Source organism: Chiloscyllium punctatum, chromosome 13 (assembly GCF_047496795.1).
Source record: "Chiloscyllium punctatum isolate Juve2018m chromosome 13, sChiPun1.3, whole genome shotgun sequence".
In the NCBI taxonomy this organism is placed as follows: Eukaryota; Metazoa; Chordata; class Chondrichthyes; order Orectolobiformes; family Hemiscylliidae; genus Chiloscyllium; species Chiloscyllium punctatum.
This window is the reverse complement of record NC_092751.1, coordinates 18,920,020-18,992,108: the sequence shown is the minus strand read 5'-3', so window position 1 is coordinate 18,992,108 and position 72,089 is coordinate 18,920,020. Positions and strand designations below refer to the sequence as shown.

The 72,089-nt window shown below is 41.8% G+C and overlaps 3 non-coding genes across 3 annotated transcripts; 2 read left to right on the top strand and 1 right to left on the bottom strand.

Moving 5' to 3' along the window:
* Positions 1-4,886: 4,886 nt before the first annotated feature.
* On the bottom strand, positions 4,887-4,958 carry trnah-gug (transfer RNA histidin (anticodon GUG)). Its single transcript has one exon. It is a non-coding gene; the product is annotated as a tRNA-His (tRNA).
* Positions 4,959-36,603: 31,645 nt separating this feature from the next.
* trnav-cac (transfer RNA valine (anticodon CAC)) lies at positions 36,604-36,676 on the top strand. Its single transcript has one exon. It is a non-coding gene; the product is annotated as a tRNA-Val (tRNA).
* An 11,247-nt stretch (positions 36,677-47,923) lies between these two features.
* On the top strand, positions 47,924-48,005 carry trnae-cuc (transfer RNA glutamic acid (anticodon CUC)). Its single transcript has one exon. It is a non-coding gene; the product is annotated as a tRNA-Glu (tRNA).
* Positions 48,006-72,089: the final 24,084 nt, after the last annotated feature.

Here is a 72,089-nt window from a genome sequence, read left to right as displayed (position 1 = left end):
GACAGCAGAGATTAATGAACATGTTGTCAACACTGGAGAAAATGGAGCTTCGTGGAATGATTGGTTAGGCTGGGATTATTCTCCTTGAAACAAAGGAGACGGAGGGGAGCTCTATAATCACATAATAACATTTATAAACGTTCAATATTCATGGGATCTTGACAGGGCAGTTACGGGCAGGTGGTTCACCCTCTGGTATGAGGAGAGCACCAGAGGACATGAACTCAGAATTAGATATTACCTACTTAATTCAAAAATGAGGAGTAATTTCTTTGCTCAGGGGCCAGTGAATCGGTGGAACTCCTTGCCAAAATTGTTATTGAGGCTGAGTTGTTGTGTATTTTCAAACTGTGCCAGACAGATATTTAACCAGAAAGACAGTGAAGTTTTGTCGAGGCAATGCTGGAGAATGGAGTTGAGGCTAATCAGATCAGCCATGAGTTCGTTGAATGGTGGAGCAGACTAGATGGGCTGAATGGCCGACTTCCAATCCTACATCATTTGGTCTAACGTCTTATTTTACTGATACCTTTAGAATTCTGAGGGGATGGGATGAAGTGATAGAAAAGGTTTCTCAAACTGATCAGACAGATCAGGAACTAAGCTCATAAGGTCATGAACAGGAAATGTGCTGTGGCCTGGATACAACAAATGGCACTGGACACACCGCAGATGGGTATGTGCAGATGTTGTGATTGCTAAAGAAAATTGGTGGATATAATATTGTTGCCAACTTGTGACCACGCTGGATGCTGGATCGTGGTATGATTCACACAGCAAAAATTTGTGAAAGAATGAAAGATTCGTTTCATTGGAAAGGTTTTCTGCGGTTCCAATTCAATTGACTGTTTAAAATACTGATTAGAGCTTTGTGTGGAGTGTGACATTAAAATTCACAAGCCCACTGGATAAACTATTGCACCCGATCTCTCCTTTTTTGTTCCCCTTTCATTCGATGTAAATTCATAGAAAGTCAAATGGAATGAAAGGAGGAAAGAAACGTTTGCACTCCTTTTCATTATCCCAATGTAACTTACAACAGAATCAAATTGCTTTACTTCGACTTTGATGAGATATCTATTTATCACAAATCTCCGTTGCAATGAAGGGCAAGAGCAAGATTCTCCACCCAAAGTATCCTAAAGATGCGAGGCACAAAGGGAAACCACAGCTGCTTATGATGGAAGTAACAGCCAGAGAAAGATTTAAATCCACACATGAGCAATGGAAGAGCAACCCGTCGCCTGAACACCTGGGAGACTTCAGCCCATTGCAAAGGGGCTCACATGTGACCCCGTCAAGATCACATTTGGTGCACCTAGGGGATAAGAAATTCCCTGAGCCGAATCGAATCCACACCATTATGTTTCTGCTTTCAGCGGAATAATAATACCAGCAAAATCCAAGCAATTGACCTCGTCCTTGGAAGGAATACCTTGTCCTTGATTTATTTCGAGTCGGAACTGTCTCAGAATGAACCAGCAAACATGAAATTCCCGTCACATTCACACGCACATTTAGTCTTGACGCATAATTTCTTCAGACAGTTTCTCTCTCACGTGAAGAAGTATATATGGAGAGAGAAGTGAAGGTGATGTTTTAGCTCGATGGTCTTTCTCATATGGCTGAACCTGAACTGGGTAAAATTCCCGGAAATGCAGTTTTGTTCGATTCATTTTATTAATTTTGCTGCAACTTCACTCTGTTCATTCCAATGATCGGAAGTGAATTGGATTTTTATGAATGGAACGCTTAATGTTGTATTCAATTTTGCTCCGAATTTATTTCAGCTTAAACAAAATACTGATGTGAAAAACAGAAGGTTGAACTACAAAACAAGATGCCAGTTTTGATGCTCAGTTACTTTGGCAGATTTCAGTGGGTATCAAATGAACCCAATATCCTGGCGATCGTCCTCCCATCTTTAAGGCTTGGGATTAAAGCAGGAAATCGATCTCTAAAAGACGGGTCACTTCCGGTTCATGATGGAATAGCTTTCCTTGACAATATACAAAATCTGCTCAGTTCCATTTATAATGTTTCATGTGGAATATTAATATAAACCTTTCAAAATTCTGAGGTTTTTTTGCTGAATCTTACTCAGCTGCATTCGTTTCCGATATTTCTTTGCATCTGAAGTCGTCCAAATTAGACCTTGTTTCCTCGCACCTTCTACCCCCTACACCCTCCTTTACACTTTTACCTGGCCACACGCTGTCTCTCTCCTGGTGAAACTCACTGCTTCTGTGTATCTAACTGTGCCTTGCCAAATATTTTGGAAACGGATTGTCTGAGTGACAGAAATTCTGCTCCCACCATTTATTAGTCCTACATCGATGGTTTGAAATCTTGACTTTCAGAAATTTATGAACTTGAAAGAGTGAATTTACCACATATTTACTTTCTCCAAACCTCAAATCATCTGGAAAACTTCCATTTGGTTTTCGTTGGTTTAGTTTCAAATTTTCCAAAACACAAATAATTAAAACTCCATCCCCACTAAACGCCGTCAGCATCGTCTCTAATGTCTTAGCAGCCCAGTAAACGCTGGCAGTGTCCTCTCTGATAGAATCACAGATTCCCTCCAATGCAGAAAGTACAATTAAACCAATCGAGTCTATAGGGAGACTCTGAACACCATCTCAACCCGCTCCCGTCTCTATCCCCGCAGGCTTCTGTCTTCTGATTTCAAATAAACCAGCTGGAATAAAACCTGGCATCGTGTGACTGCTGACCTTATCACCGTGTTACCCATGGCTATTTCACTTAACTTACTGAATTCACTCCCTGGACACATCAGCCCAGTTTAAAATGGCCAATCCACCTAACCTACAGACCTAAGAGCAGTGCGAACCACTGAAAAAATGTACCATCACATTGAACACTACTTGCATCATGTGTAATGGCTTTACACACTGGCAACTCCGCCTAGTGAAAGCAAGCTGTGCCCACCAACCCGAATTCAATGCATCCAATGCGGTTCTACGCTGTACAACCTCAGTAGTTCTGCTGGAAATGTTGCTGCACTCAGGTCTGAATGGGTTTACTCTATTTTCGTCCTCAGATTCCTGCTTTAAATAAACAAATGAGTCAGGAACAACTCTATATAATTGTTTTCATTGCAACACAAACACAAACTTCTGCAGTTTGCAGAAGTAACGTGCTTGCACTTTCACTGACACTCTGTCTCCCCAGGAGCTGCAGTCCTTCCCCAGCTGATTCAGACAGCACTGTTCTTCCTGAGACATGTCCCATCGAGAATGGAAAGCCAAACATGAATAACCTTCACTGGGAACATAGCGACAGGTTAAAAACCTTGACAATGCCCCCAGTGTAGAATTGAGTCCGGTGACAGGCGGGGACACTAACCACGATACTGTGGAGGACAACAACATCGAAGGAGGCCCTTCAGTCTGTTGTGGCCGCACTTGTCCAACACAACTGCTTAACGACCTGAATCAAGTTTTCCATCGTTTAGCCCATAATCTTACATGTTTTGACATCATACATTCACATCTGAATTTTTTTTAAAGGTTAGAATGACTTCCGCCCTTCTGACCCTTTCTGCAAATCTACTCAAACCTTTCTGCCTTTTCCCGAAATCTCTTGGCCCCAGTGTTCGATCTCTCCATCAATAGACACTTCTTTCAGTCTATCCTATCCATATCCCTCAGTATTTAGTACATCGCAGTCATGTTTTCTCCAATCTCCTCTGCTCGGCGACAAACAACCCCAGTCTGTCCAATCTCTCCTCACAACTAAAACTCTTCAGCCCAGACAATATCCCAGTGAATCTCTACTGCAACGTTCCCAGTGCGATCACATCCATGTAGTACTCTGAATTGCAGAACTGCACACAGTAATCTAGCTAGGGCCGAATGAACTTTTTTTTTCTATTCTGTTACAGTATGAGGGCGTCGCTGTCTCGGCAGTATTGATTGCTCTCCCTAAGTGCACAGCGGGTAGTTGAGACTCAACCATCTTGTAGTAAGTCTGGAGTCACAGGGAGGCGCGAGCAGGTAAGAATGGCAGTTTCATTCCTTAAATGACGTCAGATGGCTTTGTTGTTTTTCAATAATTGAACATGGATATATAGGAGTTATTAGATTCATAATTCCAGATATTTATTGAATCCCAATTCTACCACCTAGCATGGTCGGAGTCAAACCCAGGTCCCTGGTGTCTGAATTAACAGTTCAGTGTTCAGTGGTAATAGCGCTTGGCCATTGCAGAAAAGCAGTGAAACTTATCTTATCCAATTAAGTCACTTTTCCCCGATACTGTTCTGTGCCATTTTCCTGAGCTTAACCTTCCACCCCCCACCCCGCAACAATAATATCTGGTCCATATCAGTAAAAGCTGCTACATGAGTATTGATCTCACAACAGTGGTAACCAAATGGATCAAATGGTCTGCAGGTCCCGATGGTGGGGTTCGGGCACGTTCACCCAGCAATAATGACCGCAGCCACACAGACTGATCGGTATCAATGTGAGAGTCAGTGTTAGATTCTGCAATGCCTGAGTGAAATAGGAAATGACTCCACAAACACATGATGAAAGAGCTGCGCTCCGAAAGCTAGTGCTTCAATTAACCCTGTAAGACCATAACCTGGTGTTGGGTCATTTTTAACTTTGTACTCCATAGTCCAACACCGACATCTCCAAATTAATGAAATGGGGGTTATGGGATGGAAAGTTCGGTTAGTGATTGTAGGAGGGAAGAAATCTCTGAGAACAGGTGGATTTGAATTCTGACATATGAAACACAGAGATGTGGGCGAGCAGAGCTTGAAGGAAAAAAAAATCACCATGGAGAAAATCAAAACTTTAAAACAACTGATTCCTTTGTGTTTCACAAAAGACTTGGACACATAAAGCAATTACTGCCGTGACTCGGATTCGAACCGAGGTTGCTGCGGCCACAACACAGAGTACTAACCACTATACGATCACGGCAAACCACAGACGAACATGCTAAGCATATGTAATAAGTAAAATATCATAAGAAATGTTAGGCAGAGCAAGAAATACACAATATCACTGCTGAGCGAACAGTGGCAGATATGTGGGAACTCAGAATGGGCTGACCGTTTAACATCGGTTCCCCCAGTGGCTGTGGTGATTCCATCATTAATGTGTTGAAGGCTGAGATAAATCGATTTCTCCAAAACATCAAAGACTCCGGGGACAGTGCAGCTATTGTTACCTGCGCATCCACCAATATCATTTATTGTATCCGTTGCTACCGGTGCAGTCTCCTGTACATTGGGGAGACTGGGCGCCTCTTACCAGAGCGCTTAAGGGAACATCTCCGGGACACCCGCACCAATCAACCACACCGCCCCGTGGCCCAACATTTCAAATCCCCCTCCCACTCTGCCCAAGACATGGAGGTCCTGGGCCTCCTTCACCGCCGCTCCTTCACCACCAGACACCTGGAGGAAGAACGCCTCATCTTCCGCCTCGGAACACTTCAACCCCAGGGCATCAATGTGGACTTCAACAGTTTCCTGCTTTCCCCTTCCCTCACCTCACCCCATTTCCAAACTTCCAGCTCAGCACTGTCCCCATGACTTGTCCTGACTTGTCCTACCTGCTATATTCTATTCCACCTATCCATTCCACCCTTCTTCCCGGCCTATCACCTTCATCCCCTCCACCACTTAATGATTGTATTCTATGCTTCTTTTCCCCCACCCCCACCCTCCTCTCACTTATCTATCCACTCTTCAGGCTCTCTGCTTGTATTCTTGATGAAAAGCTTTTGCCCGAAACGTTGATTTTACTGCTCCTCGGATGCTGCCTGAACTGCTGTGCTCTTCCAGCACCACTAATCCAGAATCTGGTTTCCAGCATCTGCAGTCATTGTTGTTACCAAGCTGTTGTTGAAATGTATACTTCAATAGCAATGCAGTTTAACATCGGCTACTTCACGAGTTTCCCGACACAAGCCAGTAACCAGTGGTGCCACATAGTCCCAGTTCCTAGCCCCAGAATCAGAGGGACTGAGTGGCGCAGTCGAGAAGATGCAACTTGAAATCGGGATGGGAATGAGGTCGCAGAGATAATCGACGGCTCAAGTGATGCAACCGGAGAATGCATGGTGTTTCTATGATGGTTTAGAGGCGCAAGCAATTCCGAGGTTGGGTGTGCTTCTGTTCAAAGGCGGGGCAGCAGGGAATATGTGTTCCCGTTTATAATAACAGCAATCTACAGTGCATCATGCGGAGACAGCTGAGTGCCACAGCTGGAGCGTGGGCAGCTGGTTTGAAGTTTAATTTTGCTTCATTATCACCCAATTCCCTGGAATGAATTGCTTTCACCATTTTTATTTCAAATTGTTTGATATCTCCCTGCAGTCTGCGGCTATCTTCATCATGGTTAATTTCATGACAAACTGTTTTATGATCTGCACACTGCTAAATCACGGCCACTACAAGTAAATATGAATCATTGATCTATATGAGAAAACAGTGGAACTCACAGCAGGCATGCTTAGTAGGTTTGCAGGCGACACCAGAATTATAGACAGTGGAGAAGATTATCTAAGTTTCAAAAGGATCTTCATCCAATGAGTCGTTGGACTGAAAAATGTAGCATTGAGTTCAATCTGGATAAATGGCAGGTATTGCATTTTGGTACAACATAAAGAGTATGGCTTTGCAAATATTGGAGAACACGGAAGCTCAGTGTGCAGGTACATAATTCCTTGTAATTTGCATCACTTACAGACAAGATGGTTTAAAGGCATTTAACACACTTCCCTTCATTGCTCAGTCCTTTGTGTATAGCAGTTGGGACGTTATGTTGAAGTTTAGCAGGACATTGATGAGGCCTCTTCTGGAATATTATGTCCAGTTCTGGTCGCCCAGTTGTAGGAATGATATTATTCAGCTGGCGTAGGTTCACAAAAGGTATACACACTTGTTGCCTGTGGAATGTTTGAGTTATAATGAAAGGCTGGATAGGCTGAGAGTATTTTCAGATTCGAGATCAGGTGCTGGAAAACCACAACAGGTAAGGCAGCATCCCAGGAGCAGGAGAATCATTTTTTTTTTCGCGCAAGTGTCCTTCACCAGGCTCTTCCCCGAAACGTCGATTCTCCTGCTCCTCAAATGCTGCCTGATCTGCTGTGCTTTCTCATCATAACACTCTCGACTCTGTTCTCTCATTTGCCGTTCTCACTTTCTCCTAGTTGAGACTGTTTTCACTCTAGGTTAGGGTTTTGACCGGCGACCTTACAGAAGTTTATGAATTATTGAGAAGGAAGTTTAGAGTTAACGATAGCAGCCTTTTCCCAGGAGGGGGATTTCAAGACGAGAGGACATATGTTTAAGATGAAAAGAGAGAGTTTTTTTAAAAAAAGACATAAGGCATTTTTTAGGGACGGTGTTTTACGTGTGTAATTAACTTGCTGAGGAAGTGATGGATGAGGGTATGTTTGCAACATTTAATGGGCAATTAATTCCAAACATGAATGGGAAAGAGGGATATTTAAAATAAATTTATTCATGCCTAGTGCATCAGTTATTTCCCAGAGGGCATTTAAGAGTCAACCACGGTATTATCCCTCTGGAGTCTCATGTGGGACAGAGCAGATGAATATGGCAGGTCGCTTCCCGAACTGGCATGAGGGAATCAGATGGGGTTTTCCACAAAACTGATTCAGGTCACCACGAGACTCTTCAATTCCAGGTGCTTATTGAATTCAAACTCCACTATCTGTCATGCCAGGACCTGAACCCTTTGTCCCCAAAATATTACCTGGGGTTTGGATTAACAACACAGTCATAAAACTACAAGGGCATTATCACCACTCAGCCGGTACAGGAGGAAGCAGACGGGAATGGGTTAGTTTGGCAGTATGTTCAGCATGGATCGTTTGGACTGACGGGCCTGTTTCATGTTGTATGACTCTGACTGACGCTATGGAACAGGCAGCTGGTTGGGATTAACAGCAGCATTGACAGCATAACGGAACACCTGATGGGATATGTCATCCTGCTGGAGTCTCCGGAGGTTGATTTGCTCAGTGATTCCTTCCCATACACGGGACTGGTGAACGGTCTCTCCCCAGTGTTCCTGATTAAATGAGTTTCCATTTCTGCGGTTAATCGATTCCCTTCCAAAAGTTCCCACATTGCCCTGCTTTCTCTGTGGTATCAGTGTCCTTTTTTCTACACAGGGTGAACGATCCTTTCAAATTGTGTCCACACAGATACAAACATTCCATGTTGTGAATGTCTTTTCATTCTTCCTCATTCACCCACAGAGTGTGAGTTTGACTGGTCTGAACAACATTTATTCTTCGCCCCTCGTTCGTTGCTGTCTGGCTACACCACAAACCCGGGTGTGATCCCAGCCTCGAGTGTCTGTCTGTGGGCAGTCTACACATTCTCTGTGTGTTTGCGCATTTATTTCTCCCTCAGACCAAAGATGTGCCAGTTACAGGGTTCAACAATAGGAAATGCAGGCTTATGGGACAGAGAATACCCTGGGGTCTTTTTGGATGCGCTTCAGATGGACCGTGTGGACTGGAAGGGCCGATTAGACTGCTTCCCCACGCGGTGGAGATTCTTGAATTATGGATCAGCTCATGTTTTTCTGGTCCTGGTGTCTCTCGTAGGCAGGTCAGGGTGAAGGTGGTTGAATCCCCTGCATAAGGGTCATGAATGAATGGGATTGCAGGAAATTAAAGTCATGATCTCTGTTTCTGAGGTCATGCTTGTATTTCATATTTTATTCGTCGAACGTAATCATCACCGTTTCCGTGTCCCAACCCCCAAGGATGACTAGTTTAAAATATCACCCCAACACCACCTTCTCCAGGTTGAAGTCTTGACTGTGTGGAAGAAGCTGATACTGAGCTGATGCGAGCAAATGTAGCTGCCACCGCCAGTGTCAGAAACACAGATCCAAACAGAAAAATCATCTTTCAAACCCACCACTGCAAAGTTAAGGGCTCAACACGCTCCACTTGTGCCACTCAGTTGTCTTAGAAAAATGAACCAGAAATCGCTATGATAGTATAAACGGGGACAACCGTTCCCTTGAGCAGGAGCACCCTCAACCGAGGAATGTTTTGCGCCCCTATACCATCACAGAAGGACAGGACGCTCACCTAATTCATCACTGGAGTCAGAGAGTAACTCTGTGCATACATTCCCATCCCCATTTCTGGTTCGATCTGGGCAGCTGTGCCGATGTTAAGCTAAAGTGCTATTGAAGCATACGTTTCAACAATATCCTGTACTGTCCCCCGAGTTTTTGATGTTTTGTCGAAATTGATCAATCTCGTCTTTCAACATTCTCATTCAAGGGATCTCCACAGCATCTGAGGACATCAAACTGAAAGATTCAGCTCATCCTCAGTTCCCACATGTCTGTCTCTGTTCGCTGGGTACTGATATTGAATATCTGCTGTTCTTCCGAACATTCCCTCTGCTAGTATACTTATTGCTGCCTGCACGCATCCTGTTCTGTGGTTAGTGTGATCGTGGTTGTCGGTATTTTGCATTGTGACCACAGCAACCTCGATTTGAAACCAAATCACGGCAGTAAGTATTCTCTCCGTTGTCCTTTTTGTGACAAATGCTAAGAAATTAATTGCTTTACCTTCAAATTCCGCTCTCTTACATCTCTGCGTTTCATATATCAGGATTCAAACACACCCGTTGTCGGAGATTCCTCTCCTTCCCACGATCGTTAAACCTCCTTTCCGTCCCTCCTCCCATTTCTCTGAGGCAATGCACAATCTATCACTCTCTTTCACATTCATACTGTTCTGTCTGTGCTGCTGCTGCGGTCACTGTTGTTGGGTGAACGTGCCCCAATCCCACCATCGGGACCTTCAAACACATTGATCCATTTGGATACCGCGGTTGTGAAATCAATCCCCATGGAACAGCTTTTGCTGACATAGGCCAGAGACAATTGTAGCGTCAGGCTCATGGAAAATACCCAGGGCAGTTTGGGTGAAAAGGCATTTTATTGGAAAAGATCAGCTTTTATGACTTTCTGCGTTGGTCTTGTGATAATTTCATAGGATTGATAATCCAGAGACCGAGGTAATAGTCTGGGTACTCGGGCTTGAATCCCACCATGCCATGATTGTCAAATTTGGATTCAAAAAATATGTGCAAGGAAGAATCTAATAACTACTATAGATCCATTAACAATTGTTGAAAACAAAATCTGTTTTTCTGATGTCATTTCGGGATGGAATTTGCTATCTTTACTCGGTCTGGTCTGCATGTGACTTCAGACTCATAGCAATATGGTTGAGTCTCAACTGCCCTCTGGGCAATTCGGAATGGGTAATACATTCTGCTTAGCCAGAATCGCCCTCATACTAATTCAGAAATTTTAAAACAAATGCTCATTAGGATCAAGCAAGTGTGTTGTGTGCAGTTTTGCAAGTCACATGATAATAGGGATGTGATAACACTGAGAAAATTGCAGGAGATATTTCCCGGGATACTGTTTGGGCTGAATAGTTTCAGTTGTGAAGAAAGACAGGACAGAGTGGAGTGTTTGTCGCAGTGCAAAGGAGATGTACACAAGACATGATTGCGTTAGGGTATGGTCAGGGTTGACTGAACGAGCTTACCGGATTAGTGGTGCTGGAAGAGCACAGCAGTTCAGGCAGCATCCATCGAGCAGCGAAATCGACGTTTCTGGCAAAAGCCCTTCATGAGGAATAAAGGCAGTGAGCCTGAAGCATGGCGAGATAAGCTAGCGGAGGGTGGGGGTGGGGAGAGAGTAGCATAGAGTACAATGGGTGAGTGGGGGAGGAGATGAAGGTGATAGGTCAAGGAGGAGAAGGTGGAGTGGATAGGTGGAAAAGGAGACAGGCAGGTTCAACAAGTCCGGACCAGTCAAGGAGAGTGTGCTGAGCTGGAAGTTTGAAACGAGGATGAGGTGGGGGAAGGGGAAATGAGGAAGCTGTTGAAGTCCACATTGATGCCCTGGGGTTGAAGTGTTCCGAGGCGGAAGATGAGGCGTTCTTCCTCCAGGCGTCTGGTGGTGAGGGAGCGGCGGTGAAGGAGGCCCAGGTCCTCCATGTCCTCGGCAGAGTGGGAGGGGGAGTTGAAATGTTGGGCCACGGGGCAGTTTAGTTGATTGGTGCGGGTGTCTCGGAGATGTTCCCTAAAGCGCTCTGCTAAGAGGCACCCAGTCTCCCCAATGTAGAGGAGACCACATCGGGAGCAACGGATACAACAAATGATATTAGTGGATGTGTAGGTAAAGCTTTGATGGATGTGGAAGGCTCCTTTAGGGCCTTGGATAGAAGTGAGGGAGGAGGTGTGGGTGCAGGTTTTACAGTTCCTGCGGTGGCAGGGGAAAGTGCCAGAATGGGAGGGTGGGTCGTAGGGGGTGTGGACCTGACCAGGTAGTCGTGGAGAGAACGGTCTTTGCGGAAGGCGGAAAGGGGTGGGGAGGGAAATATATCCCTGGTGGTGGGGTCTTTTTGGAGGTGGCGGAAATGTCGGCGGATGATTTGGTTTATGCGAAGGTTTGTAGGGTGGAAGGTGAGCACCAGGGGCGTTCTGTCCTTGTTACGGTTGGAGGGGTGGGGTTTGAGGGCAGAGTTGCGGGATGTGGACGAGATGCGTTGGAGGGCATCTTTAAACACGTGGGGAGGGAAATTGCGGTCTCTAAAGAAGGAGGCCATCTGGTGAGTTTACCATTGACGGACGGATCGATCAGCAGGGGCCAGAAACTTAAGGCGAAAGACAGAAGACTTTGAGAAGATGTGCGAAAGAGCTTTATCAGCCAGTGGAAGGTTGGAATTTGGAATACACTGTCAGCATTTTTCAGAGTGGCAGAAACACTTATAACCTGAATAAATATTCAGATGTGAACTTTTGATGCCAAGACATATAAGGCTGTGGGGTAAGTTTTCTGAAATGGGATTCAGTTCAATAGGCAGTTGTTTTTGACAAGTGTGGCCACATTTGGTTGAAGGGCCTCCTTTGACACTCTTGTCCTCGGTAGTATAATGGTTAGTGTCCCCGCCTGTCACAGGGCTCAATTTTCCGCTGGGGACAGTGTAAACGTTTTAAAACTGTCGTCCATTTCCAAGGGCGGGTATTGATACCTGTCCTTCCATTCTCGATAGGGCATATCACACGAAGGAGAGTGCTGCCTGAATAAAGGTGGGGAAGGAATGCAGCTCTCAGGGAGGCAGAGTGTCAGAACGGCCAAATACGTGACTTCTGCAAACTACACCTTGTGACTGTGTTGGAATGAAAAGCATTCACAGACTTGTTCTGGATTGAAGTATTTACTAGAAGCAGGAAGCTAAGTAAGAAACAACATAAACGCATTCAAATATGAGTGCAGAAACATTTCCCGCAGCACGAATTAAATTGTAAAGGACAGAGTAGCGTTTCGATACGTTGAATTTGGGTTCTTTTGTTTTGATTAGGCTGTTACCAGGGTATAAAGCCATTATAAAATGATACAGCAGTTGTTCACTATGATGAAACATTGTCTCAGTAATTTGCACTGCTGTTCAGTGGAATGGTTAGGTTGATTGACAAAGTTAAAGTGCACTCTCATGTCCAGGGAGTGAATTAAGTAAGTTAGGTGAATTAGCCATGGGTAACGTGGGGACAAGTTTAGAAGTCACTGGCCGACAGCTTATAGTCGAACAGGTTTATTTGAATTCATAAGGGGGAGAGCTTACTCTTCCTCAGGTGAAATATACGAGGATAGGGAGGGGAGCGAGGTCTGGGTGAGATGACCTTCAGAGAGTCGACACTGGCTCGATTGACTGAAATGCCCTTTCTGCACTGGAGGATTCTGTGATTCTATCGGAGAGGATAATGTTGGTGTTTACTGGGGTGTAAAGCCATTAGAGAAGATGCTGACGGGGTGTACTGAGGATGAGATTTTATTCACTGGTCTTCTTGGAAAATTGAGAACAGTTATCGCTGAACCAAGGAAGACTTAGTGGGGTTTTTTCCGCTTATGAAATGCTTGGAGAGAGTAAATGGGTGGAAAATTCCCTCTTTCAAGTAATTAAACTTTTAGATGTCAGGCATTCAAATCCTTTGAAGGACAAAGAAATGATGAGAACAGAATCACTGTCACTCCGAGAATCTGTTTTGCAAAATATTTGAAAAGGCACATTTGGTGACATACAAGGAATAAATTTCACAAGGAGAGAGACAGCGTGTGGCGAGGTAAAGGAGTAAGGGTGTGGTGTAGTCAGTCGGAAGTTGCGGGGAAACAATGTATAATTTAGTTGACTTTAAATGTAAAGGCATTTCATGAAGATGTGCAGCTGAATAAGATTCGATTCAAAAACTCTAAGTTGAGAAAGATTTGGCATAATATTCCACTTCAAGCACTGTAAATGGAACTGAGCGGATTTTTTTTATTGCGATGGGAAGATATTACATAATGAACAGGAAGTGACTCGTTGCTTGGAGATCGACTTCGTGCTTTAATCACATGCGTTCAAGATGTGAGGACAAACACCATGATGTTTGGTCCATTTAATACTCGGTCAAATCTGCCAAAGTAACGAGCAACAAAACTGTGCTTTAACCCTTTGCTTTTCTAAGAAGTATTCTCCTTAAGCTGAAATAAAGTCGGAGCAAATTTGAATACAACATTAATCGTTCCAATGAGATAAATCTAATTCACTTCCGATATTACAATGAACATTGTCACGCTTCCACAAAATTAAAATGAAACGAACAAACAGCGTTTCTTGCGGTTTAATCCAATTCAGGTTCAGCCATATCAGAAAGGCCATTGGGCCACAACATCGCATTTATTTCCCTCTCCATGGCTGCTTCTTCACGTGAGAGAGAACGTGACTGAAGAAATTATGAGTCAAATGAAGGTGAGAATATGACGTAAAAGTCTTGTTCTCTGTTTGATTCTGACACAGTTCAGACTCAGAATTTATCAATGAGAGCTATTCATTCTGACCAGCATGGCCATTTATTGGAATTTGCTGTCATTATAATTCTGGTGAAAGCAGAAACACAATGGTGTGGATTCGATTCCGCTCTGGAAATTTCTCATCCACGAGAAATATGGGCGGCACGGTGGCACAGTGGTTAGCACTGCTGCCTCGCAGCGCCAGAGACCCGGGTTCAATTCCCGCCTTAGGCAACTAACTGTGTGGAGTTTGCACGTTTTCCCCGTCGGGGTCTGCGAGGGTTTTCTCCGGGTGCTCCAGTTTCCTCCCACAGTCCAACAATGTGCAGGTCAGGTGAACGTTACCCGTTAGGTAAGGGGTAGATGTAGGGGTATGGGTGGGTTGCGCTTCGGTGGAGCGGTGTGGACTTGTTGGGCCGAAAGGCCTGTTTCCACACTGTAAGTAATGTAATCTATGACTTTCACTGCATGTAACTTGATGAGGTCACATGTCACCGCTTTACAAAATGTGCTGAGGGGACTGAGCGATTATGGTGGTGGGTTATTATACTGTTGTTCTCCACATTCACGGATTCGAGTCACACTCTGGTTGCTAACTTCACAAACCGCTCCAGCAGTTTTCCTTTGCACGTCAGAATGGGTCGAGAATCTTGTTTTTGCCCTTCACTGCACGGGAGATTGACGAGCAATCGACACCACATTAAAGTCGAAATGAAGAACGAGAGCAGTCATTCTATTCAATTGTGCATTAAACTGTTGTAATAAGAAGGAAAGCATTTTTCTTTCTGCCCCACATTCCATCTTGTCTTTCTGTGAAGTTACAACGAAAGAAAGAGAAACAGATAACAAGAGATCAGGAGCACAACTTTATCCAGTGGGGTTATACATGAGTATTTTAACCTAACACTTCACAAAATGATTTGATCAGTATTTCAAACAGTCACTCGGAATCGGAACCACAGAAAGCTTCTCCAATGAAATGAACCTTTCATTCTTCCACAAATGTCTGCTGTGTGTGAACCATACAACGATCCATCATCCAGCGTGATCACTGACTTGCCAACTGTATAAGGTCTACCAACTTTCTTCAGTAATCCCAGCTTCTGGACACAGCCATCTGTGTTGTGCCCAGTGTCATTTATTGCACCCAGGCCACAGCACATTTCTTCTTCCTGAGTTTATGAGCCTTGTTCCTGATCTGTCTGATCTGTTTAATAAATGTTTTCTATCACTTCAGCTCATCCGCTCACAATTCTGAGCTTATGAATAAAATAAGGCATTAGACCAAATGTTAAACAAAGTGGAAGTATGCCACTCAGCACATCGAGTCTGCTCCAACATTCAATGAACTCATGGTTGATCTGATAATCTTCAAATCGATTGTGCTCACTTCCCTCGACAAAGAGTGACCGCAAGATATAGTCCATGACATTTAATAGAAAAAGGAATTTGCATAATCTCATGACTATTTAATGTTAATAAATAATTAACTCCTCAGGTACTGAAGCAGTCCAAGTCCAAGTACAACAAGATCTGGACAACATCCAGGCTTGGGCTTACAGGAGGCAAGTAACATACATGCCACACAAATGCAGGCTATCACCATCACGTGTAAGAAATAACATAACCACCATCCCTTGACATTCGATGGTGTTAGCATGACTGAACACCCAATATCAAAATTATCCTGTGGATAATCATTGATCAGGAACTGAATTGGTCTCACAACATAAACACAGTGGCTACTAGAGTAATTCAAATCCTGGCTCCTGAAATCCTGTCCAAACGCTACCAGGCACAAGTCAGGAGTGTGATGGAATATTCCCCACTTGCCTGGATGAGTGCAGCCCGAACAACACTCAAGAAAGTTTATACCATCCGGAATAAAGCAGCCCGCTTGATTGGCACTGCTGCTACTGAGCATCAGTGGTGGTGAGGGTGGATGCTTGTGGATGACCTAGTTGCAATCTCTGCCTCTTCTTATTAACAAAGATAAAATAATCTTACATTGCTCAACTTTCTAATCAAAACCGAGTACAGCATTCACCCCAGCCCTCTGTTATACCAACCAGCAACATTTCCACCACCAATAGCAGCTCCTCTTGAATTATTTTGTCAGTAACTTGTTATTAGCTGGTTACTACAATTACAACTGAAGATGTATTGCGAGAAAAGCGCAGCAGGTCAGGCAGCATCAAAGGAGTAGGAGAATCGACGTTTTGGGCATGAGCCTTTCTTCACGAAAGTCCTGAAGAAGCAGTGAACCAAATTTTGAAATGATCTTTCTGAACATAATATGGATCATGTTAAAACTGAAGTAGGTGTCTTACATAACTTGCTGCAAGGACACAGACAGTAGAATCTGAGGTGATCATGAGTATGTGGAGGTGAATGTGGGAGACAAGCTGGGACTGTATTGGATTAGTCATGACGAGAGGGAACAAATGCTGGATGCAGGGTTTCAGCAGCTGATGGACTGACGCTCAAGTGAGCTATTGGAAATTGAGCAAGTGCCCACCATCTAATAGGACGGAGAAACTGATCCTACAGCCTGAAACTGACTGACCACGTGGCTGTCAGTGACTCCAACACAAGTGAATGGAAACATTGCTCAGAGCCTGTTACTGTAACATTCAACAGAACCAGGAAATGGAAAGTGAATAATGAGCTGAAAACAAGGCCACTGCTCTGTTAGAGTCGAAACATTTCAATGTTCAGTTATTGGACATTATTGACTCTCAGAATATTCTAACCTTCAGAGTCACAGTAAAATGGGAAAGTAAACGACATTTTTGGCAAAGACATAATGAATCAAGTGCTTGTATAAAAACAGCTCAGAGCAAAGGGGCTGAATCATCCACAACCTGACAAACACAGATACCATCAGTTTATAGATCGACAATGAAATTCTTCAGAAAATCACATCCCTGCTTATGGTGTGTGGGGGAAACCATTCTCATTGAGAATTGCCTCTTATTTCCTTTGAAAAGAATCTCTGTTTCCCCTCAGAAAAGCAGGCGTGTCGCACACTTACAGACTGACTTACAAAGGAAACCTGATCTGAGACTCGCAGGTTAATTAAGCTAGCAGTGACAGTTCATTGCACACAACAGGAACTTAGACCACAACAGAGTCTAGTGAAACCAACAATGCAATGAAAAAGGTGAATTAGTCTTTATAATCATGCAGCCTCACTCAATCAAATAATCCCAGTCAACTTCTAAATATTTTAAAACTATTAATATCAATGTATGCATATTTATTTCCTTTCCTAATTTCTTCCAAAAAATATATGTGTCTATTCTCTTCAAAATATATTTTAAATGGTCAATTCATAATCACAATTCATTTCGAATTATTCTTAGAGCAAAACAACTTGTAAACTAAAATTGTTTTCACGTCAATAAAGACACTGGAAACTTTGTTGTGTAGTTCAACTATATTTCCAAATATTGTTTTGGTTCATTATTGCAGTGAAGCTAAAATTAAAGTCTATTTATATTCTCTGATATCCTTCCATTACTTTATTCCCTAATAAGAATGCCCATGGTGTAATGGGTGACAAACATTAAAATAAAATTGAATTTTCAATGCAAGAACTGGAACAAATAATCACATATTATTCAGTTCATTCATTGTCATTGATTATCAGGGTTTTTTCACAGAATAATCACATTAAATTAACTTAAATAATCCCAGTACAATTCTCACCTCTATAGATATGTCGAGTGAATGTCAAATTATTTTTATTTCAAGTAAAATCAAATTCACATTTTGTTCTGTTTTCTTCCAGGAATGACAGGATGTCTTACATTATTATGGGAAACAGGAACAAGTGAAGGTGGTGGATCTCAGACGTGAGGCCTTAAAGCCAAAGGGCCAGGTGGTAGTTACAATGGGGGAGGTACCTTGTGCCCTGCTCTCTTCAGAAGGCAGTGAGGATGGTGACACTGACTGGAACAGGTTAGATGGTGAAGCAACCACGTATGGACAGAGGGACGGCAATGGGTGGGATGACCCACCGTCCTGTAAGGCCCAGAAGGCCGTGTCTATGGCACCACTGGGCATCAAAGCTCAAACTTTGACAGACAGGAGGGGGGCAAGAAAAGGAACTGACAGAATCCAAACTGAACCGTTTACCCAGCTGAACGACAGATGTTGGTGAATGAACACCCAGCCTGATAAAGAAATGGTAATAATGGGCCTTATTGGGAGAATACAAATGAATTAGTGGAGGTACAGTCTTGCCGATGATGGTGTCAGGCCAAGATCTTTCAGGCCAAGATGCCCTGACGTGTACAGCAGAACCTGTCCCTGCAATGAGAGGGTGGGGGTGTGAGCCGGTCCCCACCACTGCACAGCCGATCAGTGGCTCCAGGCATTTACAGATATTACAGGGACAAACTGGGGAGGGGACAGGCTGAATGGGCTAAAATATCCTTGGTGACTTAGGGACCCAAAAGTAATATCGAGGATCATACAGAGAGGAAGCCTGAGGTGTGTAAGGACCACGGGGGATTACCAAACCCCAATCTGTGATGATGAAATAGGTTTGATGTATTTAAAAGATGACATGGGACCCTATTTAACTGTTATTATAAACATGGGACTCCCAGTGGGAGATAATTCTAACCACATTCTGAATTGGGCCATGAGAGCTGAGACAAACCCAGAAACACAGGGGAATAGCTGCAGTACAGGGAGGGTAATCAGACCCACAATGTTACAAGTGAAGCATGAAAGGGCACATAGCCAAGGAACGTAGGCAGAGAGATGGAGATAGATGTTCACATTGTGTGTGCAAGAGTTCACGCAGGCACATGAATATTCATTGATGCTGTGTTTGGGAACCAGCAGAACATAATATTAATACAGGAGCATCTATATCAGTTACCGATACGGATTTGACCCTGACCCCTCAATTACTAAAATGAGAGCAGTTGGAGAGGGAATCGAGGAAGCTGGATAAAATAAACCTGTCCCAATGCAGATCATGGTTATGGCAAAATATATTCAGGTATGGGAGTGTGAAACTGCGGAAAGGACTATTCCGGGAGTTGCCAGTTTAGAACAGTTCAGAGCAACTATAGATGCAGAGACACAAACTGAAACATGGGAACAACCTGGCCAGGCCCGGGAGAGGAAGCAAAGGAGAGGGGACATTTCCAGGGTAGTTACCTTGCAGGGAGATTGGAACAGTCAGAGAATCTGGGGAGTTATAGCTAGGACCCAAACAGCAGGGCAGGTAACTCAAACGGGAATGTGGGTTAGATCCGGTAAAAATCGAGGGCCCTCTCACTCCCCACACAAACTGCATCCCATTAAAGCTGGGGCTGAGGAGGCAATAAGTGTGACAGTAACAGATTGAGAGAAGCAGGCAATAGTCAGACCGACAGTATCCCAGACTAACTCACAGAAGCTGGACGGCTCATCCCACCTCACTAATGATTAAAACTCCCTCAGTAAATCCTCCACTAAAGAGTATCCTACAGTAGTGAACCACACCACTGTATTTAATGAATTAAAATCGCAACAGGATACAGTCTCAGCCCTTGATATTGTGAATGGGTTCCTGTGGACCTGGAACAGCAGAATAAGCTAGTAATTACTGTCTGAGGAAAGCAGTAGACCTGGATCCAGTTACCTCAGGGATCCCATAATATTCCAGTATACCCCACCGATATATGACTGATGGAGTTCGTCAATTTAATCTTACCAACACCTCATTACCTCAGTTGGAGAGAAAGAACATATCCGGATCTTCCACAGAGTATTGGATAAGGTCAAGCAGGCCAGGCTTAAAATTAACCCACAGAGTGTGGGAAGGTAGGGAGAGATGGACCTGGGACATCACAGCAGGGAGATCAAATCAGGAAGGGAGGGGGACAATCCCAGTGGAACAAAAGACCATGATTTCAAAATTATCCACCAGCACACCGTGAAGGGGATAAGGCAAACTTTTGGATTGTTTAATTACTGGAGGACTATTGTGGAGAATTATCGAGAAATGGCAGAACCATAACGAGCCCTGACAGAAGCACGGACATTAGCTAGGGGTCAGGGAGTCAACATATACACAGACAGACAGCATGGCTTTGGTATAGTTCATGACCAAATGATGGCCTGGCCTCGGTGAGGGTACATCACCCTGTCTGGGTGCACATAGAGCATGAAAGACAGGTCAGAGAGTTTGTGGAAGCAGTTAACTTTCCCAGTGAAGCAGCAATAATGAAGATTATAGCTCACAGGAAAGTAGAAACTCACGCCAACAGGGCAGTGAACATGTGGGTAAGGCAGGTGAATAGACAATAGGTGCAGGAGTAGGCCCTTCAGCCCTTCGAGCCAGCACCACCATTCATTATGATCATGGCTGATCATCCTCAATCAGTATCCTGTTCCTGCCTTATCCCCATAACCCTTGATTCCACTATCCTTCATAGCTCTATCCAACTCTTTCTTGAAAGAGCTTGGCCTCCACAGCCTTCTGGGGCAGAGCATTCCACATACCCACCACTCTCTAGGAAAAATAGTTTCTCCTCAACTCTGCTCTAAGTGGCCTAGCCCTTATTTTTAAATTGCATCCTTTGGTTCAGAGCTCACCCATCAGCGGAAACATGCTTCCTGCCTCCAGAGTGTCCAATCCTTTAATAATCTTATAGTGAAATACTGACTGGAACTGTGCAGACATTTGAGGAGATGGCAATGGCATAGCTACAGAAGTGAGAGAGGAAGGTTTAAAGATATTCTCAGAAACAGTCCCACAACAGGAGAAACAGGAATGAGAAAAGGGTGGGGCAGTAATAGGACACGTCAGAGTCTGAATGACCCAGCAGTGCCACTACACTATATAAGACAAACCTCATTAAATAGGTCATGGGCTGGCCTATATTGGGGAGTATAAAATGCAATATCAGATGATCCACTACAATCCTTGCCGGGAACAGGGAGAAATACAGCAAGGTTTTGTCGAAGGTGTGTCGTCTGTTCACAGTGTGAGCCAGGGAAAGCAATCAGGATAAAATGGAGGGAACAGCAGAGACCCAGGGGCCCATGGGAACAATTACAGATGGATTTTACACACACACACCCATCCCAATCCCAGGGAAGGAAGTCCTACTGGGTTTTAATAAATAGGTTTACTCAGTGGTTGGAAAAATTCCCCAGCAGATTCTGAGCAAGGGACAAATGTTACAGGGAACATAGCTAAAGAGCTATGTGCCCTGTTTGGGACTGAACAGAAATCCCATCTCCCATACCATCCCCGGACACCCCCCCCCCACCCCATCCCGCCCAGAGCTCTGGGACAGTAGAAGGAATGACGCAGACACTGAAAGCAAGTCTGACTAAGGATCTCTCAGAGACAGGACAACGATGGGTTCGAGTACTCCTCACCAGCCTACTGAAACTGAGGACAGCCCCAGCAAAGGGGACGGGGCTGTCCCCCTTTGAATTAGTGACTGGATGGACTATGCAAATGCCACAGGGTATGGTAGTGGGAGGGCCGGAGATGTGTGTTAGTGGGAGGGCTGGAGATGTGCAATGACAAGGATAGGGTTAAACCATTTGTGAAAGAACTGGCAAAGCAGCTGCATGAGCTGAGAGAATCAGAGACTGGGAAAGGCAACACGGAAATATCCGAGCTGAAATTCCAAACCCTGGAGTTCAGGTCAGGGGGAAAATATTACTGGAACGTATGAAGTAAACACATCAAAATGCTGGACTTACCTGAGGGAGCCAGAGAGGGACCTCTCCCATCATGTATCAGTAAGGAGCTCTGAATAAACGTTGGTCATGCTGCTCAACACAGAACTCAAGGCTCCTCTTTGATATTTCTCCCAGCAACAGTTGTGCAGGGGCATGTTGCTGGCTGGAGGTCTATGGCTAGTGCTGTTCCACAAGGATCAGAACTGGGACATCTGTTGTTTGTAATGTATATAAATGAAACGTTTGAAAATGTAAACGATTTAATGAGCAAGTTTGTAGATGGCACAAACTGTTGAAGTTGTGAATCATAGAACATAGAACATAGAACATTACAGCGCAGTACAGGCCTCTCGGCCCTCGATGTTGCGCCGATCAAAGCCCACCTAACCTACACTAACCCACTATCCTCCATATACCTATCCAATGCACGCTTAAATACCCATAAAGAGGGAGAGTCCACTACTGCTACTGGCAGGGCATTCCATGAACTTACGACTCGCTGAGTGAAGAACCTACCCCTAACATCAGTCCTATATCTACCCCCCCTTAATTTAAAGCTATGCCCCCCTGTAATAGCTGACTCCATACGTGGAAAAAGGTTCTCACTGTCAACCCTATCTAACCCCCTAATCATCTTGTACACCTCTATCAAGTCACCCCTAAACCTTCTTTTCTCCAATGAAAACAACCCCAAGTGCCTCAGCCTTTCCTCATAGGATCTTCCTACCATACCAGGCAACATCCTGGTAAACTTCCTCTGCTCCCGTTCAAGTGCCTCCACATCCTTCCTATAGTATGGCGACCAAAACTGCACACAATATTCCAGATGCGGCCGCACCAGAGTCTTATACAACTGCAGCATGACCTCAGCACCCCGGAACTCAATTCCTCTACGAATAAAAGCCAGTACGCCATATGCCTTCTTCACTGCACTATTTACCTGGGTGGCAACTTTCAGAGATCTGTGTACATGGACACCAAGATCCCTCTGCTCTTCCACACTACCAAGTATCCGACCATTAGCCCAGTACCCCACCTTTTTATTACTCTTACCAAAGTGAATCACCTCACGCTTAGCTACATTGAACTCCATTTGCCACCTTTCTGCCCAGCTCTGCAGCTTCTCTATATCCCGCTGTAACCTGCCACATCCTTCCTCACTGTCTACAACTCCTCCGACTTTCGTATCATCCGCAAACTTGCTCACCCAACTTTCTAACCCTTCCTCCAGGTCATTTATAAAAATGACAAAATTTAATGGTCCCAAAACAGATCCTTGCGGAACACCACTAGTGACGGCACTCCAAGATGAACCTTTGCCATCAACTACTACCCTCTGTCTTCTTCCAGCCAGCCAATTCCTAATCCAAACCTCCAACTCACCCTCAATGCCATATCTCTGTATTTTCTGCAGTAGCCTACCATGGGGGACCTTATCAAAGGCCTTACTAAAATACATCGTGAAGAATGATGTCAAAGAATACAGTAAGAAAGAGATGAGTCAGAAAGTTTTGTGGAGAAATTGCAGATATATTTTAATTCAGACAAGTGTGAGGTGATGCGTTTTGGAAGACACAAAGCAAGAGGAATGTATACAATAAACGGAATTTCCCTGAGCAGCTCTGATATACAGAGGGTTCTTCAGTTGCAAGCTGAAAGCTCCCTGAAAGTGGTGAAGGAGGTGAATGGCAGGCCTGCCTTATTTTGTCAGGAGAGTGAATATAAAACTATAATCAGGCCTCCATTGGGGTATTGTGTGCCGTTTTGATCACCACATTATAGCTTGAATGTGAAGGCTTTTGGAAAGGTGGAAACAGGTTTACCAGGATGTTGCCTGGATTGGGAGAGGTTGGAAAATCTTGGATTGTTGTCTTTGGAAAGTCAATGGCTGTGGGGTGACCCAACTGGCACAGAGTTTGTAAACCATGGTTTACTATAGAAATGGCATCTCTTGTTAGGAAGAAGAAAGAGGCTTATGTGTTGATGAGGCAAAATGGTACAGATGAAGCAATAGAGAGTTACAGATCAGCTAGGAAGGATTTAAAGAGAGAGTTTAAAAAAAGCAAAGGGAGGACACGAGCAGTCTTTAGCAAACAGAATTAAGTACAACCCTGAAAATTTCTATAGGTATGTGAAGAAGAAAATGATAATTAGGGTAGGAAAAGGGCTAATCAAAGACAGAAGTGGGAAGTTGAGTGTGGACCCTGCAGAGATTGGAGGAGTGCTAAATGAACATTTCTCATCGGTGTTTACACAGGAAAAGGAGAATATTTCAGAGGACAAAAATGTGGTACGAGATATTAGACTAGAAAGGATTGAGGTTAGTTCCGCACAGGTTTTATCAATTCTAGAAGGAGTGAAAGTAGACAAGTCCCCAGGCCGGATGGGGTTTATCCGTGGATTCTCTGTGAAGCTAGGGAGGAGATAGTAGAGCCTTTGTCTTTGATATTTGAATCATCATTGTCTATGGGTTTAGTACCCGAGGACTGGAGGATTGCAAATGTTGTGCCTTTGTTCAAGAAGGACAGCAGAGATGACCCCGGTAATTATAGACCAGTGAGCCTTACTTTCATTGGAGAAAAGGTTTTGGAAAGGATTATAAGAGATAACAGTTATAATCATATAACAAGCAACAATTTGATTTCAGATAGTCAACATGGTTTTGTCAAGGGCAGGTCGTGTCTCACAAACCTCATTGAGTTTTTTGAGAAGGTGATCAAGTACTTAGATGAGACTAGGGCGGTTGACGTAGTATACATGGACTTCAGTAAAGCCCTTGATAAGGTTCCACATGGTAGGTCGATGGAGAAAATGCAGAGGCGTGGAGTTGAGGGTGATTGAGCAGTTTGGATTAGAAATGCCAACAAGTCTGGAAGCATCTGTGAAGAGAAATCAGAGTTCACGTTTCTGAGGAAGGACCCGAAACATTAACGGATTTTTATTTTCTCAGATGCTGCAAGACCTGCTGAGCATTTCCAACAACAAGTGAAAGTTTAAAGAGAGTTATGTGAGACAAGTTTCTTATGCAAAAGGTGGTAGATGACTAGAATGTACTCTCCTAGAAGGTGGTAAAAGAAGAAACAATCACAATGCTTAAGAGGCATTTGGGCAGACGCATAAGCTGGCAGGGGTTGGCAGGTATATGGATCATGTCCAGGCCGGTGGAATTAGTTTGGAATGGCATCATGGTCTGCACAGACGTGGTGGGCCAATTATTCCGGTGCTGCACTGTTCTGTTTTCCAGGGGGTAGAATGTGTGGAGTGAGAGATAATATTTTGAGTGGAATATATCTCTTCTTTAGAACACACAGTAAGTTGATGCATTTTGAGAGAAGCAATGTAAAAAAGGGAATATATATTTGAGTGGCACAGACACAGACAGCAGGACAGCAGGAATGGGGGACAACGTGTACAAATCATTAAAGGAGAGAAAACATAAAGTTCTTTAAGTAAAACAAATGGGATGCTGGGCTTCGTTAATGGGGGAATGATAACAAAATTACAGAAAAGATGCTGACCTTGACAAAGCTCTAGTTAGGTCACAGTCAATCATTGCATTCAGTTCTGGTCAACAGATTCCTGGTCAGAACGAGGAAGTTAAAATATCATAGAGGGACCAGTTCCATACCTTTTGCTTCTCTTTCAGGACACCGTGGAGTCTCAAGGGTTAAACATTCCATTACCAAAGGCCTTATTTCATCAACTGAAGGCCTGTTCTCTTAGAATCGAGACAGAACACCTCAGAAGCGGGGAGGCTGACAGTATCACAAAATAGAACCTCTTGCAGCCACACATGTAGATTGCCCCGTAACCCCGGACAGAGGAATCTGCCCTTTCCAGACAAGACTGAGTGCCCTGGGCAAAACCCTGTTAAACTGCCTCCGCTCCCATTGTCTTACCTCCCCTCCATATAAGCATAGGTAAGTGAATCCCCCATTTACTGAAGGAAGAACCATTCTGCCTTAATCTCTTCCCATCAACACATAGTCATGAACAATATGATAATCAGTTTCTGTAATCCATCACACGTTATCACAGGACATCGCCATTCATCAAGCTTTGTAAGGTCATAATAACCTGCTTTAAACTATGTAATGACAATCGCCCATGTGACTGATATGCCTTTGTCTAATTCCTATTAAATATACTGTCTCTTTGGGTAAGGAAGAGATTTGTGAAGTAGACACTCGGCTACTTTAGAGACACTTTGAAACTCTCGCCGGCTGTCCAATAATAAAGCTACTGCTGTTGTGCAGAAAACTTGCATCGTCTGGATTTGTGGTACAAAATAGGCATCAACAATGAAGGATATGAGTGACCTTCAGAGTACAGACTGACTGGAGTGGTTCACTGATGAAGAAAATGCAGTCACTGGATTGATTTGATGAAATTGCGATTTTCTTTGAAGTGAAGAAGTTGGATATATTTTTGATAAAGCTGTATAAGATTATAACACACCCAGATACAGCAGACAAAAAATATCTGCATTGGATAGGTGATGACACAAGAGTTAATGTCAGATGTAAGGTTTTGAGACAGCGGGAGATGAGCAAGCGTTTCTGCTGTCTGTATTAGCTGGATATATGCAGAACATGCTGCCGATGATGGTGATGCAAGTAGAGAAGATCAATGATTGATAATAACAATTAGATCAGTTCTGAGGGAAATAAACTTGCAGAGTTTGGGGTACGTATGGGAATGAGAATATGGGATTCTGCTACAGATAGCCAGCTTGGATTTGATGGGCCTCTTTCTGTGCTATAATGCATTTTATGTGGACTTGCTTAACTTGCTCTGGTCATCGATTAAGTTGCCATTGAGGTAAATCGGCTCAGTGTTCCTACTCAGACCAATATAGGCTGTCCCTCCACAACAGGAGAAAATATTTACTGATTTATACTGGGTTCTTGATGGGGGGAGGGGGGGGTAGGTGGGGGCGAGCTATCGGTGTGTGTAACAGTCTGTCAGCATTTATCTGAAATGGCAAAACACCAGTGCAGCCACACTAGGGATCGACTCTGGAAATGTGGGGAATGCCAGAAGGGAAGACTTCACCCATCCCACCTGGAAACTGGTCAAACCAGTCACACTGGGGAGCTGTTCACCTGCTGTGTGTGTGTGTTGGAGGAGGGGTGCGGGGGAGGGATTCACTCAGTCATCCATCCTGCTGGGACACCAGTCAATTTACTGATAGCCACAGTCGAAGGATTTTTTTCCTCTTTTTCGCGCCAAGTAATGAACAATGGCAGCTCATAAAGTTGTGCACATAGAGATCTAGCTTTGGAAATGTTCACAACATTGTTGACCATGTACAGATTCAGACTGGGTACAGATTTTTATTTTCCTTTATTCATTCACAGGATGAGGGTGTTGCTGGCCCGGCAGCATTTACTGCCCATCCCTAATTGCCCAGAGGGCAGGTAAGAGTCAACCACATTACTGTGGGTCTGAGGTCACCATGTTGGCCAGACGAGGTAAGGATGGCAGCTTCCTTCCTGAAAGGGTATTACTGAACCAGATGGGTTTTCCTCACAATCGATTAATGGTCATCATTAGACTCTAAATTCACAAGTCTTTTTTATTGAGTTCAAATCCACACACCCCCCTCCCCCACCCCCATCTGCTGCAGCAGGCTTTGAACCCAGGTCTCCAGAACACTATCTGGGGTTTTCGATTAACTGTCTCACGACAATACCACTCGGCCAATACTTCCCCACATCGCTGTCCATCTGCACAGAGTGAACAGGGATTGTCTGGTTCATCAGAACTGGGTAATCACACATATGTTTGCTCAATGATTGCAGGATTTGGATGTTGATTGGCTATTAACATCCATCTCCGAACCATGTATTCTGGGGTTTGTTTCTGATGATGATTGGAAGCATCATCAGTCTTGTTATCTTTTGGGGATAAACACAGTTTCAATTAGCTTTCTGCTAAATGCATGGCAATCAATTTTATCTCACAACTCTCAGGCAGATTAGTTTCTTTTGAAGGGCTCTCCATCTCCCCAACCTCCTCCAACAATACAATAATCTCACAGAGTCTCTTTGTGACTATGAATGAGACAATCTGATCAGCTGCTTCTTCCCCAACTCCTATGTCAAGTTAGATCTGAAACTCCCCTTGCTGCAGTTGTGATCCTGCATCATTGTACAGTGTTTCTTGTATTTCATGTCTTGGCCTATCAGTGTTCATGATACTGCATGTATTATATGGGGCCAACAGTGTAAGAGTTTAGCTCTTTCCTTCCACCAACAGCAGTAGAATTGTACTCCAACAAAACTTACAGAATCACGGCCCCGCATATTCCCCAACTTGCCTCTTACCATCAAACTAGAGTATCAGTCCTCATTCAACTGAGAGAATTCAGGAGAGCATGTCAGTAAAAGCAGCATGAATACCTAAGAATGAGGTGTTAACCTGATGAAGTTACCAAAGATGACTACTTGTGTGTCTAACAACATAAGCAGCAAGTGATAGGCAGGCAAAGCAATCCGGGAAACAACAGAACAGATCTAAGATTTGCAGTCCAACTAAATCCAGTTGTGAATGAAGTTAGAGCACAGCTGGAGTTCTGAGGACAGTTCTCTTCAAGATATTAACCAACAAGAATGTCAGACTGGATTAATTATCATAAAACTCAAGTCCGTTTGATATTCATATATTTTCAATCAGTGTTCAATTCACCAAATGTAGCTGAATGTAAAGATAACCTTCAAGTGATTGGAACAGTGGAGTCATCTGAATACTTTTTCAGCAACTTAAAGCCTGTTATGTTTAGATAGTAATGTTTTTACAGAGATTTTAAAAAGTAAGGTGACTTAAGTATAATGGAAGAAATTGATTGGTAGGTAGCTGATAATCTTGTTTTAATCTGAAGTTAATTTAGGATTAGTTAACATATAAACACATGGTAGGGAATCCCAGACCCATGGAGTGCACATCCAGTTCCATGTGGGAAAACCAGGACACTTCTAGTCTGAGTGACAACCACAAGAACACGGAGGTGACATGGGAAATGTCAGGGACACTTGTTTGACCACAGTTAAAGTACCGCACACACTTCTGATCCCCCTATTCCAGGGTTGATGTGATTACACCTGAGAGGAGATTGATCAGAATGTTTCTACAATTGGAAAATTTCTGCTCTGAGGAAAGGTTGGATAGGCCGGGGATGATTTCCGAGGAGGATGAGCTGAGATTTAATTGAAGAGATAAAATGCTGAGGAATCCAGATCGAGTGTCTAGGAAGGAGCTATTCATTAACTGAGAGGTCAGAAACTGGACGATTTAGATTGAAACTAATTCCCAGAATGAAGGTGAGAGGAGAATTCATTTCACTTGGAGATGGAGGCGAGCAGGAACTCACTGATGGGTGGCAGAGGGAGTAACCAGCATCACATTAGAATAAAAGGACATGGATGTAACTGAGATGCTGGAACATGCAGGGCTGCGGACTAAAGTCTGCAGAATGGAATTGTGATTTATTTAACATTTCTCCAGAATATTAAACTCAAGTCCAATTTGAGAATTTATGAACATCATCCGACCTGAATTCCAAATGTCAGAATAAATTTATCAGACAGTTACAGCACAGATCGAGGCGCACTTGGCTTATCCTGCATATGTTGGCTGTAATAGAATGACCCAGGCTTTACAGCGTTCTGTACTCACCAATGAGAGCAACAATTTCAGACTGTGTCCTCTGCCCTCTATGTTGTTATAATCTGCTTTTTCAATGTATTTCTTTGACAGCTGCTCACCATGTTTCCTGGTTTCTTTCCCAGCCCTAACTCCATTCCCCATGGCCTTGAGGGACTACCATTTCTGTAATTTAATCTCTCCTGTCTTCCCCCGTGTGACAGACTGTCTTTTTGTCCTTGTCTCCCTCCAACCTTGCTCACAACGTGTTACAGTTCTGATGGTTCCCAGACCTCTGTGACTTCACTGCGCCCCCTGGGTAGGTGGCACGAGTTTTGAATTCTCTTCCTCATGAGATAATCGGAAATCTTTCTGGCTGCAGGTTCCCCCAGATTTTACTTTGAAAAAAAAAGAGGATTTGCGTCAGAGTCAACTATTTCTGAGCCTTCATCTACAATCCTGAGCACTTAGACATAATATGTGACCCTCCCACAGATGTTCAGGTTTGATGGATTGGCCGTGCTAACATGGCCTATAGTGTGTAGGTTAGGTGGGTTGGGTTAGCCATGCTAAATGTGGGGTTATGGAGGTAGGGTAGGACAGCAAGTCATTGCATACTGGATGGACCAAATAGTCTCTTTGTGCGCCTAAGAGATTCTGTAATTCTAACTAGTTGTGATTGTTGTCACATTTTCCTAAGTCCAGGTTCATTCAACTCAGGTACACATGCTGCCTTTTGTGTTTCTGTGGGTGCTCACTCAATCCTTTCCTTCTGTTTTACATCAATTTCACACTGTATGTAAGGGTGGGAATGAGTATGTAAATATAAATACTCCACCCGAAACCCCTCACAAGTCAGGAACTGTTTCTGGTACTAGCATCACTCACAACAGAAAAATAAAGGTTCAGTCACAAATCTGACAGAAACACAGTGGTTATAATCACCATGAAAGGCATAACAGCTTAAAACTCTTTTCTGAAGAAAACAGGAGGCTGAGAGACAACCTGGTACAAGTAGGAAGCTTTTTGTCTGTGTTTTCAGAGATTTGAGGTTGAAATCATTGCGTTTGAAGCATGTTTCATTGCTCCAGGTCATCAAAGGTACTATGTAAATGTGCATCTTTCTTTCTGCCGATCTGTCTGAGTCAACAATCAGTTGGATATGTCATTGTCTGAGTGTTTTCCCAAATCCCTGATTGAATCTGCCTCCCCCCACAATCTCAGGTGCCAGCTGTCTCGAGTCCACCCACATGGGCATGTTGAAGAGGATGACAGGAGAATGGATTGAAACCGAGAGTTCAATGCCAGAATGAAATAGGAAGAATGAAATAAACAGGATTTTTGGATCCCAGGGGATACATGCTCCAGGATTATTCGAACACAGGAGGTTTGTTCAGTCAGTAACAGTGTGTTAGACATGGAGGGGAAGTGAGCATTGAGGGGAAATGTTACCACAAGCTGCAGATGGATAACTTTCATTGGAACAGGAGGAGGCCATTCAGCCCTTCAACCCTGCTCTGCCATTCAATAGATCATGGCTGATTTGTGGCCTAAGTTGCAATTTTCAAAACCATCCAAACTCATCAATAAACTACTCTGCACCAGACAAGATCAATATTCAAAAACGAAACATCTGCAAATGCTGGGAAATCAGGAACAATACCAGAAATTGCTGGAAAAAATCAGATCTGGTAGCATCTGTGGAGAGTGGAAATTTGGGTCCAGCGACCGGTCAAGTGATCACCTGCAGCTGACCATTCTGCCTTTTCTGTAACACTCTCTGGAATAGATTCTGGTGCGAGGGGAATGAGACTGTCAATAACAACTTAGAAAATAGGAGGATGTGCTCAATCAGAATAAAACACATTTTGGTCTTTCACTTTTAATTCAACTGCAAAAATTATTCATTATCATTTCAGAAATAAGATAATAGGCCAGAAATCAACTCCTCATGTCATTGGGACTGAGAAACTGTTAATTCTGACCTGGTCCAGCCTACAAGTGAATCCAGACATTGAATAATGTGGTTGACTCTGAACCATCTCTTGGGCAGTTAGAATGGATGACAAATGCTGCCCCAGCAAGTGATGCCATGATCCCATGAACAAACAAAACAAATCTGATCGCTGTGGTTACTTGTGAACTCGCTGGTGTTATTGGAAGAGGATGAATGGGAAGGTTTATGGGGTAAAGGCAGAAGAATAGCATTCAGTGAGGTGATCCTTTGGTGAGCTGATGAGCCAATCAGCCTCCTTTTGCACAGTAACAATTCTGTGAAAATTTCATTCTGAGCCATCTAAGGAAATATCAGGGCAGGGTTTGTAAAGAGGTCAGATTGGATGAGTGTCTCAGTGAGCACAAGTGAGATACAGGTACAGAGAGGTTTTGGGATAGATTAAATTATATTTTGTACATTTGCATAGTCATCAACATGACAGCAGTTAAAACTGGGAGTCTAATTAGAGCAGCTAATAAATATTAAACTGTCACGCAGCTAAAGGGGATGCTGGGTAAAGATACTGTAGTTAGTGTTTATTTTATTCCAGGCACACCAGCCTAGGAGCACATCCTTCCTGTCTGTATCTTCTGGAGCTCTTGAAGATTTTTGTTCCTTTGAAGTGTTTCATGTTTAAATACTCCAGAGAAGAGAGCTTCAAGCTCCTCAATCTCTCCTGCCAGGGCAATACTGCTGTTAGAATTCAATTCACTGGTGCATGTTACTGGCTGCTTCATGGACTGGAACTGGCAATTGAGACTGAAAAGGTTACTGTATAAAATATCTTCAATGGTATTGCCAGACGTGAGTGGTTTTCGGAAAATGACCTTGGCTTACAGGCATTACGTGCCAGAGCACTTCCTGTTGTGGGGCATCCTGTTTAGATTCAATCTATTGATAACTATTAGAACTGACTTGCACTGGCTCCGTCAAAGTGGTCAGAGCATTATGACTGTCATCGAAGCTGGTAACAAACTTCTCATGGGTTAAAAATCATAAAAGATAGAGTAGTCTGAATTACAGAATTGCACACAGTAATCTAGCTAGGATCCCGCTGGGCCTCTGTATATCGCACTGACGACAGCAGTTTCCAGCCGTCTTCCGCTTTTTTGTAGCAAGTACCTTCGCGGATGACATCAAAAGACGTTCGCTGTTACTGTGTGATACTCTACCAATGGAAACAGCTCGATCAATGGAGGCAGCTCAGTCCGCTGGGATGGGATAATTTCTGCAGTGTGTCCTGCGGATCAGATACAGTATATTTTATCATTCAGATCATACAGAGTGAGAGCGCTCGAAAAGGCCAATTGGTCACTCGTACCTGTGTCAGCTCGGGAGTTACAAAATATGGGTTAAAGCGGAAACACTGGGGATTGGATCATGTTTCACGTATTTACGTGAGGCAGGAAGCAGTGAAAGATACACTGTGAAGCGATTGGGATCTGACTACAGGAGCAGCAAATAGCTTGTACAGCGCAGAGGAGAACTTAGAAGTATTGAATTCTGATTGATGGGCCGATCATGCTTTCACTAGGCCACGCTGTTGCAGAAGATAATATGTCAGTGTCTCTCGGAATTGTGATGTCGCAGGCAAATATCACCGTTACTTTGCAGGAATTCCTTTTTCCAATGAGACCACAGTCTGTATGTAAAATAGCTTCAATATTTAATCCTTTCTCATAAATAATTCCACTCCATCTCAGTGTATTCAATTGTCTTCTTTCTAATTTACCTGTTATTGTGCCTGCATTGAAGTTGCTTTGCTCCTTCTGCGTATCTTTTACAGTCTGGGTGATGTGATGCATTTGTATTGACCCACCTTCTGACAGAATTTTCCACTTCACTTCAGCCCGCCCTAACTTCGCTGTCTGATACCATTCCCGTTGTCTGGGTGTTAAGCGCTCGTCACAGACACAGACTACTCTCACCCAAAATAAACACAAATCTCAGACACACTGTGATCACTGCAATATACCGACCACTAAAGCGGACAGCTCCAACTGACAACCGGAAGCGGCAGAGACAGGCCACTATAAATGCCGGAAGAAACAGCACAGAAGCGCGTCACAGGAGGCTCCCAAGCACTGAGGATGTCACCTAGACGAAACGTTTGCAAGACAAATTCCCAGCTCGGCGAACAGAACCACAACAGGGACTCTATTCTCTTCTCATGAGGAAGAATGTACTTATCTCAATGTGTTGTGAATCTGTGGAATTCCCCGTTCAAAATGCGGTGGATGCCAGGACAATGAGCCAATTTAATGAAGAGATACAGATGTTTAATTTGCAATGAGATGAAGGGTGAGAGAGCAGGCTGGAAAATCCAGCTGAGACCGATGTGAGCTCAATCATCACCGTATTAAATGGTGGGGCTGGTTCTCCAGTGCCCAGTGCTTATCTTCTTACGGTAATAACTGGAAAGCTGAATCCAAAAATTAACCACCTTCACCAAAGGAGGTTTTCGGTAAATGACAGATAGTCAAGTGCATTAGCGTACCAAGCTTAGATAGTGAGGAAGTGTGTAGGAGATAATGATTTTGCAATTTTAAACTCAGGGGAGACAGTGATTTATATTTTTAGACTGTGTGGTACATTCACACCGTCCAGAATAGTCTGTTGTGATTACCTACCCTGTACTTTATTACAAAGCCAAGGTCTCTGACAATGAAAACCAAAACACCCAGGAAACATCGCCTCCCCTCGTAATCTGATAAAAGAATTCTGAGAAGTCTGGTTGAACTTAGAACACAGATGGAAAGCTGAAAGATTAGATCCACTCCCAAGATCCAGTGCTTAAACAAAAGGAGACTACAATAGGATGAGGCAGGAGTTGGCTAATGTCGACTGGAAACAAAGACTTTATGGTGGGAAAGTTGACGGACAGTGCGAGAATATCAAAGCCATTTTTCGACGTGCTCAGCAAAAGTATAGAGCAGGGAAAAGGAAGGACTGTAGGAAAATGAGTAATCTGGCATGGGTGGCTCAGGAAATAACGGAGTCTATAAAAATGAAATAAAATGCATAAATATTGGCAAAGACCAAGGAGATAAGAAAAACTTTAAAGATCAACAGAAAGCGAGATGGAATTGGCGGAGAAAAGTGATTAATACCTATCCCTTGGGCTGGAATAGCCGTTTACCCTGCTAGAGGGGAACCTATTGTGTGGGGAATATATGGCCTCTGTAATTGCTGAAGTACTTAACTGTTACCATTGAGATAATCTTGATCATGTTAAAAATCACAGCACACTCCAAAGGCTTGTACTTCCAAATAATCCTGTTGGATTATAACTTGGTGATGTGTGGTTTTTAACTTTGTCCACCCCACCACCGGCTCCTCCACATCAGAATCCTGAGAGATACCCCACTGAAACTGAAGCGCCTGTCAGATACTTGAGGGAGCCACAGGGGTGTGTGGGAAGGGTATGTGGTTTAACCACAAAGTGCTGAACTGAACTAGACTTTCTAACTGCTGCTGCCATGGAGATAATACTGAGAGACAGTCTCTATTCAAAGTCCCAAACCACAAAGGTATAAGAATGGGAGCTGTACATCGGACAGGCCGGGAGTTACCTGATGCGGTCTGGAGGTGTTTTGTATGTTCACTATCCAGGTATCTGCCATGTCTCTTCAATAAAGACTCAAAGAAGACCTCTCACAGTTGTGTGCCCAATTATTCCTATCCAACCGGGTTCAGGAATATGAGCACACAGCAGTCAGTCTTCACAGTGGAGGATACGAAGAACATGGCAGTAATTGATAAGGAGACTGAGGAAGGTGAGGACCTAGATAATAACAATTATCGTGAAAGAGTTAGAGCTGGGTACGTTAATGGAGCTAAAGGTACACAAGTCTCATTGCCCTGATGGAATACATCCCAGGATACCAGAGTTAGTGGGAGAAATAGGAAATGCACTTAGAATTGTAGAATCTTACAGCAAAGATAGGACCCTTGGCCCAAACTGGCCCATGCTGACCAGAATGTCATCCACGCTAACCCCAAATCCCTGCACTTGCCCATTTGCTTCTGACCCTTTCGAATCCATGTATTTGACCAAATGTCTTTTGCCTGTTGTGAGTTTTCCTACCTGAACCACTTCCACCGGCAGCTCATTCCATAAACATACCACCCTCTGTCTAAAACTTTTGCCCCTCAGCTTCCCTTTTATTCTTTCTCCTCTAACCTTAAACTGATCCAATCAAGCCGTCCAATCCTTGAGTTCCTGGGAAAAAGACTGAGTGCATTCACCTTATCCAAGCCTCACATGGTCTTATTCACTTCTAGAAAAGAACCCACTCAGTTTCCTCTGCTCTAAAAGTAAAATCCTCACTTCCCCAACCGCTCCCTATAACTCAGACCCCTGAGCGCTGGCAACATCCTCGTAAATTGTTCTGCACTTTTTACTGTTTCATAACTGAAAAATACATTACATTCATCATATTCTCACTATGTCTCCACAGTGCTGGAACCGACGTGACAATGCAAATGGATTACAATCCATGATCGAGAATGAACTCCTTGACAACTATCCCGTTTTCATCGTGTTTCACATGGTGCAGGTATCCTTGTGTCTTCCTGGTTGTATGGTTAATTATGGCCTGCTAAGCTTTGTGCATTTTCCCTGTAGTCCGGTGTGCTTCATGTTCCGTGTAAACGTGAAACTTGTCCTGTTTCAAGCAATGGGTGAAATCATTCAGCAAAGCAAGAATCGAAATTGCAGTAATGTAAAGCAGCTCGTGGTTATTTGACCAAATCATAACCGAACATATATTCTCACAGATACATTTGGAGCTGGAGAGAGTCTGAGAAGATAGACTCAGCTTACCTTTGATTTTTGTCTGGATTGATGGGCTCTCATTATCTGCTGCGAAATTGTTATTGTCGACGGGCACATCCCAGCAGCTGTGCGAGTCGGAGAGGGATCATGGAACCCTTTTCATGTGACTTGGCATCTGTTGTTATGCAGGAGAGCACAGTTGGAAATGCAAGAAAATGGCGCGCGCAGCCAGCTGGTGGTGTGGCCGAGCGGTCTAAGGCGCTGGATCCAGGTTCCAATTTCGTAAATACTCGTAAAAGACACGTAAATACTCAGTTTACAACCCTTCCATTCGATCATGTCGTAGCCGTTACGCTGCAGGGAAAATCTTCCCAGCCTATTCCACCTCGCCCTAGGGTCCAAACTTTGACGACATCCTTGTCAATATTTTGTCATCAATTTCACGTGTCTTTTTTTATGTTTTCAAAATGTCAATTACGCTGGACAACAACGAGCTATTGGAAACAGAAAGGTGAAACGAAGAATGGCTTCAACTTTCAGTGCTGGATGCCACTGAGCTGCAGCAGGGGGCGCAGTGGCTGGTTTCTGTAGTGTAGTGGTCATCACGTTCGCTTCACACGCGAAAGGTCCCCAGATCGAAACTGGGCAGAAACTGCTTTGTTTTTCAACTGCAGCCTTTTCCATGGACAAGAACGGAGCTTTCATGCTTGCTTTCCCACCTGCAAACCTGCCTTCGAAGTTGCTTGAACAAATCTGCTCGCGTAGTGAAATGTAATGCAATTCCATTTAATGAAAGTGCAAAGAATTGCAAAGTTTTTATCCAAACTGGTTCTGATCATATGCAATTCTGTTTGAGAGTGTAGTTACCCCCTTCTGATCCTTCTACGAAAAGCAGTACCGCATTTGCAATCGTTGCGCAGGCGGCTCGGTTCAAAGACAGGGAAGAAGCTGATGCGCTGGTGTCACAGTGCACCACGGATTCCTGAACTTGTCTGTCTGTCAAATGTACCCCAAAGGCGTGTCTGAAAGGCCTCGTTTGGAAGCTGTCTGTCGTTCTTCAACGTGCGAGAATTGGCACCAGAGGTCCTGAATCATGTTTTGGAGCAGTTCGCACGTTAGTGGCTCTTTCAATCAGCAACAGCAATGAAAGAAATTACACTCTCAGTGGAACCTCTGGACCTGTGATTTCATGGTGTCGCTGGTATTAAGGTGTTCCCCGAGACCTAAGCCATGTTGAAACTGAAACGGAAGAATCGACAGAGAGGCTAAAGAATGACATCGCATCTATATGGTTTTCTTGAAATCACTGAGGAGCAGGAAAATGTAAACGGGGAAGTCGAGTGGGGAAGTGAGGCAGTTGCAGCTCTGCTGAAACTCTTTCTTTGTGACTCACTCAGCAACCAGACACGTGAAGGTGACTCAGAGGCGTGAGCGTTCTTCACATCGAGAACAAAAAGCAACCGAGCGCAGTGAGCACCTCTTCCGGAGTGGGGGTGGGGTGAGGTAATTAACTTTTGACTTTGTTACTATGTTCAGAAACTGCCTTTTAGATTGAGGTGAACAGAAACTGCATTTCTAATAAGCACCATGGAATTGAGCAAAATTTATTGAGTCGCTTCTCGTCGAATCCCACACAGGTTTCCGACTCAGTTGGTATCCGTGTGGCTGATGTCCAGGAGTGAACATCTCTGCAGCAAATTGCACGGTTAAGGTAAAAGGCAAGGAAAGTGGCATCTCGAACCGGCCCCGAGGTCAGACCTTCCTCACGATGCAATCTGTCGTTCTCGGATTGGAATGCGACCTCCGGTTTTAGGGTGGAGTACATTGTTTGGGACTCTTATTCTGCAAAACAGACACAGTGACTGAAATTATGCTGCACGGTATGATGTGGAACACGGCCTGCTCAGCTTTGTGCATTTTCCCTGTAGTCCGGTGTGCTTCATGTTCCGTGTAAACGTGAAACTTGTCCTGTTTCAAGCAATGGGTGAAATCATTCAGCAAAGCAAGAATCGAAATTGCAGTAATGTCAAGCAGCTCGTGGTTATTTGACCAAATCATAACCGAACATATATTCTCACAGATACATTTGGAGCTGGAGAGAGTCTGAGAAGATAGACTCAGCTTACCATTGATTTTTGTCTGGATTGATGGGCTCTCATTATCTGCTGCGAAATTGTTATTGTAGATGGGCACATCCCAGCAGCTGTGCGAGTCGGAGAGGGATCATGGAACCCTTTTCATGTGACTTGGCATCTGTTGTTATGCAGGAGAACACAGTTGGAAATGCAAGAAAATTGCGAGCGCGGCTGGCTGGTGGTGTGACCGAGCGGTCTAAGGCGCTGGATCCAGGTTCCAATGTCGAAGGGGGAGTGGGTTCGAATCCCACCGCTGCCATTTCTGCAGATCAACTCCAACGCTGCAGCTCGTTAAAATGCTGTTTCTGACCCCACTGTTTTGATGTTGAAAAGAAAAGTAAAATGGCTTTGCTTCCCGGGGAATTAGCTGTGGTGTGGGATAGTGCCGAATATTTCAAAGTGTCTCTGTCTGTCATGATCGTGTTCGCCTCCCGCGCAGAAAAGCGCAAGCAGCTGTGCTGTTCCAGGCAAGTTGAGCTTGCACTGGAACCAAATGGAGACTGTTATTTCATCGCTGTTGTGAAACAATGTCCTGGGGTGACTCGACTCGTCGTTATTTGGTTTTTTTGGCCAATGGGATAATCGTTCCAACGAATTTCGATGTGATATGTTGTTGAATTTCTCCCATTTCCTTCGTTTTCGTCCTGGAGACATCGGAAGGGAAAGGTAATCTAATCGAGACTGTGATTGGTGAAATTCACTTTTTATGGCCCATTCTTATTAGGTGCTTTCTTTCTCTCTTTTCAGTATTGTCTGGAATTTTGGTGGTTCCCTAAGGCTGCAGTATGTTTGAAAGAGTAGTTTGGAATTGTCCTGTTGTTAGTTGTGAGATTACTTTATAACTCATGCCATCGGACTATCTCGCATTTTGCATTCATGCATCTCTGTGTCTGAAAATGCATTAGGTATGCCAGCTTTGTTTGTGTTCCGTGTTAAATGCTTTCTGTTTTGCGATTCGCTCAAAACTTTACGAGTTAACAGGGTTTCTGCGGAAACTTCCAGCTGCAAAAGTCCTTAACTGAGGATCTGGGAAAATTTCTCAGAGTATGGTCAGTCGGAGCAAAAGTAAGGAAGTCGTTCCTTTCTGCAGTGTTTCGCAATAGTACCTTTCCCGTGAGCAGTCGAACACAGTGAAGGATTGTGCCACACACTGCGACGGCAAGCTCCGCTAAAAAGTAATCCTTTAAAGCCGGTGTAAGCAACACAACGTTATTGGGGGACACCGCGTGGAAACAGATACTTCGGTGTATCTCGTCCATGCTCACCACATAGCCAAATTTAAACAAGTCCGGTTCCCCAGTATTTGGCCCCAAACCCTCTAAACCCATCCTATCCAGAAACTCATGCAATTTTCTGAGCCTCCTCCGCTTCCTCTGGTAGCTCATTCCATACACGCACAACCTTCTGTGTGGGAAATGTGCCTCAGTTCCTTTGTCAATTTCACCCCTCTCACCTTAAACCTCTGCTCTCGAGTTTTCAACTCACCCCAACTAGGGTAAAACACGTAAATACTCAGTTTACAACCCTTCCATTAGATCATGTCGCAGCCGTTACGCTGCAGGGAAAATCGTCCCAGCCTATTCCACCTCGCCCTACGGTCCAAACTTTGACGACATCCTTGTCAATATTTTGTCATCAATTTCACGTGTCTTTTTTTATGTTTTCAAGATGTCAATTACGCTGGACAACAACGAGCTATTGGAAACAGAAAGGTGAAACGAAGAATGGCTTCAACTTTCAGTGCTGGATGCCACTGAGCTGCAGCAAGGGGCGCTGTGGCTGGTTTCTGTAGTGTAGTGGTCATCACATACTCCTCACACGCGAAAGGTCCCCAGTTCGAAACTGGGCAGAAACTGCTTTGTTTTTCAACTGCAGCCTTTTCCATGGACAAGAACGGAGCTTTCATGCTTGCTTTCCCACCTGCAAACCTGCCTTCGAAGTTGCTTGAACAAATCTGCTCGCGTAGTGAAATGTAATGCAATTCCATTTAATGACTGTGCAAAGAATTGCAAAGTTTTTATCCAAACTGGTTCTGATCATATGCAATTCTGTTTGAGAGTGTAGTTACCCCCTTCTGATCCTTCTACGAAAAGCAGTACCGCATTTGCATTCGTTGCGCAGGCGGCTCGGTTCAAAGACAGGGAAGAAGCTGATGCGCTGGTGTCACAGTGCACCACGGATTCCTGAACTTGTCTGTCTGTCAAATGTACCCCAAAGGCGTGTCTGAAAGGCCTCGTTTGGAAGCTGTCTGTCGTTATTCAACGTGCGAGAATTGGCACCAGAGGTCCTGAATCATGTTTTGGAGCAGTTCGCACGTTAGTGGCTCTTTCAATCAGCAACAGCAATGAAAGAAATTACACTCTCAGTGGAACCTCTGGACCTGTGATTTCATGGTGTCGCTAGTATTAAGGTGTTCCCCGAGACCTAAGCCATGTTGAAACTGAAACGGAGGAATCGACAGAGAGGCTAAAGAATGACATCGCATCTATATGGTTTTCTTGAAATCACTGAGGAGCAGGAAAATGTAAACGGGGAAGTCGAGTGGGGAAGTGAGGCAGTTGCAGCTCTGCTGAAACTCTTTCTTTGTGACTCACTCAGCAACCAGACACGTGAAGGTGACTCAGAGGCGTGAGCGTTCTTCACATCGAGAACAAAAAGCAATCAAGCGCATTGAGCACCTCTTCCGGAGTGGGGGTGGGGTGAGGTAATTACCTTTTGACTTTGTTACTATGTTAAGAAACTGCCTTTCAGATTTAGGTGAACAGAAACTGCATTTCTAATAAGCACCATGGAATTGAGCAAAATGTATTGAGTCGCTTCTCGTCGAATCCCACACAGGTTTCCGACTCAGTTGGTATCCATGTGGCTGATGTCCAGGAGTGAACAACTCTGCAGCAAATTGCACGGTGAAGGTAAAAGGCAAGGAAAGTGTCATCTCGAACCGTCTCCGAGGTCAGAGCGTTCTCACAATGTGATCTGTCGTTCTCGGATTGGAATGCGACCTCCGGTTTTAGGGTGGGGAACATTGTTTGGGACTCTTATTCTGCAAAACAGACACAGTGACTGAAATTATGCTGCACGGTATGATGTGGAACACGGCCTGCTCAGCTTTGTGCATTTTCCCTGTAGTCCGGTGTGCTTCATGTTCCGTGTAAACGTGAAACTTGTCCTGTTTCAAGCAATGGGTGAAATCATTCAGCAAAGCAAGAATCGAAATTGCAGTAATGTCAAGCAGCTCGTGGTTATTTGACCAAATCATAACCGAACATATATTCTCACAGATACATTTGGAGCTGGAGAGAGTCTGAGAAGATAGACTCAGCTTACCATTGATTTTTGTCTGGATTGATGGGCTCTCATTATCTGCTGCGAAATTGTTATTGTAGACGGGCACATCCCAGCAGCTGTGCGAGTCGGAGAGGGATCATGGAACCCTTTTCATGTGACTTGGCATCTGTTGTTATGCAGGAGAGCACAGTTGGAAATGCAAGAAAATGGTGCGCGCGCCCGGCTGGTGGTGTGGCCGAGCGGTCTAAGGCGCTGGATCCAGGTTCCAATTTCGAAGGGGTAGTGGGTTCGAATCCCACCGCTGCCATTTCTGCAGATCAACTCCAACGCTGCAGCTTGTTAAAATGCTGTTTCTGACCCCACTGTTTTGATGTTGAAAAGAAAAGTAAAATGGCTTTGCTTCCCGGGGAATTAGCTGTGGTGTGGGACAGTGCCGAATATTTCAAAGTGTCTCTGTCTGTCATGATCGTGTTCGCCTCCCGCGCAGAAAAGCGCAAGCAGCTGTGCTGTTCCAGGCAAGTTGAGCTTGCACTGGAACCAAATGGAGACTGTTATTTCATCGCTGTTGTGAAACAAAGTCCTGGGGTGACTCGACTCGTCGTTATTTGTTTTTTTTGGCCAATGGGAAAATCGTTCCAACGAATTTCGATGTGATATGTTGTTGAATTTCTCCCATTTCCTTCGTTTTCGTCCTGGAGACATCGGAAGGGAAAGGTAATCTAATCGAGACTGTGATTGGTGAAATTCACTTTTTATGGCCCATTCTTATTAGGTGCTTTCTTTCTCTCTTTTCAGTATTGTCTGGAATTTTGTGGTTCCCTAAGGCTGCAGTATGTTTGAAAGAGTAGTTTGGAATTGTCCTGTTGTTAGTTGTGAGATTACTTTATAACTCATGCCATCGGACTATCTCGCATTTTGCATTCATGCATCTCTGTGTCTGAAAATGCATTAGGTATGCCAGCTTTGTTTGTGTTCCGTGTTAAATGCTTTCTGTTTTGCGATTCGCTCAAAACTTTACGAGTTAACAGGGTTTCTGCGGAAACTTCCAGCTGCAAAAGTCCTTAACTGAGGATCTGGGAAAATTTCTCAGAGTATGGTCAGTCGGAGCAAAAGTAAGGAAGTCGTTCCTTTCTGCAGTGTTTCGCAATACTACCTTTCCCGTGAGCAGTCGAACACAGTGAAGGATTGTGCCACACACTGCGACGGCAAGCTCCGCTAAAAAGTAATCCATTAAAGCCGGTGTAAGCCACACAACGTTATTGGGGGACACCGCGTGGAAACAGATACTTCGGTGTATCTCGTCCATGCTCACCACATAGCCAAATTTAAACAAGTCCGGTTCCCCAGTATTTGGCCCCAAACCCTCTAAACCCATCCTATCCAGAAACTCATGCAATTTTCTGAGCCTCCTCCGCTTCCTCTGGTAGCTCATTCCATACACGCACAACCTTCTGTGTGGGAAATGTGCCTCAGTTCCTTTGTCAATTTCACCCCTCTCACCTTAAACCTCTGCTCTCGAGTTTTCAACTCACCCCAACTTGGGTAAAACACGTAAATACTCAGTTTACAACCCTTCCATTAGATCATGTCGCAGCCGTTACGCTGCAGGGAAAATCGTCCCAGCCTATTCCACCTCGCCCTACGGTCCAAACTTTGACGACATCCTTGTCAATATTTTGTCATCAATTTCACGTGTCTTTTTTTATGTTTTCAAGATGTCAATTACGCTGGACAACAACGAGCTATTGGAAACAGAAAGGTGAAACGAAGAATGGCTTCAACTTTCAGTGCTGGATGCCACTGAGCTGCAGCAGGGGGCGCTGTGGCTGGTTTCTGTAGTGTAGTGGTCATCACGTTCGCCTCACACGCGAAAGGTCCCCAGTTCGAAACTGCGCAGAAACTCCTTTGTTTTTCAACTGCAGCCTTTTCCATGGACAAGAACGGAGCTTTCATGCTTGCTTTCCCACCTGCAAACCTGCCTTCGAAGTTGCTTGAACAAATCTGCTCGCGTAGTGAAATGTAATGCAATTCCATTTAATGACTGTGCAAAGTATTGCAAAGTTTTTATCCAAACTGGTTCTGATCATATGCAATTCTGTTTGAGAGTGTAGTTACCCCCTTCTGATCCTTCCACGAAAAGCATTTCCGCATTTGCATTCGTTGCGCAGGCGGCCCGGTTCAAAGACAGGGAAGAAGCCGATGCGCTGGTGTCACAATGCACCACGGATTCCTGAGCTAATCTGTCTGTCAAATGTATCCCAAAGTCGTCTCTGAAGGACCTCATTTGGAAGGTGTCTGTCGTTATTCAACGTGCGAGAATTGGCACCAGAGATCCTGAATCATGTTTTGGAGCAGTTCGCACGTTACTGGCTTATTCAATCAGCAACAGCAATGAAAGAAATTACACTTTCAGAGGAACCTCTGCACCTGTGCTTTCATAGCGTCGCTAGTATTAAGGTGCGCCCCGAGATCTAAGCCACGTTGGAATTGAAACGGAGGAATCGACAGAGAGACTACAGAATGACATCGCATCCATTTGGTTTTCTTTAAATCACTGACGAGCAGGAAAATGTAAACGGGAGGGCGACTGGGGAAGTGTGGCTGTTGCAGCTCTGGTGAAACTCCTTCTTTGTGATTCATTCAGCAACCAGAGACGTGAAGGTGACTCAGGCGTGAGAGCTCTTCACATCGTGAACAAAAAGCAATCAAGGGCAGTTAGCACCTCTTCCGGAGTGGGGGTGGGGTGAGGTAATTACCTTTTGACTTGTGTTACTATGTTCAGAAAGTGCCTTTTAGATTGAGGTGAAAAGAAACTGCATTTCTAAAAAGCACCATGGAATTTGTTAAACTTTATTGAGTCGCTTCTCATCGATTCCCACACAGGTTTCCAACTCAGCTGGTATCCATGAGGCTCATGTCCAGGTGTGAACATCTCTGCAGCAAATTGCACGGTGAAGGTAAAAGGCAAGGAAAGTGGCATCTCGAACCGGCCCCGAGGTCAGACCTTCCTCACGATGCAATCTGTCGTTCTCGGATTGGAATGCGACCTCCGGTTTTAGGGTGGAACTTTCTTTGGGAACCTTATTCTGCAAAACAGACACAGTGACTGAAACTATGCTGCACGGTATGATTTGGGACACGGCCTGCTCAGCTTTGTGCATTTTCCCTGTAGTCCTGTGTGTTTCATGTTCCGTGTAAACGTGAAAGTTGTCCTGTTTCGAGCAATGGGTGAAATCATTGAGCAAAGCAAGAATCCGAATTGCTGTCATGTCAAGCAGCTTTTGGTAATTTGACCCAATCATAACCGATCATATATTCTCACGCACTCACAGATACATTTGTAGCTGAATCCAGTCTGAGAAGATAGACTCAGTTTACCAGTGAGTTTTGTCTGGATTGATGGGCTGTCATTATCTGCTGAGAAATTGATATTGTAGACGGGCACATCCGAGCAGCTGTGCGAGTCGGAGAGGAATCATCGAACCCTTTTCACGTAAGTTTGCATCTGTTGTTATGCAGGAGCACAATTGGAAGTGCAAGAAAATAACCAGCCAGCGTGTTGGTAGTGTGGCCGAGCGGTTTAAGGCTCCAGTCTCGACAGAGGCGTGGGTTCGAGTCCCACCGCTGCCATTTCCTCTGAACGGCTCCATCGGCACAGCTTGTCAAAATGCTGTTTCGATCCCTGCTGCATTTCTGTTTTAAACAGAAGAAAAATGGATTTGCTTCCCGGGGAATTGACTGCGGTGTGGGAAAGTGGCGAATTTTCCAAAGTGCCTGTGCTGTCGTCATCGTGTTCGCCTCCCGCGCGGAAAATCGCAAGCATCTCTGCTGTTGCTTTCTGTTCCAGGCAAGTTGAGCTTTTACTGGAACCGAATGGAGACTGTTATTTCATCGCTGTTGCGAAACAGAGTCCTACGGTGACTCGACTCGCCGACATTCGGTTTTCTGGCCAATGAAAAAATCGTTCCAATCTATTTCGATGTCACATGTTATTGAATTTCTCCCACTTTCTTCATTTCCGTCCTGGAGACATCGGAAGGGAAAGGTAATCTAATCGAGACTGCGATTGGTGAAATTCACTTTTTATGGCCCATTCTTATTATGTTCTTTCTTTGTCGCTTTGCAGCATTGTCTGGGAAGTGGTGGTGCACTGAGGCTCCAGTATGTTTGAAAGCGTAGTTTGGAATGGCCCTGTTGTTAGTTGAGTGATTACTTTATGGTTCATGCCCCCGGACTGTCTCACATTTAGCATTCATGCTCGCTGTGTCTGAAAATGCATTTGGTTTTCCAGTTTTGTTTGTGTTCCGTGTTAAATGCTTTCTGTTTTGCGATTCGCTCAAAACATTACGAATTAACAGGGTTTCTGAGGTAACTTCCAGCTGCAAAAATCCTCAACTGAGAATCTGGGAAACTTTCACGGAGTATGGTCAGTCGGAGCAAAAGTAAGGATGTCGTTCGTTTCTGCAGTGTTTCACAATACGACCTTTCCCGTGAGCAGTCGAACAGACTAAATGATTTTGCCACAGACTGCGACGGTAAGCTCCGCAAAAACGTAATTCTTTAAAGCAGGTGTGAGCAACACAACGTTATTGGGGTACACCGCGTGGAAACAGATACTTCGGTGTATCACGTCCATGCTCAGCACATAGCCAAATCAACAACGAGCTCATGGAAACAGAAAGGTGAAAGGGAGAATGGCTTCAGGTTTCAGTGCTGGATGCCACTGAGCTCCAGCAGGGACGGCAGAGGCCTGTTTCTGTAGTGTAGTGGTCATCACGTTCGCCTCGCACGCGGAAGGTTCCCGGTTCGAAACTGGGCAGCAACTGCTTTGTTCTTTAACTGCAGACTTTTGCATGGACAAGAACGGAGCTTTCATGCTTGCTTTCCCATCTGCAAACCTGCCTTCGAGTTTGCTCAAACAAATCTGCTCTCGTCGTGAAATGCAATGCAGTTCCGTTTACTAACAGTGCAAAGCATTGTAAAGTTTTTCTTCAACCTGGTTCTGATCATATGCCATTCTGTTTGAGAGTGTAGTTACCCCCTTCTGATCCTTCCACGAAAAGCATTTCCGCATTTGCATTCCTTGCGCAGGCGGCCCGGTTCAAAGACAGGGAAGAAGCCGATGCGCTGGTGTCACAATGCACCACGGATTCCTGAGCTAATCTGTCTGTCAAATGTATCCCAAAGTCGTCTCTGAAGGACCTCATTTGGAAGGTGTCTGTCGTTATTCAACGTGCGAGAATTGGCACCAGAGATCCTGAATCATGTTTTGGAGCAGTTCGCACGTTAGTGGCTCATTCAATCAGCAACAGCAATGAAAGAAATTACACTCTCAGAGGAACCTCTGGACCTGTGCTTTCATAGCGTCGCTAGTATTAAGGTGCGCCCCGAGATCTAAGCCACGTTGGAACTGAAACGGAGGAATCGACAGAGAGACTACAGAATGACATCGCATCCATTTGGTTTTCTTTAAATCACTGACGAGCAGGAAAATGTAAACGGGAGGGCGACTGGGGAAGTGTGGCAGTTGCAGCTCTGGTGAAACTCCTTCTTTGTGATTCACTCAGCAACCAGAGACGTGAAGGTGACTCAGGCGTGAGAGCTCTTCACATCGTGAACAAAAAGCAATCAAGGGCAGTTAGCACCTCTTCCGGAGTGGGGGTGGGATGAGGTAATTACCTTTTGACTTGTGTTACTATGTTCAGAAAGTGCCTTTTAGATTGAGGTGAAAAGAAACTGCATTTCTAAGAAGCACCATGGAATTTGTTAAACTTTATTGAGTCGCTTCTCATCGATTCCCACACAGGTTTCCAACTCAGCTGGTATCCATGAGGATCATGTCCAGGTGTGAACATCTCTGCAGCAAATTGCACGGTGAAGGTAAAAGGCAAGGAAAGTGGCATCTCGAACCGGCCCCGAGGTCAGACCTTCCTCACGATGCAATCTGTCGTTCTCGGATTGGAATGCGACCTCCGGTTTTAGGGTGGAACTTTCTTTGGGAACCTTATTCTGCAAAACAGACACAGTGACTGAAACTATGCTGCACGGTATGATTTGGGACACGGCCTGCTCAGCTTTGTGCATTTTCCCTGTAGTCCGGTGTGTTTCATGTTCCGTGTAAACGTGAAAGTTGTCCTGTTTCGAGCAATGGGTGAATCATTGAGCAAAGCAAGAATCTAAATTTCAGTAATGTCAAGCAGCTCATGCTTATTAGACCAAGTCATAACCGAACATATATTCTCACAGATACATTTGGAGCTGAAAAGAGTCTGAGAAGATAGACTCAGCTTACCATTGATTTTTGTCTGGATTGATGGGCTATCATTATCTGTTGCGAAATTGATATTGGAGACGGGCACATCTCATCAGCTGTGCGAGTCCGAGAGGAATCATGGAACACTTTTCATGTGACTTGGCGTCTGTTGTTATGCAGGAGAGCACAATTGGAAATGCAAGAAATTGGGCCATGCGGCCGGCTGGTGGTGTGGCCGGGCGGTCTAAGGCGCTGGATCCTCGTTCCAGTCTCTAAACGGGCGTGGGTTCAAATCCCACCACTGCCGTTGCTGCTGATCAACTCCAACGCTGCAGCTTGTTAAAATGCTGTTTCGGTCCCCACTGTATTTACGTCAAAAACAAAGGAAAAATGGGTTTGCTTCCCTGGGATTTAACTGTGGTGTGGGATAGTGCCGCATATTTCAAAGTGTCTCTCTCTGTCATGATCGTGTTCGTCTCCAGCGCCGAAAATCGCAAGCAGCTGTGCTGTTCCAGGCAAGTTGAGCTTTTACTGGAATCGAATGGATACTGGTATTTCATCGCTGTTGTGAAACAATGTCCTGGGGTGACGCGACTCGTCGTTATTTGGTTTTCTGGCCAATGGGAAAATCGTTGCTACGAATGTCGATGTGATATGTGATTGAATTTCTCCCATTTCCTTCATTTCTGTCCTGGAGACATCGGAAGGGAAAGGTAATCTAATCGAGACTGCGATTGGTGAAATTCACTTTTTATGGCCCGTTCTTATTATGTTCTTTCTTTCTCTCTTTGCAGCATTGTCTGGGAAGTGGTGGTGCACTAAGGCTGCAGTATGTTTGAAAGAGTAGTTTGGAATTGCCCTGTTGTTACTTGAGTGATTATTTTATGGCTCATGCCCCCGGACTGTCTCACATTTAGCATTCATGCTCGCTGTGTCTGAAAATGCATTTGGTTTTCCAGTTTTGTTTGTGTTCCGTGTTAAATGCTTTCTGTTTTGCGATTCGCTCAATACATTACGAATTAACAGGGTTTCTGAGGTAACTTCCAGCTGCAAAAATCCTTCACTGAGAATCTGGGAAAATTTCACGGAGTATGGTCAGTCGGAGCAAAAGTGAGGAAGTCGTTCCTTTCTGCAGTGTTTCACAATACTACCTTTCCCGTGAGCAGTCGAACAGACTAAATGATTTTGCCACAGACTGCGATGGCAAGCTCCGCTAAACAGTAATCCTTCAAAGCCGGTGTAAGCAACACAACGTTATTGGGGGACACCGCGTGGAAACAGATACTTCGGTGTATCTCGTCCATACTCACCACATAGCCAAGTTTAAACAAGTATTTGGCCTCAAACCCTCTAAACCCATCCTATCCAGAAACTCAGCCGATTACCTTTGCAATTTTCTGAGCCTCCTCCACTTCCTCGGGGAGCTCATTCCATACACGCACAACCTTCTGTGTGGGAAATGTGCCTCAGGTTCTTTGTCAATTTCAGCCCACTCACCTTAAACCTATGTCTCGAGTTTTCAACTCACACCAACTTGGGTAAAACACGTAAATACTCAGTTTCCAACCCTTCCATAAGATCATGTCGCAGCTTTTACGCTGCAGGGAAAGTCGTCCCAGCTTATTCCACCTCGCCTTACGGTCCAAACATTGACGACATCCTTGTCAATATTTTGTCATCAATTTCACGTGTCTTTTTTTACGTTTTCAAGATGTCAATTACGCTGGACAACAACGATCTTTTGGAAACAGAAAGTTGAAACGAAGAATGGCTTCACCTTTCTGTTCTGGATGCCACTGATCCGCAGTACGGCGGCCTCGGCTTGTTTCTGTAGTGTAGTGGTCATCACGTTCGCCTAACACGCGAAAGATCCCCAGTCCGCAACTGTGCAGAAACTGCTTTGTTCTTCAACTGCAGCCTTTTAAATGGACAACGACGGAGCTTTCTTGCTTGCTTTCCCATCTGCAAACCTGCCTTCGAATTTGCTTGTACAAATCTGCTCTCGTAGTGAAATGTAATGCAATTGCGTTTAATTACGGTGCAAAGCATTGTAAAGTTTTTCTCTGACCTGGTTCTGATCATATCCCATTCTGTTTGAGAGTTTAGTTACCGCGTTCTGATCCTTCTACGAAAAGCAGTTCAGCATTTGCATTCCTTGCGCAGGCGGCTCGGTTCAAAGACAGGGAAGAAGCCGATGCGCTGGTGTCACAATGCACCACGGATTCCTGAACTTGTCTGTCTGTCAAATGTATCCCAAAGTCGTCTCTGAAAGAGCTCATTTGGAAGGTGTCTGTCGTTATTCAACGTGCGAGAATTGGCACCAGAGATCCAGAATCATGTTTTGGAGCAGTTCGCACGTCAGTGGCTCTTTCAATCAGCAACAGCAATGAAAGATTTTACACTCTCAGAGGACCCTTTGGATTTTCACCAGAGCTGCAACTGCCTCACTTCCCCACTCGCCCTCCCCGTTTACATTTTCTTTCTCGTCGATGATTTAAAGAAAACCAAATCGATGCGATGTAATTCTGTAGTCTCTCTGTTGTTTCCTTCGTTTCAAGTCCCAACATGGCTTAGGTCTCGGGGCGCACCTTAATTCTAGCGACGCTATGAAAACACCCCTCTTATTCTGTGTGGTAACAGGCCATTTGTCTGAAAAAAATCACCCTCTAAAGAGTAACCCACCCAAACACTTTTCCCGATCATATTTCTTCTCATTTCCTGCTGACTCATACATATATCCCTTATCACAACGTGCAATTTAGCATGGCCAGCTCACCTCACCTGCACATCTTTGGATTGTGCGAGGACACCACAGCAAAGTCACATAGACTTGTGGAGAACGTGTAAAGTCCACACAGTCATCCGAGGAGGGAATCAAACCGATGTCTTTTTCGCTGCGAGGCAGCATTGGTAACCACTGAGGTACCGTGTAATCTTATGCAATAAGTAAAATCAGTGAAAGATACGAAAAGACAAGTTTCAAATGAACACTCTCCGATATTGTCAAAGCATGTCAATCTTACATTCAATACGAATAGGTGTATGGAAAACAAAATCCCGGCAATTCATAAATGAACAATAATTAGAAATTTAATTTGATCAAAGGTCATAACAATATTTAGACGAATTGCAATTTTTAAAAACAAATGTAGTGAATTAGCTGACTAATGATAAATTGGAAGTGGCATATATTTATTAACGCTGGAGAAAGCGACTTGTTTTTTCCATCGGAACACAGCAGAATAACAATGTGTGTGTGTGTGTGTGTGTGTGTGTGTGCTTGTGTTCGAAATGTTTGAATTAAGCTCTTTCTAACAAAATAACTGATGACTTACGATCACTTAGCCTTTTCACCTTTTCGACCACAACATTCTCAAATATTTTCCAGGAATTTACGAACAGCAGAACTAGTTAATTCCTTTTCATAGGAACCAAAAGAGAATAAGTAGCGGATATTGTGAATTAGTGAGTTAATGCAAGCATTCAACTGAAGACAACATCTCTTCTTTCCAAAAATGTTCAAAACTTTAAAAAATCAAAATGTATTGCCATTGTTGAATGAAAGAATAATGAGATGCTAATTCTTTTTCATTTGATTTTGTTGCATGAAACATCCATAAATCGTATTATGATTACAAACGCAATAAATGTGAGCATTGAAGTCAAATATAATTAATTGAATTCAACTATGTTTCAACAGGTAAAATAAAAATTGATATTTACAATGATTGAGATTGTGCACTGCAATATCTATACAATAATTCATGTACTTTGCCGTAATTCAACATTTGCACAACCCACTGGATTTAATAATGATTATATAGTATTATAAATCAGCAACAATTTAATTATCAAAGTCTGTCAATGCATTAAGGAATAATGAAAAATCTCTTTTTGCAAGTGATTGAGCAATGTCTGGAAATGAACTGGAATTAATTCAGTGAAAACTAGTTACATTTTCCTGAATTTTAAGGCTGAGATTACCGTGACCATTCAAATGAGAAACATCAGATATTTAATGACGTTGGATGGGAAGTCATTGGTTCCCTTGTAGGGCAGTTGACCTGAAAAATAAATGCATTTTCAGACTGTACTATTAGTACTCAGAAATAATGGATTAAATCTAAATGTGAATCTCACTATACTTGTTCAAAAGACTTTCTTAAATAATTGTGCCGTTACTGTAATGGCAATGACTTGATAATTAATGCTGTCTTTTGAAGAATTAAAATGATTCAATATTTCAAAAGCACTTTGCTGTGATGTTGATTGGTTATTTATTAAGATCAGTAAACTGAGGAATAAAACATAGTATTTAGCTTTATGGATTGAAGAAAAATGAACCATTCAGTGATTATTGAGCAAAATCCTTCTTTTTTTAAGTCAAAAATGTATGTAATACAAGAATTGTGAATTTCCATCCACTGGATTCCTTGTAGAGATGTGTTACATCGATTTATATGATTAATATTATAATCAATTTTTAAAGGAATGTGTCAGAATTAGGAAGAGAATTAGTAGGTCATGAAAGTGAGCTTGAAACTGAACAAACAATGCAGTCAATGACATGTGGTATAAACGCGATTTTAATAATTTTGTCATTATCGTACAATGATGAATAATGTTGGAATAGAAATGACAAAAAAAAATCAACATGGTAAAAGCAGTTTTCTTACAATGAACTGAAAACAATAATCATTTTGTAGCACGCATGATTTGAAATAGTTTTTTGAATGTGATATATTTAGTGAAGACTAACTTTTTGCAAAAATGTAGGAATTTCACAAATTTAAAATGCAGTGTTTGTTCAATTTGTAATAAAAATGGTTAAAATTTGAATTGTCTCTTGTACACGCACAACAAAAACGAGCTTAAAGATTATTAGAATGATAAAAAACTGTTTCCCAATGCTATTGTAGTACAGTCAATATCCGTGATAAAGTGGAATTATTGGTTTAAACAATATAAATCAACATTAACTACTGAACTGAAGCATAACACATCAATTGTATTAATTGCATGCAATAGTAAATAAATGTTTACTGTTGTCATTAGTCCTAGGAACAATAAGATACTTACTCAGGTTATTCCACTGAATAGTAACCAGCTGATGATGAATATCTTTGTGTCGCTTTATGTGTACTGTTTTGTGTGAACATTGATTTCAATAAATTTAGATATTTACATGAATTCGGAACACAGTGATAACTGGGTGTGAAAGATCTGATTTAAGATTAGACAATTTTTAGTATTCACAAGATTTGCTGAACAAAACATAATTAAGACATCATGCAGTAAATGAGATTTGAAAGAAATATGCAAATTCAATTTTCAAATAAATGCACTCGGATAATTTCACAGCATTTCAATCTTACATTCAATATAAATAGGTGAATGGAAAACTAAAAAAAAAAATTCACACAATTCATAATCATATCAATAACAAAAAATTGATATATAGTAGGAAGAGGCATTTGTTTATTTTACTGAAGAAGAACTTGATTTTTTCTCATATTTATACCTTTGAAGCATTAAGTTCTATATGCAGTCTGAACCTCAGCTCTTCAGAACAAAAGAAAATCAAAGAATATCTTTACTTTGCATATTTCATCTTTGTGAGTGCAACATCATCAAATAGTTTGCAAAGAATATTGATTGAGTGGAATTCTGTTATTTGCGAACTGAAGAAAATAATTAGGAGATACTCTGATTATTGGAATGAATAACAAATGGAAGCAAAGCTAATGTTGAATTGAAAGGCAATCATTCGACTCTTAGAAATTTTCTAATCAACATTCAAAGCTGCTCTGGCACAGCCCTATGCAAGGTGGGAATTGAAATTGTAAACGCTGATCTGGTAACAGCGACACGACCAGAGTTGCACAAGATTCTTTCATAACATTCCCAACCAAGCTGGGCAGGGCTGAAAACTCATCAGACGTTTATTGTGATAATTGGATTGAAATTAAATGGTTGGATACTGTGTGTAATCTACTGAAAATTCAGTAGTAATTTACAATAATGAAGGGAGTTAACAAATGTCTTAATTAAACATAATTTTTACGATCACTTGTGGAACAACAAATTGACAGAATTGTGTGATTATTATGCATTATAAATAAAAATGAATACAATTATTCTATATGGTCATAAGTTTCTCATTTTCTGAAATGCAAATTAAAATGTTTTTGATCTACACGTAAATTGGAACAAAATGATCAGTTGGTCAATCAATGTGCCTATTCGGCTGAAGACAACTTTCATTCCTTCTGAAAATGTACGATTTCTAAGAAGTCACCATTTCCTGTGATTGTTTAATGAAATAAGAGAGATGTGTGCTTCAAAATATTCATGGGGATTTAAATGATTTTGCACATGAAAAATATTCAACTGCTATTGTGATTAAAAACACAATAAATGTTTCCATTGAAGTGATTTCCAATCAAACCAATTCAAAAGCGTTTCCAAGTTTAAAATGAAAAGCAATATTCAGAATGATTGAGAGATTGTACATTGCAATGTCCTTGCATTGGTTATTATATGAAATCATAGTTCCACATGTACACCCCTTACCGAATTGAACAATTATTAGGTGTTGGCAACAAATCGATTTGAAAACTTTTATAAATGAGTTAAAGAATAATGAGGTATCTCCTCTTACTATTCAACTGAATAATGTTCAAAAACGAAGAGAAATATTGCAGTGTAAAGTAACTGGTGTTCTCGGAATTTCAATGTCTAAGAAGACTGTGATCTTTCAAATGAGCAAAAGTCAGATATTTACAAATGATGCTGCAATGGCAATTCTTGATCTTTTGTGGGTGTATTGGTCTTATGAAACAGGTTCTAATATTGTAGTACTCACACTGAGAAATATGGAAGATATTAAAGGCACATTGTGCTTTTTATAAAACCTAAGTTGAAGAATTGCATAATTATTGTAACTGATAATTGTTTCTAAAATCCTGATAGATAAATTGACTTAATATTTTGAGTGCACTTTGCGCTGAAGGCGATTGTATATTCATTAAGTTTAATAACTGAAAATTAAAATATAAAACGTGGCTTTAATAATTTAAAAAATACTCAGCAGCAATTGAACACAGTTCAACATTTTTTTTGGTCGGTTCATGTATATTTTATTCATGTAACTTTAATCATGATAAATTTTTAGACAAATATAAGAACTAGGAAGAAAATAATTAGGCCGGGAAAGTGAGTATTATTATGAACAAAACATCGAGTTAATGACATTTGGTACAGGGAGTCATTTTGTAGCAAATGACTAATAATTGTGTGATTATTGTTCATTGGCAACTAATGTTGGAAGAAAATAAAGCTATCTCAAAATGAAATTAAAATAAATATCATTTTGGATGTCACATGATTTGAAAAACGGAAATTGTCACTTAATGTGACATTTGAGCTGAAGAATCGTTCTTCCCCCACCCCCCAACCCCCGTAGTCTTTTCAATAATTTAAAATTTAGTATTAGCTGAACTAAATGAGAAATGGATTGTTATCTTGCACACAAAAAAGTTAAAAAAAAATTAACATGGAAATGATATCGCTCTGCAAGTAATCATTTCACAGACAACAAGTGTTTGTATTGAATTTAAATGTCACCATAGCTGTAGGAGTGATTTCCCCTGACAGGGAATGAAGACTGAGGAGATCGGCAGAACTCAGGCAAGTGGAAGATGGCTACTCATGCTGCAATCAGTTAATGCAGGGATCATCCCCCGGAGCCAATCTCGGAAGGAAGATCCATGACACACTGAAACGTATACAGTAAAAAGCAGTATTGTTACACACTTTCTGTATTACTATGTCCACATGCAATGTGGTTACAGTTCTTCCCTCCTTATATTGACACCCGAACCTGTAGAACACCTAATCTCAGATGGACATCGCTATGGATAGCTCCAGCTTCCTATTGTTTCATGTTGTTATACAAGTGCTATAATCTCCAGGCCTTGTGATCTCTCTGTGCATTTTATTTCCTGAGATTACAAAATTAATTGCTGCAGTCCTAAGGGCCTCTCACTCTGCCTTATTTACGATTCTCATGATTATTTAATTAGAAACTTTTTAAATGTTCTGAGCAACTTTAAAATAGTAACTATTTCTGACAATCAACCCCTGTCTGTTTCCCTGATAGCAGCTGTGGAAGTTAGCTGGGCTCTATCCGACAGTTGGTGTTTATTCATTCACTGAGACAATTATTCGTTCATTAAGAAAGTCAATGTTGGTCATTTTTCTGTATGCTGGCATTCTCTTATCACTATCTGGAATATCACTGTCTAGAATGGCATACTTATGGACTTGGAGTAAGATTGTACACAATGTTCTCTTTTTTACTTCAGACTGAAACAGACTGTTAGTCTTATTTATCTCCCTCCACTATTTGTGTTTTAATTCCAAGACAGGCTTCTCGGGGCATCCCTACAGCAGCAAATCAATAAGGATTTCAGCACTAAAATAAAAATCAGCATTAGCTACCATTAGGAAACAGTACCACGCAATATGCTTACGTCACTGAGACTTAATTCCACACTTCAAGCCAAATATATTGCATTTGATCAATGATTATATATTAGATATAAGTGACAATGAGTGTTAAAACTGGTCACTGTAAACTTAAAATGATTAGAAATGTCATATTATTATTCGTAACATGTAGAATTGAACATTAATTATTGGAGTCTAAAACAATCAGACGTATCTTCATTTGCAAGGCCGAATATTAATTCAATGATTTCTGTGAACATTCAAATGAGAAGATATCAGATATTTCCTGTCAGTGTTGGATGAGGAATCATTGCTTGGTTTGTGGTTGTGTTGACTTGGAATAAAAGCTTCATTTTTCTTTGTAAAATTGGCAAGACGAAATAATGATTTCAATTGAAACATGAATCTCACGATATTTGTTACAAAACCTAAACGGAATTACTGTGTGATTGTTGAACTAACAATGAATTGGTAATCTATTTTAGAACACTGACACATTGAGCGATTCAATATTTCCAAATGGTTTTGCTGTGATTTTGATTACTTAATAATTCGTATCAGTGAACTGAGCATTAGAATGCTGGCATGATGTTTTGGAAAATACATTCGATATGCAGTCATTATTGATCGTTCAAATTCTCAGAAACTCCTGCAATCTGTACTTGCTGTCTCAGTTTTTCGTCTGTAAAAATACAATATATAATCCATGCAACTTTTCATGTCATCAAGATTCAGACATTTGTGTCAGCATTACAAAGAAAATAATTCAACAAGGAAAATGGGTATCATAGCAAAAAACAGTCAACAGCACTTTTGGAGGAAATTTTTAAACATTGTCTCTGAGTGAACACATGAAAAAGTTTAATGGGGATCTGTTACAATGTACTGAGCCGCAATTACAATTTTATCATTATGACTGGGGGGAACCTATCAGACAACTCGCCAATATTTAATAAAAACATTTTACTATCAGCATCCTTAGTCGTAAATAATGAAGTCTGATGAATTGGGTGGGAAAGATGTGTGTAAATTGTAAGAAGGTATCTCTTGCATATATTTGGGATGGTGTGAAAGTGTGATGTTTGCTGTGGTTATTCATCTTGAGAACAATACAATACTGACAAAAAGTTTTGCACTGAACAGTAATTAGGTGGCCTTGAATCCCATCGTGTGGCTTTATGTGCAGTGAGTAATTTATTTCAAGAGCTTTCAGATATTTTCCATGATTTATATATGATTAATAATTTTGTGACAAACATCCACATGTGGTCATGAGCTGGATTTAAAGAATCTACTGTATTGGTGTGAAAACCCTTCACTACTTACATTTCCAAGAGAGGTGTATAATGCTCAGGCACTGGCTGGAATTCAAGGTGTAAGAAAATCTGATTCTTCCTGGAGCTGATTGATAATAGCTGCTGTTTCATTGAGTTTGATTAATTTTGTATTTGTCCTGATTTCTCTGCCTGTAGGTGAATTTAGAACATCCAATTTCTGTCCAAGGGTCACTTCACATCACTGGAGAGTTAAAATATAATTCATATATTGCGATAACAATGACTTTTCAATTAAAGTTTGTGTTTTTACAAACAAAACGATTTGAAGTTTTCCGGGAATTTACACTGATATTGACTGGATATTTATGAAGATAGATAAACTGGGAATTATAATCTAGTAGCAGGATTGTTGAATTGTTCAACCACAGACTTAAGAGTTTTATTTTTTGAATGATTTGGGGGCGCCAGTGTTGGAGTGGGCTGTGCAAAATTAAAAATCAAACACCAGCAGGTTACTAACCAACATGTTTTTTTTTGAAGAACTAGCTTTCAAAGCGCTGCTCGTTCAACAGGTGGTTGAAGGAGCAGCGGTCCGAAAGCCAGTGCTTCCGAATAAACATGTTGGACTGTACCCTGGTGTTGTGTGATTTTTAACTTTGTTTTTTTGGAAGGAATGTTTTCTTTATTCAAATCGACAGGCTATTCAAGAATACACCTTGCCTTTCGTGATTTTCTTTTACAAACCACTCATGTATAAGTCATACAATTTTCACTGTAATCAGTATTTCACATTTCCATCAGATCTAAGATGAAAATGAGGACCAACAAATGAGTACTTCCATGAATGGAAAGCACAATAAATTCACTTTACAGAGGCAAGATTCAAATTTGATCTGAATAAGCAAATAAACAATTTGAATGGAAAATATCTGAAAATGCTTACATTTAAATTTGAACGAAGTCAAATTACTTTTTTTTGAAATATATTGCCTGAAAACGTGTTTGAAAACATGAACAAATCAAGACTATCAATCTGTCTTGCTGTCAGTAACCTTGGCCAATTGTCATAAAGAAAACATACCACTTTCAGCAACAAGTATAATGTGTAATTACTGAACTGAAAAGTAAGAGGATAGTTCTTGTAATTATTGGCAAGAATGATAACCAGATGTTTACTGTGGTTACTGCACTCAGTAACAATAAGATCAAGATCAATGGCTGTTAGAATCATTGGCCACTCGTAATGAAGAATAGACACTGCTTTGAGCAACAAGTATCATGGATAATTACTGAACAGAAATTTCAGAGGACACCCATTTTATTTATTGGTGGGAATGATGACCAGATGCTTACTGTGATGATTAATCTCAGGAACAATAAGACAATTACTCAGATTATTTCCTGATCAGTAATTAGATGGTCATGAAGACCATTGTGTGGCTTAATGTATCGTGCTTTGTGTGAGCATTGATTTCAATAACATTGTGATAGTATGCAAGTGTGCAGCTGAGGTGAGTTGGCCATGCTAAATTGCCCATAATGCATGGATGTTTCAGGTTAGGTGCATTATATTTTGTTAGAGTGGTGCTGGAAAAGCACAGCAGTTCAGGCAGCTTCTGAGAAGCAGTAACATTGACGTTTCGGACAAATGCCCTTCATTAGGAATACAGCCGGTATTCCTGATGAACAGATTTTGCCCGAAACGTTGATTTTCCTGATCCTCGGATGCTGCCTAAACTGCTGTTAGTTTCCAGCACCACTCTAATCTAAACTCTGGTTTCCAGTGTATGTAGTCATTGTTTTTATCTAGGTTAGGTGCATTCGTCAGGGAAAATCTCGAGTAATACAGCAAGGGAGAGTCTGGGTTGGTTGCTCTTTAGATGGTCAGTGTGGACTGTTGGGCCAAATGGCCTGTTTCAACACTGTAGGGATTCTATGATTCTATGATTTTGGATTAAATTGATAAGTGAGTGCTAAACATAATACTTAAAGTCAACAAAATATTTTAAGTTTGGCAAAGTACATTGAAGCCATCACGAATGAAGTGAGATAAGTGAGAGAGAGAAAGACAAATTAAATGTTCAAATGAAAACACGCCAATAGTTTCACAGCATGTCAATCTTACGCTTAATATGAATAGGTTAATGGAAAATAAAAATAAATTCCTGACAATTCATGAATAAGTAATAAATAGAAAATAAATTTGATCTAAGCACATACCAGTATTTAGATGAATTGCAATATTTAGTTATAAATGTAAGTGATCAGCTGACCAATGAATAACATGAAGTTCCATTTGGTTATTTTGCGAAAGAGGAATTTCGACTGTTAATATTTTCCTCTTTATACTACCGGAGAATAAGTATTTATGTGCTTGAAACGTTTGAACTAGGTTCCTTTAAACAGTAAAATAAATCATGATTACCATGTCTTAGACTCTTCCAACTTTATTTTTGCAACATCATCAACTATTTTTCCAAGGAATATAGAACCAGCAGAATTAGATGCATAATTTTACAAGTGAACTGAAGAAAATAAATAGGAAATATGGTGATGATTGAAATGCAGAACAGATTGAAGAATATCTAATGTTGTTTTGAAAAGTAGTTCAATGTATACTCAGATATTTTCTAAAGAAATTTCCGAGTTGCTCTGACACATCTCCGCTGAAGGTGGAAATTGAAATCATTCCTCCTGATCTTATCGTCGAGACACTGTCAGAGCTCCACAAAGACCCGTCATAATGCTACCATCCGGGAAGGGCAGGTCTCCAGACACATGCTTACGGCGGCAACTCAAATGAAAATTAATCAGATGTTTCTTGTAATTATTTGAATGGGAATTAATTGCGTATTTCCTGTGTGTAATGAACTGACAAAATGAATTAGTAATTTACAGTAATGATGTAACAAAGCAATAAAGACTTTAATTAAATATGAATCTCGTGATTATTCATGATAAGAAAAAAACCTAATCATTTGATCAGTGTACACTGATGAACGAAACTCAATCAATCAAATAGTTCCATATGTTCAATGCTGTTTGTCACAGAATGAAAAGAAAATTAATATGCATTTGCAACACAAATGATTAGGAAAATAAATGAATCAATCACTCAATGCGGCTATTCATCTAAAGAAAACTTCCCTTCTTTCCAGAAATGTTCAACTTCCCAAAGTTAAAAATGAACTGTGACTATTTCATGAAACAATAAAGAGATGTTATTTCTTTTGTTGCACTTCAAACAGTCACAAGAATTTTAAATGATTTTGTTCCATGAAAAGTGATTAACTTGAATTGTGTTAATAAATACAGTCAATGTTAACATTGAAGTTAAACATAATTACATCAATTCAACTGTTTCCATGGTCAAAACAAAAATTGATATTCACAATGACCACTGCAAAATCTTTACTGTATTTACTTTATGAGCCATAATTTCGTAGTCATACCCTGAACGATATTGAGCAATGATTAGATAATAGCAAAAATTGAATTCGCAAAATTATATCATTTCGTTTAAGAATACTGAGAATTCTCAGTTAATTATTTCACCGAGCAATGTGAAGAAACGACCAGGAATTATTCTAATGAAAAGTAATTACAGTTCCCTGAATGTTTCAGGCTGAGATTACCGCAATCATTCAAATTAGGAATCATCAGATATTTACAATGAGGCATCGAACGGGAAGTCATTGGTTCCATTATGGGTTCGTTCACCTGAACAGTAAATTGATTTTTATGTTGTAGTGTTCGTACTAAGAAACAATTAATGCAATTAAAATGCGAATAGCACTATATTTATGAGAAAGACTAACTCCAACAACTGTGCAAATTATTGTCATGGCAGTGACTGGAAAATTACGTTGTAATCTAAAAAAAATTCAATATTTTAAAAGCACTTTGTTGTGATGATGATTGGATATTCATTAAGATCGATAAACTGAGAAATATAATATCATATGCTTTATGATTCAGAAAAATGAGCCATTCAGTGATTATTCAGCAGAATTGCTTTTGGTTCAAAAATGCAGGATTACAAGAATTACATGTTTCCATCCATTGGTTTGCTTATTGAGATGTAGCTTTAATTTACAACTTTTTGTTCATGACCAATGTTTAGACATTCATGTCAGACGTAGGAAGTAAATAAGTAGATAGTGAAAGTGCATATTGCAGTGAACATAAGATACAGGGAGCTTCCATAATTTTGTGATTATTGCACATTGACAAATAACTCGGGAGTAAAATATAATTATAAATCAACATGGAAAGCAGTTTTGTTTCTTATAACAAATTGAAAAAAATGCTTATGCGTTGCACATAGTTTGAAAACACATCAGTCACAAAAACACCAGTCAGAAATAAAATCAAGGTCATAAAAATCATCGGTTCATGACAATAAGACCCAATGAAGAGTATTCTGCTCAACAGCAGTTAGAGGACCTTGAACATCTTCATGTCGTTCTTGCAGAGAAAACTCTTTCATTATGCATAAAGAGTTAATATCGTAAATATTTTGACATGTGTATCAGAACTAGTAAGAAAATGAGAAGCAATTCACATGATTGTTTTCGTGAAAGAAAGTCAAAATAAATTAAATTTACAGATCCACCTTTCAGTATTTTCTCTGAATAAGCAGGTAAAGGTTTTTAATGCGCACAATCAATAGGTTTTAGCCGACAGTTGTAGTAAGCCAAAATTAAATTATTTTGTTTTGCAATACTTCAACTGGAACCCTGATTGGCAAGCTGCTACATATGTTGATATTAGCATCCTCGGTCATTTGTAATAAATTTGTAATTTGTGTAAGGAAACCGTAAACGCATGTCACATAGTTTTTGATGCTTCAACTCTGGGAAAAACTTTCTGACCGTCAACACCATCTACGTATCTCATGATTGTAGAGACTTCCATCAAGTCTTCCCCCAGTCTCCGCCACTCCACAAAAAAGCAATCTGAGTTTTTCTCGCCTTTCCGAATCCAGGCAGCATCCTGGTAAACGCCCTCTGTACTCTCTCCAAATCCTCCATACCCGTCCTGTAATGTGGCGAACAAAAGTGAATACAATACTTCAAGTATGCCTTAACCAAAGACTTATAAAGTTACAACATGGCTTCCTGACACTTGTAACCAGTTCTCTGACCAATAAAGGCAAGCATACCATTTGCCTTCCTAACCACTTTCAGGGAGCCATGGTCTTCAACACCAAGATCCCTTTGAATAATAAAGCTGTAAGGGTCCTGCCATTAACTATCTACTTTTCCTTAACATTTGAGCTTCCAAAGTGAAACACCTCACACTTGTATGAATTAAACTTCACCTTTAATTACTCTGCCCATATCTGCAATTTATCTTTTTCCTCCTGCATTATATGTCAACCCTCTACATTGTCCCCAACTGCACTGAACTTATTAACTCCCCCAATTCGATTATAATCCATTTCACTTCTATATAATTGTATCACAAACAGAAGGGTTCCAGTACAGGTACCTGTGGAAAAAAGACCGGTAATGAGGGAAATGCAGAATTATTGAAGAAATGAGGTTTTTTTCAATGACAGAACAATTCTGATGAATAATCTTCTAAGGTGTGATTTTTGTTTTTAAATTAATCCAATGTTTTAATTCTCAGTTTACTGATATTAATGAATATCCAGTACAAACTGCTTTGTTGATATTCAATCATTTTAAGTGTTGAGTTCTAACGTTAATTATTGTTTAATTGTTATTTCAATTCACACACCATCATGAGATTCACAGTTTAGTTGAATCCATTATTTCTTACTGCCAGTATCATAATGAAATATTAACATTCTTTTCAGATCAACTCACCTGCAATCAACCAAAGTTTTCTCATCCAACGTCTAACTATCTCATTCTCTTTCATTTGAGTTCTCATATTAATGGAGGAATCATTAAACAGTCTTATCAATTAAGAGATGGCTAACTATTTTTCACATAAATATTTCATTTTTTCCAACATATTGCACAATTACATTGCAAAAAGGAGATTTCTCATCATTCTTAAATTTGTTATCAGCCATTTTAAAACTAATTATTGTCAATATCTAACCGGTAAACATTGTTGAAATCCAATATCTTCAGCTGTCGATGTGGATCTACGGTTCAATACATCAACTGATGTAAACAATATTGCACTCTGCAATCTCTTAATCTTAGCAAAAATAATTTTAAGTGTTTAAACTTAGCTGGATTGAATTGGTTGTGAGCAAAAATGCAGTCTGAAGAAAGGTCACTGGCCCAAAAGTATTTACACTGATTTCTCCCCACAGATGCTGCCAGACCTGCTGAGTTATTTTCCAGTAATTACTGATTTGCTTGTGATTTCCAGCATCCACTGTTTTGTTTACATTCTTGTATTGATTGTATTTCACTTCAATTCGAACATTTCTATATACCTGATTATTACAATAAGAGCTAAGTATTTTTCATGTTAAACATTATTTGAATTTTCCGAGTTTCTTGTGTAAATAAACCAGAATTAACAAATGTTTGTTCTATGCTTTAACAATAAATCTTGAATTCTTAGCAATCCTAATTTTTTGAAAATGAGGAAAGTAGTCACATTGAATGATTAATGCTTCATTTCCATGTCATGTGCATTACAAAGCGTGTTAATTGTTATTTATGCAGATGAATAACTGCTTCAAACATATTGACTTACTTGATTATCATGAGATCTATGTTTATTTAAGATCATTGTTGCTTCGTTCCTTCATTATTAGAAATAATTAATTCTTTTTATCGATCCATTACACTCTGGAACTGTCTAATACAATCCTAGTCCAATTATAACAATAAATATCTCAGTAGTTTTCCCTGTGAATAAACACAGTAAATATGTGATTATAGTCCTGCCCTTCCTGCATGGGAATATTAGGGAGTGCTCTGGTAATGTGTGTACTAGTCGACCAGGGGGCATGGGTTCAATTCCCACCTTTAACAGAGATGTGTCAAAACACCTCAGAGTTGATTAGAAAATATCTAAGTGTCGATTGAACTTCTTTTCAACCAACATTGTCTCAACTTGTAACTGCTGTTCATTATAATGATCACAACATCTTGAATTTATTTGCTTCACATCACTGATTAAAGTATGAATGTTATTACACTGCTTCTAAATACCTCTCAACTTTTCATAACTTCGCAGTCTTAAAGATTCTACAGTATATATAATTTTTAAGGTGAGGGGGAAAGATTTAAAAGGGGTTTGAGGGGCAACTTTTCCACACAGTGTGTTTCACATATTTGGATGAGCTGTGAGAGGAAGGGCAGACGCTGGTACAATTACAACATCTAAAAGACTTTTGGACAGTTTATTGGATAGAAAACGTCCAAAGGGTTATGGGACAAACACAGGGAAATGGGACTAGTTCAGTTGAGGAAACCTGGCCGGAATGCCAAGTTAGGCTGAATGGCCTGTTTCCGTGCTGTATCAGTCGAGCATTCCACAATTCAAACTTCACTGTGATTGGTAAAGGAAAGAACAAACGGGTGTTAATTCTATTTTGTGTCCATAAAAAAGTGATATGAATTTTAAATAATTTTGTCACATGAAATATTTCGCTCCTATTGTGATTAAAAATACAATGCATGTGAGCATTGAAGTGAAATATAATTAAATCAATTCAACTGTGTTTCCATGGTTAAAATAAAAATTGATATTCACAATCATTGTGAGTTTGTACATTGTAATATCTTCACATTACTTCATGTACTGAGCCATTATTACACATTTATACCCCCAACTGAACTGAAAAATAATTAGACATTAGCAACACTCAGATTTTCGAAAATCTATCAGTACACTTCGAAGAAGGACAGATTCAATTTCGCTACATGACTGCAATGCGCAGACATGAACAGGAATTTTTGCAGTGATAAGTAGTTACAGTTCTCTGAATTCATAAGGCTTAGATTACTGTGATTATTCAAATGAGCAAAAGTCAGTTTGCAAAGCGCGTTGGATGCAAAATGATTGGTTCCATTGTGGGATAGTTGACCTGAAAACAATAGCATTGCTGCAATGGATTAAATTAAAATATGGATTAAAATAATATATGGATCTGACGATACACGTTAGGAAGACAAACAAATTATTCTGCAAGTATTATAAGGATAATGAATTCAGAAAAAATGTTGTACTCTGAACAAATAAATTGACTCAATATTTTAAAAACACTTTGCTCTGATGTTGATTAGACATACACTATGATCGGTAAACTGAAGACTGAAATATAATACCTAGATTGATGGATTGAGGACAATAGATGAGCCATTCAATAGTTATTGAAAAGAATTTATATTTTTGTCAAAATGCAGACAATACAGAAGTCATGCATTTCATTCAATGAGTTTACTTGAAGAAACATGTGTTCTTAATTTATGAAATTTTATTCTGATCGATGTTCAAACATTTGTGTCTGAATTAGGAAGAAAATAAAAAGATAATGAAAGTGAATATGAGAGTGACCACAAGATACAGTCCATGACATTTGATAGAAAAAGGAATTTGCATAATCTCATGAGTATTTAATGTTAATAAATAATTAACTCCTCAGGTACTGAAGCAGTCCAAGTCCAAGTACAATACATCTGGACAGTATCCAGGCTTGGGCTTACAGGAGGCAAGTAACATACATGCCACACAAATGCAGGCTATGACCATCACGTGTAAGAAATAACCTAACCACCATCCCTTGACATTCGATGGTGTTACCATGACTGAACATCCACTATCAACATTATCCTGTGCATTATCATTGATCAGGAACTGAGTTGGTCTCACCACATAAACACAGTGGCTACAAGAGTAATTCAACTCCTGGCTCCTGAAATCCTGTCCAAACGCTACCAGGCACTAGTCAGGAGTGTGATGGAATACTCCCCACTTGCCTGGATGAGTGCAGCCCTAACAACACTCAAGAAACTTGATACCATCCGGAATAAAGCAGCCCGCTTGATTGGCACTGCCGCTGCTGAGCATCAGTGGTGGTGGAGGTGGATGCTTGTGGATGTCCTAGCTGCAATCTCTGCTTCTTCTTATTAACAACGATAAAAGAATCTTACATTGCTCAACTTTCTCATCAAAACCAAGTACTGTATTCACCTCAACCCTCCAACCACAAGGGATGAACTCAGATTTATTCAGTTTCCTCATTTCTCCTCCCCCTACCTTGTCTCAATCAAATCCCTCGAACTCAGCACCGCCTTCCTAACCTGCAATCTTCTTCCTGACCTCTCCACCCCACTCCATTCCAGCCTATCACCCTCACCTTGACCTCCCTCCACCTATCGCATTCCCAACGCCCCTCCCCCAAGTCCCTCCTCCCTACCTTTTATCTTAGCCTGCTGGACACACGTTCCTCATTCCTGAAGAAGGGCATATGCCCGAAACGTCGATTCTCATGTTCCTTGGATGCTGCCTGACCTTCTGCGCTTTTCCAGCAACACATTTTCAGCTCTGATCTCCAGCATCTGCAGTCCTCACTTTCTCCTCCAGCCCTTATTATACCAACCAGCAGCATTTCCACCACCAATAGCAGCTCCTCTTAAAATATTTTGTCAGTAACTTGTAATAAACTGGTTACGACAATTACAACTGAAAATGTGTTGCTGGAAAAGCGCAGCAGGTCAGGCAGCATTAAAGGAGTAGGAGAATCGACGTTTCGGGCATGAGCCCTGCTTCAGGAAGGTCCTGAAGAAGCAGTGAACCACATTTTGAAATGATATTTCTAAACATAATATAGATTTTGTTAAAACTGAAGTAGGTGTTCAACTTGCTGAAAGGACACAGACAGTAGAATCTGAGGTGATCATGAGCAGGTGGAGGTGAATGTGGGAGACAAGCTGGGACTGTATTGGATTAGTCATGGTGCGAGGGAACAAATGCTGGATACAGGGTTTCAGCAGATGATGGACTGACGCTCAGGTGAGCCATTGGAAACTGAGCAAGTGACCACCATCTAATAGGACAGAGAAACTGATCCATCATCCTGAAACTGACTGACCACGTGGCTGTCAGTGACTCCAACACAAGTGAATGGAAACATTGCTCAGAGCCTGTTTCTGTAACATTTAACACAACCAGGAAATGGAAAGTGAATAATTAGCTGAAAACAAAGCCACTGCTCGGTTAGAGTCAAAATCATTCAATGTTCAGTTATTGAACATTATTGACTCAGAATATTCTAACCTGCAGAATCACAGTAAAAGGGGAAAGTAAACAGCATTCTTGGCAAAGACATAATGAATCAACTGCTTGTATAAAAACAGCTCAGAACAAAGGGGTTGAATCCTCTACAAACTGACAATCACAGATACCATTAGATTTATAGATAGTGATTGGAATTCTTTAGAAAAACACTTCCCTGTTTATGGTGTGTGGTAGAAACCATTCTCAGTGTGAACTGCCACTTATTTCCTTTGAAAAGAATCTCTGTTTCCCCTCAGAAAAGCAGGTGTGTCACGCACTTACAGACTGACGTACAGACAAAGGAACCCTGTTGTGAGACTCGCAGGTTAATTAAGCTATTAGTGACAGTCTATTGCACACAACAAGAGCTTAGACCACAAGAGATTCTAGTGAAATCAACAATGCAATGAACAAGGTGAATTGGTTTTTATAATCTTGCAACTTCTCTCAATCAAATAATCCCAGTCAACATTCAAACATTTTAAAACTATTAATACAATGTGTACATATTTATTTACTTTCGTAATTTCCTCCAAAAATATATCCGATAATTCTCTTCAAAATATATTTTAAATGGTCAATTCATAATCACAATTCATTTCCAATTATTCTTAGAGCAGAACAAATTGCAAACTAAAATCGTTTTCATGTCAATAATGACACTAGAAAATTTGATCTGTAGTTTAACCATATTTCCAAATATTGTTTTGGTTCATTATTGCAGTGAAGCTAAAATTAAACTCTATTTTTTTTCTCTGATATCCTTCCATTACTTTATTCCCTAATAACAATGTCCATGGTGCAATGGGTGACAAACATTAAATAAAATTGAATTTTCATTGCAAGAACTTGTACAAATAATCACATATTATTCAGTTCATTCATTGTCGTTGATTATCAGTTATTTTCACTGTATGATCACGTTAAATTCACTTAAATAATCACAGTACAATTTTCACCTTTATAGATATGTCAAATGAATGTCAAATTATTCTTATTTCAAGTAAAAATAAATTCACATTTTGATCTGTTTTATTCCAGGAATGACAGGATGTGTTGAATTATTATGGGAAACAGGAACAAGTGAAGGTGGTGGCTCTCAGACGTGAGGCCTTGAAGCCAAAGGGCCAGGTGGTAGTTACAGTGGGGGGAGGTACCGAGTGCCCCGCTCTCCTCAGAAGGCAGTGAGGATGATGACAAAGCGGACACGTATGGACAGAAGGGCGGCAATGGGTGGGATCACCCACCACCCTGGAAGGCCCAGTAGGCTATGTCCATGGCACCACTAGGCATCAAAGCTCAACTTGGACAGACAGTAGGGAGCAACAAAGGGAAGTGTCAGAAACCAAACATGAACAGTTCACCCGCTGAATGACAGATGTTGGTGAGTTAACACCCAGCCTGATAGAGAAATGGTAATAATGGGCCTTATTGGGACAATATGGATGAATTAGTTGATGTACAGTATCACCGATGATGGTGTCAGGCCAAAATCTGTCAGGCCAGATACCCTGACGTGTACATGAGAACCTGTCCCTGCAATGAGAGGGTGAGGGTGTGAGCTGGTTCCCCCAGTGCACAGCCGATCAGTGTCTCCAGGCATTTACAGATATTACAGGGACACACTGGGGAGGGGACAGGCTGAATGGACTAAAATAACCTTGGTGTCTCAGGGAACAAAGGGTAATATCGAGGATCATACAGAGAGGAAGCCTGACGTGTGTAAGGACCATGGGGGATTACCAAACCCCAATCTGTGATGATGATGTCATTTTTTTGTTTTTAAACTGGGATCCTATTTAACTGTAATTATATACATGGGACTCCCAGTGGGAGATCATTCTAACCACTTTCTGAATTGGACCATGAGAGCTGAGGCAAACTCAGAAACACAGGGGAATAGCTGCAGTACAGAGAGTGTAACCAGACTGGCAATGTTACAAGGGAAGCAAGAAATGTCACATAGCCAAGGAACGTAGGCAGAGAGAGGGAGATAGATGTTCACATTGTGTGTGTACCTGTGTTCACGTAGGCACATGAATATTCTTTGATGCTGTGTTTGCGAACCAGCAGAACAAATATTAATACAGGAGCATCTATATCAATGACTGATATGGATTTGCCCCTTACCACCTCAATTACTAAAATGAGAGCAGTCGGAGAAGGAATCAAGGAAGCTGAATGAAATAAACTTCTCCCGACGCAGATCATGCATATGGAAAAATATATTCAGATGTCGGGTGTGGGAAACTGAGAAAGGGACCACTCTGGGAGTTGTCCGTTTCGAACAGTTAGGACCAACTATTGATGCAGAGACACAAACTGTAATATGGGAACAACCTGAACAGGCCTGGGACAGGAAGCAAAGGAGAGTCGACATCTCCAGAGTAGTTACCTTGCAGGGAGACTGGAACAGTCAGAGAATCTGGGGAGTTATAGCTAGGACCCAAGCAGCAGTGTGGGTAACTCAAACAGGAATGTGGGTTATTATTTGTAGGTCCTGTAAAGATCAAGGGCCCTCTCACTTCCCACACAAACCGGATCCCATTAAAGCTGAGGAGGCAGTAATTGTGACAGTATCAGATTGACAAAAGCAGTGAATAGTCAGACCAACAGTATCCCAGACTAACTCACAGAAGCCGGTCGGCTCATCCCACCTCATTATTGATTATACCTCCCTCAGTGAATCCGCCACTAAAGAGTATCCTACAGAAGCGAACCACACTACTGTATTTAATGGATTGAATTCGCAACAGGATATAGTCTCAGTCCTTGATATTGTGAATGGGTTCTGGTCCATACCTGTGGACCTGGAATCCCAGAATAGGCTGGTGTTTACTGGCTGAGGAAAATAGTACTCCTGGATCCAGTTACCTCAGGCATCCCACAATATTCCACTATACCCCACCAATATATGGCTGATGGAGTTAGTCACATTGATCTTTCCAACACCTCATGACCTCAGATATTAAACAGAATATAGGGTCAGGTCAGGCAGGCCGGGCTTAAAATTAACCCACAGAGACTGGAAAGGTAGGGAGAGATGTACCTGGGACATCACATCAGGGAGATCAAATCAGGAAGGAAGAGGGGACAATCCCAGCGGAACGATAGACCATGATTTCAAAACTATCCATCCCCACATCGTGAAGGGGGTAAGGCAAACTTTAGGATTGTTTAATTACTGTGGGAATTTTGTGGAGAATTCTCCAGAATTGGCAGAACCATCACAAGATGAAAATGTGTTGCTGGAAAAGCGCAGCCGGTCAGGCAGCATCCAAGGAACAGGAGAATCGACGTTTCAGACATTAGCCCTTCTTCAGGAAGGGGGAAAGTGTGTCCAGCAGGCTAAGATAAAAGGTAGGGAGGAGGGATTTGGGGGAGGGGTGTTGGGAATGCGATAGGTGCAGGGAGATCAAGGTGAGGGTGATAGGCCGGAACCATCACAAGCCCTGACAGAAGCACGGACATTAGTCAGGGGTCAGGGAGTCAACATGTACACAGACAGTCAGCATGCCTTTGGTATTGTTCATGACCATGTATTGGCCTGTGCTCAGTGAGGGTACATCACCCTGTCTGGGGGCCACATAGAGCACGAAGTACAGGTCAGAGAGTTAGTGGGAGCAGCTAACTATCCCAGTGAAGCAGCAATAACGAAGATTAGAGCTCACAGGGAAGTAGAAACCCCACACCAACGGGGCAGTAAGTTTGTGGGTGAGGCGACTGAAATACTGACTGAAACAGGGCAGATATTTGGGGAAGTGGCAGTGGCAGTAACTGCAGAAGTGAGTAAGGAAAGTTTAAAGACCTTCATAGATACAGCCCCACAATTGAGAATAATTTCATCAATAGGCTTATAATTCTAGATTTGTATTGAAATCAAATTCCACATCTGCTGTGATGGGATTCGAATCAGGGTTCCCAGAATATGACCTGGGTCTCTGGATTAACAGCTCGGCAACGATACCATGGGGCTGTTACCGAGCTACCAAGGGACGGTTTTAAGGGTGGAAACCAAATCCTTGATCAAACAGGTAGAAATTAAGGAGAGCTGATAGAATGGAGGAGAATTGAAGGAAATGGGGGAAGAGAATGACCAAGTTTAGGTTCAAGGCAGTGGAAACTAAAGCCACCAACAGGGAGGAGAATAAAAGAAGAAACACTCACACAGCTGGAATTGGATAAATGCAGATACCTCAGGGAGGGGTGGAACTACGCTGGGAGGACAGGGTAGGTTAAAAAGCAGTGAACCACATTTTGAAATGATCTTTCTGAACATAATATAGATCATGTTAAAACTGAAGTAGGTGTCTTACACAACTTGCTGCAAGGACACAGACAGTAGAATCTGAGGTGATCATGAGGATGTGGAGGTGAATGTGGGA